Consider the following 72089-nt stretch of genomic DNA (forward strand, 5'->3'; position numbering starts at 1 on the left):
AAACATGCCACGAATTCAAATAACAATTGAAGATGTCGTATGCCTGATAAATAAGCTGAAGCTAACCACATACTGTGGCGTTGAAGACATTAATTCTAAAATTTTCAGGAACACCGCCATAGCATCTAGTAAAATGCTGTCTCACATCTTCTAGCAATCTTTAGAGACTGGCATGCTATCCTCAGATTGGAAGATATGAAAAGTCATACCAAATTTAGGTCAGGTAATAAACACGCACCGGAAAACTACCGTCCAATATAATTCCCATCTATGTGCTGCAAAATGCCAGAATATGTAACTGCATGAAATGTGTAGTCACCTGGAAACCAACAATTTTTTTTTCCAACGAACACGGATTTCGGATAAACTTCTATTGTGAAACGCAATTATTAGAATTAACAATTGATTTGCCTCCTAACATGGAAGGGGATCTACAAAGTGGTTGTGCTTTTCTAGATTTTTCAAAAGTGTTTGACCTCGTAGCATATTGCCCCTTGATGTTGAAATTATCTGCTCTCAAATTAGATTCTCATGCACTAACATGCATTAGCACATTCCTTTCTAATGATCCGCAATTCACAGCAGTCAATAATTTTTCCTTTCCTCTTTCGCACGTTACTTCAGGTGCACCGCAAGGCAGCGTTCTTGGGCCATTACTATTTCTTATATACATCACTGACATACCCAGTAACACTTCCTCACATATGCGCATTTTTGCAGACGACTGCATTCTTTATCGTCCCATCAAATGTGCCGATCACCGTACAATCCCCCAGAAAGATCTAGAACCTATTTCGTTTTGGTGTAACATTTTCCTAATTAAAGTACTGTTTCTAAGTGTAAAATTATCTCTTTTAGCAGGAAGCATACTAAATCTGCGTTTCTTTATAACATGAAGAGCATCAGTATTTTGCTTGAGACTCTACTAAATATATTGTTATTAAACCTAATTTTGACTCTTTCGTAGTGAACGCACATCGAATACATATGCGCCAATGCTTCCAGATCATTAGGGCACATAAGTCGCAAGTTGCATAATTATACTAAAGACATTCGTAAACTACCTTATCTAACTTTTGTTCTGCCTCAGCTTGAATACACCGCATCCGTCTGGTCTCCCCATGATAAGTACTTGATCGAAAAACGAATTCATTCAGAAAAGGGCTGCGCGTTTTTTTTTTTCATGTTGTTACGACTATAACAAAAGCATAACACAAATTAAATTCGACCTCTCACTACAGCCCTCGCATGATCGTTCGATATAGCCCTCCCTGCCATTAATATTTCATAAATATGTCCATAATTCAGCGCCATTAGTTCTGCCTCTTGAAACTTCTCATTACAGGTCACACCGGCTGTACAATCAGTTCAGTTTCATGCGAATCTGCGGAAAGACTAATTCATGTAACTACTCCGCTCTTGCAAGAGCGATTCGGCTTTGGAACAATCTTCCCAACTCAATCGCTTATGAGAGTGACGAGGAAAATTTCTGCCATGTTCTAACAATGCATTTTTCAAACACTACACAGCCTAACGTGCCACCGTTTTCTTGAGTGTCACGTTATTATTGTGCTACTTTCCCTTAAATACTGTTTTGTTATAGCCAAATATGTCTTACTTGCTCTGTAATTCCATTAATTATATTATACTTCATGAAAGTTTCTTGTTCACTGATCTCTTGCGTTCAAAAGCTTTCGGTTTGTCCATTGAACAATTTTAACACGACTTCACTGTATGCTAGCGCATTTTCACAATGTATTATTTGTATATGTGTTGACATATGTATATTATTAATTGTATAAACCTTGAGGGTATTATCCCCCCTTACACAATTGCTTTAGGCGCCTGTAAGATATCTTTAAATAAATAAAAAAAATTCTCTTCCGAAAAACACGTACATACAAGCAGCACCACCCAGCCTTCGTCACCTCCATAACTCATCCCAGGCATTCGAGGGAGCTGTTTCGGTTTATTGTACGTAATATTGTCATTCCGTTATTTATTTATTTTTGTACGGATTCTTACTGTTCTCATAATAATAATGTTTTAACTCCTTCTCCCCGCTATACTTGAGCCCTCAGTGTAAATACATGAAATATATTGTGTTGCTTGTGGTCCAGATATATTCTTATTTAATGCGGATGTAATAATAAAACTAAAGAAGTGCTTTGGCTGAAAATAGCTATAATATTGTAAAGAAATATTGTTTTATGATACAATAAAAAATTTTAATTCATCGGCAAGTCATAGGTAGCCCAGTTTTTTCAAGCATCTCAAAGCACGCTATTTACTTGATGATCTTATTGTATGTACACAATAAACATCAAAGCAATGTTTATTTTTGTCCCTACCTGCCGTTTTTATTAGGGCCAAGAATACCATCTTTTTTTGAAGATTGGTTACAATTCAAATCAGCGCAGACTGTTGTGACTGGCTGGCAAAAGAAAACAAGAATATATTTTCTAAAGACTGCGAACATAAACCTGCGGTATTGTCTCATCAAATGAGTATGAACAGCTATTTGCAGAAATTATGCAAATGTATTAAAGGCCTTCATCTTTGATATTAATTCTGTAAGAAGCGCACTCAGACATCACACTCACTAATATTCTTTTCTTCAGGTAAACTTATGGAAGAAGCAAGCTTTCTTGGCAGTGAATATCTTATAATTTACAAGAAGCAACGTGATTTTTTCCCGTGGAAGATAGTATGCAAACCACTCTTTCCACAATTTCTAAGTAGTCAGAGCGAAGCAAGTACTGATGTTGGTTTGCGTGTTTGAGCAAAGCGCTGCCATAGATTTATTCCATGGTGCACGGCGATGTCCTGAATAAAAAACATGCTCGTATTTTAATAAGTTCATGGAAGCAGCAAAGAGTCTGCTTCGCGAAACAGCCTCTTACATCAGCGATAAAAATACACTGTATTCCCGCATTGCAGCTGCTTCGAAGAGGCGTTGCCAGGCATTTATCGCACGGTGCTGTGACTCGATTATCCAACGCTACCAGCATTTATGAATAATGCAGTTGTTTGGCGATACTGGGAAGTCAAATGGTCGATTCATTGTTTGCAGGGATTGCAGAATTTTTTTCTGTATTGTTGCATCTGGGTCGCAAGCCCCAAGGGTAGCGTTGGGCTGGCGGCCTGGGGCACAGCTGGAAGCATCCGCCTCTATCGAGTAACGCCTCGATAGAGGCGCACAAGACGGCGGCGCCCCGACACGTTGTGACAAGAAGTGACGCATCCACCGGGCCGGCGCCGGTCAGGCCTCGTCGCTTCACAGTTGGGGAGCTCCTCTCCCCGGCTGCCGCGCTTTGACAAGCGTGGGTACCAACATGCACACACATACACGCACACACACGAAGACACGTGGCATTGAAACATGCCTGGACGCGCTTGGAGGAGGCGGTGGGACAGCGCTGAACTGTCCAAAATGTCCGCCGCAGTGAACGAAGCCCCGGCGTCCGTTGCATCCGCGCCGGCTATACCACACGTCGTAGGCGAAACGTAACAGACCGCCCCACCGGGAGAAGGAGGTCCCGATGGTCAGGGGACTGCATCCGCTGTCCGGAGGAATGTCACTCGACGATGCTCACAACCGAAGCCGGTCGTCCCTCGGCGTTTCTTGAGCGCAGCGCACCGTGAAGGCCTCGTTCTCACGTTCAGGTTCACACAGGACACTGCAAAGTGACTTCGGGAGAGTTGCCATTTTTGTTCTCGTTCCCAGCAAGTGTTAGCACTACGCCGAAACTCAACCGCTCAGTCAGCAAGCACGACACAACCCTCACTAAGCCACGCCAGGCTCTTTCCCCTTTTATACTACTGCCTAGTTCCTTACAGTAGTCTAGCAGCACTCAGAACGCATCCACAAATTGGAAAATTGCACTAGAAAGCACGCCATGACTTTGAATCACTTAAACAAAAGCAATATGTTAAAAATCTTGCCTCAGGAAGAAAAACATCAGTAACAAATAACTTTCAGGCTGATTCCTACGTTAGGGGCCTCGACTTAAGCCATCGGCGTTACCGTTGAGACTCCCCTTTTTGTATTGCACCTCAAAGGAATATCGTTGCAAAGCGAGGCTCCCGCGCAGGAGGCGGCCATTTTTGGAAGAGATGCTCTGCAGCCATGGGAGAGGGCAGTGATCCGTCTCGAAGCATGCGAAGCGGAGACTGCAGCGAGCGACCGTACACCAGCTCAGCTGGCGAAAACCCCGTAGCCGCATGCGGCGCGGTCCTTAATGCAAACATCACCCCAGGCAGACACAGCTGCCAGTCACTTTGTTGTTCAAAACACAATGCTCTCAACACGCGCTTCATAATGGAGTGGAGCTTCTTAACGGAATTCGACTGTGGGTGGTACACTGAGCTTTGTAACAGCTTTACCCCGCACCTTTCGAGAAAGGCTGTCGTCAAAGCGCTAGTAAAAACTGTAACCTGATCTGACTGGATTTCCGCAGGAAAACCAACTCGCCAAATATGGACAGTAGTGCATTGACTATTTCAACTGAGCTGACTTCTTTAAGCGGCACTGCTTCAGGGAACTTTGTCGCTGGGCAGATCACAGTCAAAATGTGTCTGTAACTCGTGGTTGTTACCGGCAGAAGTCCCACTGTATCAATAACGAGCCGTCTCAAAGGCTGCGTAATGATAGGTACCAAATTCAACGGCGCCCTCGATTTGTCCCCTGGTTTGCCCACCCGCTGACAGGTGTGACATATCCTCACAAAGTGTTCTGCGTCACGAAAACACCCTGGCCAATAGTACTCTTGCAAGAGACGGTCCTTAGTCTTCTTAACTCCTAGGTGTCCAGACCACGAACTTCCATCCGACAAGCGCAACAGATCCTGATGGTAGCACGGAGTCCCGATCAGCTGATCGAACGCAACTCCCCTGCGGTCTAGATACTTGCGGTACAGGACGCCACTTCTTTCCACAAAACGAGCATTTTTCTTGGCGATACCTTCCTTGACATTGCAGCGCATGTTTTCTAGGCTGCCATCCTTTTTTTGCTCGGCTATCAAAGCCGACCGGCTGACTTTTAGCAACCTATTAAGTCCATCTGGCGTAGGCGCGATGAGCAAATCTGCAGATAGCTCTTCTAACTTTCCCGTGTCAGGCATTTCCTCTCCAGTATCTGGTGCCTTCAACGCTACAGGCTCAATTTTATTCAGTTCGTACGTGCTCTGAATATCAGCTTGCTGCGCCTCCGACCCTTTCTCAGTGTTCGACAACGTCGGCCCCGCAACTACCACCTTTGCTGCGAGCTCCCAAACTCTCGATCTGGTTAAGGCCTGAACGCTAGCCTCACCAAACAAAAGCCCCTTCTCGCGCAGGAGGTGATCGGACCTGTTCGAAAATAGGTACGGGTACTGGGGGGGGGGCAGCATAGATGACACTGCAGCCTCCGTCTCAATGCTCCGAAAGGTCCTTCAATAAGCACTTTTGCTACGGGCAGACACACGCTATGAGCTCCCACAGCTTGCTTGATCCATGCGCACTCGCCCGTGAACATATCGGGCTCTACGTAAGAGGGGTGAACTACATCCATTGTAGCTGCGGAATCACGAAGAACTCGGCACTCTTTCCCGTTCACAAGGAGGTCTCGCATGTAAGGCTCGAGAAGCTTCATGTTCTAGTCAGTGCTGCATAATTAAAAAAACACGAATTTTGTTTTTTGTTTCTGGACACTGCGCCGAAAAGTGACCCGGCTTCTGGCATGTATAACACACGCGCGCTTGCCTCTTCTCGAACTGCTTTCTGCGTCCGGGTTCGGCTTACGCCGTCTCCTTACGTTCGGTCGGACTGCTTTCACTCGCATCCGCACTACGTGTGTCCCCCCTTGCTCTCGTGGGTGTGAACTTCGGCCTCTCAAACTTGGTGCCAAATTCACCCTTTTGTCCGTCCTTAGCTCCGCGAGCCCGACGCGTCACAAACTCCTCGGCTAGCTCGGCTGCTTTAGCCACCGTACTAACGTCTGGCCTTTCCAAGACCCAGTACCGCACGTTCTCAGGTAACCGACTATAAAACTGTTCCAGCCGGAAACACTGCAGAACTTTCTCGTGGTCACCAAACGCTTTCTCTTCTTCGAGCCACTCCTGCATGTTTGACATAAGCCTGCATGCAAACTGTGTATATGACTCACTTCTGTCTTTCTCATTTTCCCGAAACTTTCGATGGAACGCCTCCGCTGACAGCCTGTACTTTTTTTAGCAGACTCGATTTCACTTGGTCGAAATCCTATGCCTCCTCTCTGTTCAAGCGAGCGACTACGTCGGCCGCCTCGCCAGGTAACAAAGTGAGCAAGCGCTGTGGCCACGTTTCCCGAGAGAACCCCTGCTTCTCGCACGTTCGCTCAAAGTTAACCAGGAACAAACCAATGTCCTCTCCAAGCCTAAACGGCCGCATCAGGTCAGTCATTTTGAACGATACTCGTTCTCTTGCACCGTGTGCCTAACTTCCATTACGAGAGCGTTCCATCTCTACCTCGAGACGCTTCATTTCCAAAGCGTGTTGACGGTCGCGCTCCTCTTTACGTTCGCGCTCGTCTTTCTCTTTTTGCTCTTTACGTTCGCGCTCCTGTCTTTGTGCCGTCTCCCTCTCCTCAATGGTCTCAAGGCATTCCGACAGCTCGTCATCCTCAGCTTCTAACTCAAGAATAGCCCTTAGCAGTTCTGGTTTTCTGAGTTTGTCTGAGACATCCAGACAGAACTCTCTTGCAAGCTCCAGCAATTTCGGTTTGCACAACGACTTCCAATCCATGGCTGCTCTGAACGCTGCTTTCTCTACTGCCTACTAATGTCTCGCCGCAAACTAACCCGGCGGCAACGACAACCACAATTACCAGCTCTGTTTCTGACACTAACAAAAGCCTGGCAAAACTGAGAAGAAGAAAATCCCGCACTCACCAAACCTCGCAGCCAAGAATTCAGCGCAGTCGTTCCGCTGCAGGCAAGCAGTCATCACACAGGGCTCATTGCACTGCTTCCGGAAGGTCGTTGTGCTGCTCGGCATACAGTCGACCGCATATCTTCGCTGCTGGCCTCCGTTGTCGCGATCTCACTGCTGGCAAACAGTTGTTGCACCTGGGTCGCAAGCCTCAAGGGCAGCGTTGGCGTGGCGGCCTGGGGCACAGCTGGAAGCATCCGAAGGTCCTGGCAAAGGATGAGTCGACTGCTAACAGAACAACTTGCTTATTATAGCATCGCAAAAGAGCGGCCGGTCAGGTCGACCGAAGTGGAGGGACGGGAGAGCACGTTACTCGACGGAGGAATTCGAAGCCTCTCTCTTGGCGTCCGGGGGCAGCTGCTTTTATACTCTCGGAGTCGAGGGCAAGAAGAAACGCCTCGATTGAGGCGCACGTGACGGCGGCGCCCTGACACATTGTGACAAGAAGTGACGCATCCGCCGGGCCAGCGCCAGTCAGACCTCCTCGCTCACTGTTGGGGAGCTCCTCTCCCCGGCTGCCGCGCTTTGACAAGCGTGGGCACCAACATGGACAGACCCACACGCACACACACCAAGACACGTTGCATTTAAGCATCCCTGGACGCGCTTGGAGGAGGCGTTGGGACAGCGCTGAACTGGCCAAAATGTCCGCCGCTGTGAACGAAGCCCCGGCGTCCGTTGCATCCGCGCCGGCTATACCGCACGTCGGAGGCGAAACGTAACAATATGAATTCCCCTGCGTGGTAATGTTCTTGCACAATGAAAGCATACCTGTTTTCTTGCAAGACGTGAGCGCTATATGAAGAAAAGCCTTTTTTGTTTTTTCAAGTGGCTGAACGGCAGTTTCAACCGCAACAATAACTGCAGAAAGATGCTTAGCCCACATCAATATATATGCGAAAGAAGGAAACATTATTCATTTGCAATGTTTCGCTAGCACTCTGCCAGTTTCGTGCAGATATGGCTTCGTAAATGTTTTCTTAGTAATGCAATTAGTACTCCTCCAGCATTTATGGTCTCTCCTGTGAAATGAGTTTCTGCAAACGATAAGTTGTGTTTGGAAAGCTAAAACGACGCAACATGCACTGATCTACTATAATGTCACCAAACAGTGCTACATAGGGCACCATAACGTAGAGCTGTTCCAAACATATCTGTTCTAATTCTTCAATCAGCCCCCACGATTGTTAAAAAAATTTTCGCGCCACACCCAATTCGCCTGTAACGCGACGTCATGAAATTTGTGATAGCTCCAAATCTGATATGACGTGTACAGACTGATTATGCATGATTATACTGAACACAAGAAATAATTATTTATGATTTGACGCCTTTTCACCATTACATTTCAGCTTTTGGTCAAAAGATTCAGAGCTGCGCCTACTTGGGCTGTTCGTCCCGCCACGTCGAAAAACCACAAGAAATAACTACGTCAAAGGGAAATGTACACGTTAGAAATTCAATATGCCAAACAAATATACATATGCCAAAAAGACTCAATTTGTTTCTCCATAGTCGGAGACTACCCCGTCCCGAAATGAATAGAGGACGGTTACCCACCGATCGCTCAGGCAGTGTTTACTCGGGGCTGCTAGAGAGCAAGAATTTCTTTGCGCATAATAAAAATTTTTGCGTAGCAGTACAATGTTATCGAACTCTTTCGGCACGTAAGCAACATCGCTCTACAAGCTTTTCTTTGCTAAGGATCTGTTTTAGCGTCGTCCTGAGCTTTCCGTTGCACGTCTCGTGATTTCAAACCAACCACTGCAGGCTAAGTAAAGGGAAGCGGACCAATCGAAGACACCGGCACCAGCTTCCTCATCCTGTCATCTCTTTGTCTGCTCTTGCTCGGCCCCATCGAAACACTCTATACTTGACCGGACTCTACGACTGTTGTCACTCAGTCAAGTAAGAAGAGCCACAGAATGTAGGCAATGTTATTTGCTTTGAAAGCAAACAGAAGTGACCCCCTATACAGCAGGAAATGTTTCATTGGGCTTCTCAATCAAGGTTGCGGGTTTCCGCCCGATGCTTGCGTCACTGGCTAGGTGAATTTAGCGTCAGCAGGGTGGATTAAAAACAGATTGGAATAGCCTTACGTTATAGGGCCCATAGTTTATTTCTTAGTTTGAAAATAGATTGATACAGTTTGTTGCTTGCATGGTCAGACTGACAGGGCGTCTATAACTGCACGTTTATGACTGCAGAGATGGCTGGGGCTGGATTCGCTGAAACAGCACTTGGAAGTCGCTGAACAGTGTGAGCCGCATCAGCGTAACGCCGCCTTCTGCCAGTGGCACAGTGGTTGGTGCCTGGTAAACGTGTCTTTATGAACTCTCGCGCTTGTGTGACGTGGGCCTCCTGCTTTTCACAGCAGCCTTGCATATAATACATGTACCTGTATATGATATCCCAACACTTCAAACAGTTAACCAAATATGCAAAGAACACAAGTCAGAAATTACGCACAAATCACCGGTGGCCACCCTGTATAGCCGCATGATAAGATTTACGTCATGTTTCCACGCAAGCTACGCTGCAGTAGAAAAGCGCGGCTCCTAGTCGCGTTCGTTATATTGAAGACCACCAAAGGTCGTGGGTTTGAGTGGCTTATTGAACTCTATATTAATTACCTGCGCCTTAATTATGTTCGCCTAAATTAAGCCAACAGTCGTGTGATTCCCCCCAATGGTAGTGGGTGACAGCATCAAATATGGTGCCATTGAATTTCAGGGCCATAAGGCTGCACTGTCAGCCTTCCAATAACGCCGAACGACGCAATTTTTGACCCATGAGCCACTTATGGCGCTCGGTTAGTGTGTGATTTCTGTTCAACATCTAACTAGTTTGTCACGGCAAATTATGCTTGGCCTTCAAAACAAAATTTCTCATGATTGCGCGCATTTAGTTGCACTCAGCCTGTGGCAATGCTTAATCTTTTAAAACAGAGACAGCAATCAAAAGGTGCACTACATCACACAAGAAACCCAAGTTACAGAACAACGCAATCCAGCTATGCAGAATGATTTAAACGCTAGTCAGGTTCCTGAGTTACGATAATCCTACTCTGGCGTTCTTTAGTGTCCCAGCGGGGACGTGTTGGGATGCGTGTGTTGAAATACATGTGTTTCTGCTGACGTTGAAGCGGTGTAGCACTGTCTAAGTAAAAACCGCCGCGCTCTTATAGGCCTCGTTCGCTCGTAAGGTGGCGCCAGCACTCCCGAACTCGACAGCTCCACGGGGGGCAGGTCTACCATAGTCCGTGTGTCTTCCTTCGGACGCGAAATTTGAATCTCGTTCGTAAGCGTTCCTTACCACGAGCCTATAGAAGAAATGGCCATGGCCCAAGATGAAACACAACTGTGTTTACCTCATTTATTGGTAGAATTTCGTATGCAGTCAATGGTGGACGCTCTATCTTCTTAATGATCCTTTCTCTCCCCGGGAGCTGGCGAATGTCTTCTTTTTTTTTCTCTAGCTGCTTAAAAAAAGAAATAGTAAGTTAACAGGCCTCCGTCCCCATTTGTATATCACGATAACGATCGGCTGCAGTTTTTCTCTTAGGAGCAATCCTAGCAATCTCTTGTCAATATCGCCCAGCCTAAAAACGAGCTCGCGTTACCAAAACAAGGCGTCAATGCAGGCCAATGTAATCAAGAGTTTTTCCGTTTTTTCGCTCGGCGCAATTCCGCAAGCTGACGCGAATTTCGATACCTTACACGGTCTATAACAACGGTAAATAAGAATAGCAACATCTTCGTGAGGGCTAGATGATTAACCTTGGATCCCTGTGGTTCTTGTTTCTCTTTGTGTCCTCGTTTCAATCACGCTGTTGGCACACAGTTCTAATGAATAAAGATGGGCTACTACCACATTTTTTCGTCTCCTCATAGAATACGGGGAGCAAGTAATGAATATCAAATCGTCAACCGCAGGCACATATATATGTATGTATAGTATTCAGCGGGTTTTATATTTGCATGTATAAATAATTCGCAAGCCAGTACTAACTATTTAAAAAGAAAAAGAAAGAAATAGAGCAACTCACCAGAAGCATAAATTCCATCTTAAAAAACACTATTACCAGTTCTTCATTAAAAACTGCTGAAGTAGTGCCTCCACATGTTTACAGCCCGGTTGCAAATAATTTTTTAAAAGACTATCTTGCGCCCGATTGGAAGAGCTTTAAAGCAGCTTTAAATAATTGTTGCCGATGAAACAAAACTCTCAAGATGTATTTAAGAGACTGAAACCCTGCTGAAGAACTTGTATGCCGCGAAGATATGTAAAAGGTCAGTTGCGGGGCAAACATATATGGTGGTGGCGTAAAAATATAAAATATATATGGCTAGACGGCGGAAACCAATAAATGCTACACTACAAGCAATACTTTGTTGTCTGATTCCTGAGACAACTCTTGCCGTTGTTTCAATTCAGATAATATATGATGATTTCTTCAGCAGATGACAAACAGTAACTACGCTCTACAGTAAGTTTGTTGTTGTGAATTATTTTGTTTGTTTCAAGTATTTTATGATTTCCACTAGAGCGCAAGCAGAAGGAAACGTGCGAGAAAAGAGGCGCGTGATAATAAGAGAAGCATATCACCCGTTTGAAATGTAGTAGACGGCATCATATTTAATTTACAACGTCCACTTATAAATCATATGAATAGAAAACGCATTTTTTTACTTTGCGCGTGCTGGAGGCCTGCAATCATTGTAGCATGATATCCAAAAGAAATCGATAAAAATTCAACCTTGGGCGAGCCTCCAAGTGGTGTTCTTATAGTCGTTCTGACAACAATACATGCAACAGTAGAAAGAAATTGCTTTTTTTTCACCGCCTGCACAGGTTTTTTTGCCGCTAGTGTCCATTGTCACACCTGCGCGGTGGCGAGCGAGGAACGTCAATTTTTTCAGCAGCACTCGCCATTGCGGCGCTGTACGTCTGATTCGAAACAGGAGCGCACGAGGCCTATAGCGACCGCGCTCGTAAGTTTCCATACAATATGTCTGTAAAGAGTATACATACTAATAAATACGTGTGCTGCACACAATACGCTTGTGAAAAAAAAACAGAATAAGAACACTTTGTTCTGAAATAATTTGGTTTCCTTTCTTCACAAGCTTATTTCGCAGTAAGTTCATTTTTCCAAAGGTGTTATTCTGAGACGACTATTTATTTCTTCATATTTCACCTCATAGGAGTGTGTCTACAAGAATGGGTGGCTCTCTGACGACACAAAAATTTGGATTGTGCCCCGCTATCTGGGTGCTATTGCAAGAAAATGGTACGGTCTGGAACCAACACGGTGGAAACTGGAAAAGTAACTTTTTAGTGTATTCCAAGGGAATGTAGTAGAAAGATGGGATGCTACTCTGCGGTTCAGATATACATGTGGTTTTCTCCTTGAGGATGGACAACAGATGGATAAAATGAGCGCCCGCTTTGGAACGGGGCGGTGGGTTACTCCACCTAACTCTTGCTGTTATACTGCCTAGTGTCCTACCCAGGTTAACAAGGAAAAGAAATCCACAACGTATTCCCATAACCAAACTTTTTGCCCCCTATTGTGAACTTTGTTTTTGTACGTCTCCGTTTTTTTGTCGTTTCCCTACTTTTCATCCACCATTCTTCCAATCGCGTATTGTAGGGTGCCTGGATGTGTCGCGCCGCCGTACAGCGTGGAAACACTGCCTTCGTGACCGCCATATTGGGGCGAGCGCAGATAGGGCGGGTGATGGAGCGTCGACCGATATTCTTGTTTAGCGTGCGCTTGTGCCAGCAAATTCAGGTGTATAAAAGTCTTGCACATTTACGGTCAATCCTAAGCGCTTCTTGCACACAGAAATAAAATAACGTATGCTTGCGTGCATACATCTCAGAGGAAATGATTACTCTGCAGCTAAGTCCGCACAGGCCAACTGGGATGCTCAAACCGATGAATTACTTGACTAGTTTGACTGCTTTATAAAGGAACGCCTCTCAGTGCTGTCGGGCATAAGAGTTTATAATGTGCATGCCATGCAGTAGGCTTCACTTGCGTGTCTTGCTACAAATCAGCAACGAGCTCAGGTGAAGTAATCCGCGTGTGTCGAAAATTATTTGCCTTGCTGTGAATTATCAGCCTTGGTCGTGATGGAGGCACCGAAAGGCTCCTAAAAGAAACACTTTATTAGGCTGGCTTGCGCCTACTAAGAACTGCACAACTTCGCGGTGGCGATAGCAGCAAATTTGCTCGACAGTCTTCGATGAACAGAATGCCCGCCGCTCTCGGCCGAGCTCAACTTAAAGCCGGTAAGGAAACTTCGAGATAACATGCTATAGGCAACGACAAAAATCTGGAACTCGACATAGACGCGCGTGGCTCGGATCAATCGAAATAAATCAGGGCGAATCTCGCGTCGCAGAAAAACTAACAATGTGGCGTGCCGGCCGATTTAAGAATGATCAAACAAACAAAAGCAAGCTGCATGACATTTTTCTAACCACACAATACTGGTACCTGAAAGCGCACACGTCCAATACTATTATAAGAAGCAGCATAGGTGTTATGGCGTACCTCGCAGATCTTCGAGTTATGATTCGCATTCCAGTCTTTAAGCCTTACTTTCGCCACCCATACTTTTCTTCGTGCCTTATCCCGTGGAAAGCGAGAGCAGCGCATGCCTTTCGTTGTGGCGCCGGCACACAGTAGTACACAAAACCCTGACGTGCTGGTTTTTGCGACTGCACAGAGTTGAATCGCCTAGCACCTGGTACACAATACAGCAGCTTCGCTAACTCCACAACAATGCCGCTTTACAAACGCTGGAAGGAATTGGCGCAGCAAGTGACTCACCCAAATATGGCGAAACGGTGGCACGGCGCAGGCCAATACGCGTCGCCACTCTAACCGAATATGTCGCCTCCTACAGTTATAGCTTTGGTAACGTAAGTGTTGTGGATCTGTTAGTCAAATCCAGCTCAAAGTTCTGAAAACATTTGATGACCGTCTCAGCTTTCTACAGACCTCTGAGCAAACAATTACATTTAGAATACAGCCAGGAGGTAGAGCAGAAACACTTGATTTTTATAAGCTGAGTGAACATATAGAGTCGTTGCTGTCTTCTGAGTGTACAGGTAGCTTCACAATCAAATCCCTGGAAAGAGTCATTTGTGACTGTGATGATGGTGAAGTACCAGTTGTCGCAGTTCACAGCAAACAACTTCCACACAACTGGCTACCGTGAAATAAAAGCCCTTTCCCCACAAAAAAAGAAAAGAACCAGCTACAGTGAGACAATGTATTTAGTATCGGCAAGCTTACTGTATGCCCGCACTAAGGTAGATGGCATTGAAGTGAAGGCTCTCGATGACAGGGGGGTTCCTGTATCAATTATCAGCAAGAGTCGAGTGGATGCGGGTCGCCTGCATGCTGGTAGACTTCTGGGTGTCCAAGCCTATGATGGGTCAGTAACCGTGTATAGCGAATAGGTAACCCTGGCAATTGAATGTCAAGGACATTCTATTACAACTCAGGTACTGGCAATTTCCAATGTCGCCTATGATTATCCCTTGTCCCGCGCAGGCAGGAAAATTGATAAGATAGACTTCTCTTGGGACGCAAAGTAATAGCCAAGGACAACATCAGAACAGAAGATCTAGGTGAAGAGCCTAGCCTATCAAGGCTGATTTTCAACCAGGAAGACATCAAGACAAAATACCCAAAGCTTACATACATGTGGAGCAATCCTCCAGCGATAAAAAAAGAAACGTAGAGTCTTTTGAGCTGCCAAAGAAGACAGCGGTCCGTAGAGCCCCTTTTATTAATTCCAGAGATTAAAAGGTGTGTCTAAAAAAGGAGTTACAAGAAATTTTCAGCGCAGCTATCATCTGGCATTGTGTATCTTTATTTGCTTGTCCTAAACTACTGCACAAAAAGAGAACGGAAAGTTCCGACTCTGAAGAGACTACCGGGCTCTATCACCAAACTGAATTTATACCTTATGCAATTTCGAGAATCTACAAAATCTTTGAAGAAACTGGTGGTTGTCATTGTTTTTCGCGAATAAATCGCTGTAACAGGCTTTGGGAGATGCCACTAAGGGACAAATAGAAGAGTATACCGCTTTCACAACGCCATTTGACTTTTCTTACTATAAGCACGTGCTTTTCTGTTGGAACAACTCCACTACGTGGTTTCAGAAGTTTATGACCGACATGCTGAAACCTTACTTGGAATGGTCTTGCAATGTGTACATCAACAACATTATCATGTACTCAAAAACAAAGGAGGAGCACCGCTCAAAAATTCTTCATGCTCTCAGCCTTGATCAACTGAAATTCAACCTCACGAAATATGGGTTCTTTCAAGATAAAGTAGTTTGTATTGGCAGGGTGTTAGATGGACACAATAAAAGTGCTACGGAAGAACCAGTAGAGAGAACCAGCAAGCAGGTAAAGCCTTATGACGTACACTCCCTGTGTATTTTTCTTGGCGTAGGACACTTTATGGCTTTTATCAAAGGCCATGCACTGAGAAGAAGGTGCATCTCAGGTTTAACCCAGAAAGACGTGCCTTCTTAAGACGAGGAGTGTGAACGCGCCCATTGTTAACTGGTAAAACTTATATCGTCAAACTCCGTTTTGCGAATACGGAATTTTTCTCTGCCTTTCATGGTGATCGCGGACGCATCACACTAGTATACCGGTGCGAATGCAAGACACTCTCCAAACCAGCTCATCAAACGAAGCAACACGTTATCAAGTACTATAGATATATGCTGAAACGCGTGGAAATCAGTTTCATACTTACCTGGAAGTGCCCAATTCACACTTTTCAGTGGCCATCAAGCACTGACTCAATTTCTGAGCATGGCCAGCTAAGACGCCGGAACGCCAGATGGGTCGACCGTCGGCAATAGTTTGGTTTCTTAATTTCGCGCCCTCTTTGCCGTCTCCTCACAGATGTTAATGCACTATCAAGATCACTTGTACGCGAATCAAACGAGAATACAGAAGTACTCAATCATATTAAGCTCCGGAGAGGGAAAGAAGATCTCCACTTTATTAATGAAAATTATCATGTAACACCAACTAGGGTTCAAAGAATTCTTCATTTGAACTCCGACACTCCTGGATCAGGTAAACGTGGCGGTTTCTGGCGTACCTATAAGAAGTCGCTCATGAGATTCATGTGACTGGGCATGAAAAACGACATCAGCTTTTACATACGCACATACCACCTGTGACATGTGAACAAAGCTAAATTTAAGCAATCGACAAACGTCATGAGAAACCACGAATATTGAAGCGTTTCTTTCGATGTAATTTATTTGGACTTCGTGGAGATCAGAAATAAGATGATGATGATGATGTGTGGTGTTTTGTGGCGCAAGTGCTTGGTTTGGCCAAAGAGCGCCATGTCAAGTGTGTAGTGTTAACGATGTATTATGAAAGATGTGACTTGGCTGTAAAGTGGCCTAAAAATAGTCGCTGTAAAGTGCGTAAAAACTACATGCTATAAAATTATGGCGATGACTAAGGACGAATACTATGTACATTAAAATCCATCGTAGAAGAATGATTCAAAATATAAAATATATAAGATGGTAAAATTACTTTGAGCACTGCTGCCTCGCCAGAGCCCTTGAAGCACAAGGGCCTAGAGGCACGTGCATTACCAAAAAGCTATCACAGCGGCATCCTCTGAAGAGAGGACCCGCTACGAACATGTGGGGCTAAAAACATCGTTCAGGAAACTTAGGACTGCGTTGGTGTCAAATAAAGGTTCTGGGCCGAGTAGCATTACAGGATGTAGGGGGATGTGCTGCCGGTATGCTAAAGGAAAATGCCTCTTTCTCTCAGATTCGGCTTCCCGACACTCCAGGAGGACGTGGAGTACGGTCAGCCTCTCCCCGCATCTACCACAGGTTGGAGGCTAACTTCCGGTGAGTAGAAAATTATGGGTGCCAAACGTGTGTCCTATTCTGAGACGACAGAATAGGACATTTGTTCGGCCCGATTTTGTAGTAGAGGGCCAGAATCCTAACTGTGGTTTTATTAGGTGGAGCTTATTATCCGTTTCCGCGTCCCACATGCGTTGCCAGTGGTCTCGCAATCTCCTTCGCAAGAAAGGCCTCAAATCTGTGACGGGCACCGCAGCGGTAGGGTTAACAGCTTGCGATGCGATTTACGTGGCCATCTTGTCCGCCAGAACGTTACCTTCGATTCCCCTATGGCCAGGGACCCAGCATATTATGATATTCTGGTTAGATCTGTACGCTTTAAACAAGACGGAATATAGTTCATTAAGTACTGGATTTTTGTGTGTATAGAGTGACATCAGGGCCTTCACGACACTTAGGGAGTCTGCGTATATCGCTGACTTTTGGAGTTTTGATTTTGTTATATGCTTCACGGCAGACAGTAATGCGTAGGCCTCGGCCGTAAATATACTTGTTTCCGTGTGTAGCACATCGGATTCTGAGAAGGATGGGCCGACGGCAGCATACGACACCCCGGCATTGGACTTCGAAGCGTCTGTGTAGAACTCTGCGCAGGAGTCCTTGTGCTAGAGTTCTAGGAAATGAGTTCGTATTTCGATCTCTGGTGCGTGTTTTGTTATTTCTGAAAAGGATATGTCACATTCTATGACCTGCCACTCCCAAGGCGGTAACCACTTGGTTGGATGCATTAGGCGAAGCTCAAGGAGTGGGACATGTATCTCATCACTAAGCTCCCTCACTCGAAGCGAAAAAGGCTTTCTTACAGAAGGACGATTATGGAATAGTGTAGTGCAGGTCATATCGTTAACAGTGTTAAAACATGGATGTTGATGATTGGAGTACATATTTAGGAAATATGTAAGGCTGATGTAAGTTCTCTGTAGATGGAGCGACCATTCATTTGATTCCGCGTATAAGCTTTCAATCGGGCTTGTTCTGAAAGCACCAGTGGCTAAGCGGCTACCTAGATGGTGGGTAGGATCTAGGATCTTGAGTGCGCTCGGAGCGGCAGAGTTATATACGACGGCACCATAGTCCAATCTTGATCGAATTAGGCTCTTATAAACATTCATCAGACACTTCCTGTCGCTACCCCATGTTGAGTGGAATAGAATTTGAAGTAGGTTCATTGTCCTTATACATTTTTCTTTAAGATATTTAATGTGCTGTATAAAAGTAAGCTTGGAGTCTAGTATAATACCTAAAGATTTGTGTTCTTTGCTTATGGGTATTTGACGTCCACACAGTTGAACACACGGATCTGGAACCAGGCCTCTCTTTCTAGTAAAAAGAACACAAGTGCTTTTGTGGGGGTTGATCTTAAATCCGTTTTCGTCAGCCCACTTGGAAACCTTGTTCAGGCCCTGCTGTACCTGTCTCTCGCATACTGCGAGCTTGCAGGATTTAAAGCCTATTTGTATATCGTCGACGTATACGGAATAAAAATGACCGGTGGCAGTGAAGCACGTAGTGTGTTCATCTTAACAATAAAAAGAGTGCAGCTGAGCACACCTTCCTGGGGTACACCAGTTTCCTGCGTAAAAGGACGTGACAGTGCATTACTGACTTTTACTCGGAAGGTACGATTGGACAAATAACTTTCTATTAGGGCGAGCATATTGCCACGGATGCCCATTCCCGACAAGTCTCTCAAGATTCCGTAGCGCCACGTTGTGTCGTACGCCTTCTCCATATCTAGGAACACGGATCGGAAATATTGCTTATGTAGAAAGGCGTCGCGAATGTTTCCCTCAATGCGCACAAGGTGATCAATTGTGGACCGCGCTTCCCTGAAGCCACACTGAAAGGGATCAAGCATTTGGTTTAATTCCAGGAAATGTATGAGGCGCCGATTCACCATTTTCTCAAACAGCTTACAAATGCAGCTTGTGAGGGCTATCGGGCGGTAACTTGACGCCAACGAAGGATCTTTACCTTGCTTCAGAATGGGAATCACAATCGCTTCTCTCCATGCAAGTGGAAAATATCCAGCAGCCCAAATAGTGTTAAAAAGTGCAAGTAAAGTCAGTTGTGTATCAGTGCGTACGTTCTTAATTATGTCGTACATAATTCTGTCAGGTCCTGGTGCAGAGCTCTTGCATGTGGTCAAAGCAGCTCTTAGCTCGGCAATGCTCAAAGGACGGTTGTAAGGCTCATTCTCTCGACCTTTTCTTGTTAATGGCTTACGTTCTTCTGTTTCTTTGTAATTGAGAAATGATTGTGTATAATTTGTTGGACTCGACACGCTCTCAAAATATTCCCCAAGTGAGCCTGCCTGGTCTTGCAGTGTATCTCCCTGTGTGTTTACCAGGGGGAGTGAATGTGTTTGCCGCCCTCTAATCCTATTTACTCTGTTCCAGGCTTTGGCCTCATCCCCGAACGAGTTAATACTTGATAAAAACTTGTGCCAGCTTTCTCTTCTGGCCTGTCGGCGGGTTCGCCTGCCTTGGGACTTTATTTTTTTAAAGTTCATAAGATTCTCTGCAGTGGGAGAAGCGCGTAGCAACCCCCACGCCTTGTTCTGATTCTTACGGGCGATCCTACATTCGCTGTTCCACCACGGCACACGTCGTTTGCATGCCAGACCACTCACTTCGGATATGCATTTTGATGCGGCATCTATTATGAATGATGTAAGATATTCCACAGCCGCATCAATTTCTAAAGAAGACATGTCGGCCCATGAGATGTTAGTGAGAGTTCGAAATTTCTCCCAGTCGGCTGTATCTATCTTCCACCTAGGAGCTCGTGGAGGAAGTTCATTTTCTTTAGATGTTCTTAGCAATACGGGGAAGTGATCGCTCCCGTAAGGATTTCTCGTAACTTCCCATTCGAGTTCGAGCAGTAAAGAGGCGGAAACTATACTAAGATCTATTGACGAAACGGTTCTGTTCGCAAGAGAGTAATATGTGGGTTCTTTCTTATTTAGAAGGCACGCTCCAGAAGAGAAAAGGAGCTGTTCAACGAGACGACCTCTCGCATCAATACGAGAGTCTCCCCACAAGGTGCTGTGTGCATTGAAATCGCCACGAACAACATAAGGTTCTGGCAATTCATCGTTGAAGGACTGAAATTCATGTTTGCTTAGTTTGTAGTGTGGGGGTATATAAATCGAGCAAATAGTGATAAGTTTGTTTAGCAAAACTATTCGAACCGCCACTGCTTCAAGGGCCGTTCGTAGCTGTAAATGTTGACATGCGATGCTCTTTTGGATTACAATTGCAACACCACCCGATGATGCGATTGCATCATCAGGATCTTTGCGAAAAGTAACATACTGTCGGAGAAACTTTGTGTGTTGTGTTTTTAGGTGTGTTTCCTGTAGACACAGCACTTTTGGATTGTGTTTGTGTATAATCTCTTGCACATCATCGAGATTCCTGAGAAGACCTCTGACATTCCATTGGATGATTTGTGTATCCATATTTAAAGAAAAATTTGTGCTGTGTTTACGGAAACGGAGGTGATGCCTTAGGTTACAGAGCTCTTTCGAGGCCCTGTAACGGGAGTTCTGCCCTTTCTGGAGCGTTCGAGGGAGCCTCGCCGCTCCTTAGGCGTTTCTTGCGCCTTGAGGACATGTGTAGTGTCCATTGCCTCTTGCGAGGCGCCGGACATGTGCTCTTGCGAGCGGGAAGTTACCAGCCTTGGAGGGCAAGACCCCTGCGCCCACCAGCCCGGAGGTCGATGGGGCTCCCGGGAGAATTTGGCTGCGCCGGCCGTTGCCAGCGCTGGAAGGGACCTGGGAGGTTGAGGCAGCCTCGGCTGCGCCCACCTTCGGGTTCGGTGGCCCCGTCTGCTGGATCGACGGAGCAGCGCTAGCTGCAACCGCCGCGGGGGCAGATGGCGTAACTACCGACTCACTGCCTGAGGGTCGGACAGCCGCCGGAGGCCGTTGTGACGCTGCCCCCTTACGCGCCACAACGGCAAATGTTTTCTTGGGCAGGTAAGATACCCGCCTGCGTGCCTCTTTGAAACTTATATTTTCTTTTACTTTAACTGTTACTATTTCCTTTTCTTTCTTCCAGGATGGGCATGACCGCGAGTACGCGGCGTGCTCCCCATCACAGTTTACACAGTGGAGAGCATTCTCACAAGCTTCAGAGGTGTGTTCGTGCGCACTGCACTTCGCACATGTTTGGCGGCCTCGGCAGCTCTGCGAACTGTGGCCGAAGCGCTGGCATTTGAAACATCGCAGTGGATTGGGCACGTATGGCCTGACACGGAGCTTGATGTACCCGGCCTCGATTGACTCGGGCAGGACACTTGAACCAAAGGTGATTATTAGGTGCTTGGTTTGGATCTCTTTACCATCTCGCCTCATCTTTATTCTTTTGACATTGATAACATTTTGCTCGCTGAAGCCCTCCAAGAGTTCAGCCTCAGTGAGCTCCAGCAAGTCATCGTCTGACACAACGCCGCGGGTGGTGTTCATTGTACGGTGCGAGGTTACTGTTATGGGGTCTCTCCAAATGACACTAGTTGCGGTAGTTTTTCATATTGTTTTACATCGCGGAGCTCCAAGAGGAGGTCGCCGCTTGCCATCCTCGACACCTTGTATCCTGGACAAAAAACATCAGTCAGGGACTTTGAAACAAGGAATGGTGAAATGTTTCGCACGGCTTTGTTTGGCTTTTCGGAATGAATAACGTGGAAGCGGGGAAAATTCTGGGTTTGGGGTCCAAAAAACTTGAAGACATCTTCGGTGCGCCCTCGTTTTTGAGGGCGATCAGCAAGGGAGGGGAAAGAAGTTTCCATGAAAAATGTATACATTCGGCAACAGCGCCGACCGCCCACCACGGAGTCCAACGAGGGGACGCGGCAGAGCTTGCATGCAAGTCTGCACGACGCCAGTCGTACGCCGTCACTATAACCGAATATGGTGTACCCAAGGTTGGATAGCCACACAGGGTTAACCCTTGCCGCCAAGAAGAAGGAAGTGAATAGAAGAGAGAAGGAGACAGGAAAGGTGGAAAGTAAGGGAAAGACGAAGGTTGTAGGAAGAGAGAGACAGGAAAAGGCGACTGCCGATTTCCTCCAGGTGGGTTAGTCTGGAGGTGCCGTCTATGTGAAGCTGAGGCCGAAGAAGTGTGTTGCCTCCGCCGGGGGGCCTTAAAGGTCCAAACACCCAGCATCGACTCAATCCCCAGGATCCCCTTTTCCCCAGACACGGCTAAGCCGCGCACGGCTACACGCGGGAGGGTCCAACCCTCGTGTGCTCGGGTACGTGGTGTCGCAACACACCAAACACCTGCTTGCGCAGACGCCCCTGCGGGGCAAAAATAAGAGGGTACGAATCAAGCGAATAGAAGCTTTCCTGCTTTTCATAGATGAGTGCACAAGGACGATCGCAGTGAACGCTAGTAAAGACACAAACTGAGTTATCGATCTAATCAAGGCTGAATGTTTTAGACACGACGACGCTAGATATAGACAACTGACCGGCTTTCCGCCGTGCGAAGCTATTAAAGTGGACACAAGAGCACGGTATAGGCATCAAAAATTATCCACACCACCCGTCAGCTAATGGCCTTGTTGAACGCGCCATAAGAGACCTCAATCAATATCTGAAGATGTATCTGAACTTTGCAGTTGGCTGGAAGCGCTGCCTCTAGGCTGCTGTGAAACTTCACAACAGATCATACACCACTTCTTTAGGTTGCAATCCTCATTTTGCGACTTCCGGCACACCGGCCATATTTCCCTGAGATTGTGAGCTAGGCCACCTACAAAACTCACTCAAATAAAGAAAATACTGTCAAAGAACAGGAGGTCTACAAGCGCCGCATTAAGAGAAACATCGATAAAAGGTACATCAATATGATGCCCTTCGAAGGAAAGGGCATCCAAAGCATTCCAATTCAATATTTTACGGACCATTTGACGTTAGGACCACATTCCAGCATGGAATATTGAACAACGTCTTGTATACCGGCGCCTCCATCAAATGGAGTGCGCCTCTTTTCGCAACATATTAAAGTATTACACCAGGATTAGTAATTTAAAAAAGTCCGGAGGAGGGAAGCGGTCTTTGTTAGATGCAGGAAAGAAGACGAAGGAGGGGGATGAAGGAAGATAAGAGAATGACAGATATATAATGGTGGAATAAACCCGTGTCACTGAGATTGTGGCGTTTCTACCACCGTTCAAGTTATAAATGCTACACCCTACATGCCTACACATTGTGGTAAGCAAATATAAATTTTCAGACTACCTTTCGAACATAAAGAACTTGAGCGATAGTAGAATGTGAACAAAACAACTATTTAGTTTCAACAGTTACGATCATCATGCGGGTCTTGATCAGGTCTTGATCAATTTATCAGAAACGATAAATTAATGGAAATTAAAGTGGATGAAAAAACAACTTGCCGCAGGTGGGAACCGAACCGACAACAAATTGTTTTTTCATCCACATTAATTTCCATTATTTATCGTTTCTTCATTCAATTTATTAAGCACAGGTAATATCCCCTATGTTGTCCTTGGTGTCAGTGTTTATTGACCCTCATGATGACTAAAAATCGGGCACCTCGGTTAACCCCTTTTCTTCTCGTGTATTACATAACGAGGGTCTCGAATCCGGCAACATTGATGCCTTCAGGTAGCATATGTGGGTTTATTGACCAGTTGCCTTCACCCAGAAAGATCCCGTTCTCGTGACGTCTGCGGCAACAAGGACGTTCCACGTCCGTCGCCGAGGTCTGTGAGTGGTGGCGCTGGCTAACACTCCCAGGGTTCAGTAGTACACATAAATACCCAAGAAAGGGGATGGGGAAGCAGCGCCGCGGTAGCTCAATTGGTAGAGCATAGCACACGAAATCCGGAAGTTCTGGGTTCGGTTCCCACCTGAGGCACTTTTGTTTTTCTTCCACTTTAATTTCCATTAATTTATCGTTTCTTCATTCAATTTATTAAGCACAAGTAATTTCCCCTGTGTTGTCCTTGGTGTCAGTGTTTGTTGGCCCTCATGATGTATATATATTCTCATCATACTGGTTACGCCCACCTCAGGGCAAAGCCCTCTCCCATACTTCTCTAAGTACCTGCTACGCTTCCCTTCCCTTAGAATCCAGTCCGTAACACTTAATGACCATGTATTATCTTCCCTCCTCATTACATGTCCTGCCCATTTCTTTTTCTTGATTTCCACTATGATGTCATTAGCTCGCGTTTGTTCCCTCACCGAACCTGCTCTTTTTCTTATCCCTTAACATTACCACTATCATTGTTCTTTCCATAGCTCGTTCCGTCGTCGTCAATTTAAGTAGAACCCTTTTCGTAAGCCTCCAGGTTCCTGCCCCGTACGTGAGTACTAGTGAGACACAGCTGTTATACACTTTTCTCTTGACGGATAATGGCAACCTGCTGTTCATGATCTGAGAATGCCTGCCAAACGCACCCCAGCCCATTCTTATTCTTCCGATTATTTCCGTCTTATGATCCGGATCCGCAGTCACTACCTGTCCTGAGTAGATGTATTCCCTTACCACTTCCAGTGCTTCGCTACCTATCGTAAACTGCTGTATCTTCCGAGACTGTTAAAGATTACTTTAGTTTTCTGCAGAATAATTTTGAGATTCAACTTTCGTATATATATATATATATATATATATATATATATATATATATATATATATGTAGTCATATCATAAGAAGCCAACAAACGCTGACACCAAGGACAACATAGGGGAAATTACTTGTGCTTCATAAATGAAATGAAGAAGCGATAAATTAATGGAAAGTAAAGTGGATGAAATGGCAAAATGCGAAGGTTGTGGGTTCGGTTCCCACCTGCGGCAAGTTGTTTTTTCATCCTCTTTAATTTCCTATAATTTATCGTTTCTTCATTTCATTTATTAAGCACAAGTAATTTCCCCTATGTTTTCCTTGGTGTCAGTGTTTGTTGGCTTCTTATGATATGACTAATAAAAATCGGGCCCCTCGGTTAACCCCCTTCCTTCTCTTTGATATATATATATATATATACATTCAACCTACTCGTGGGGAAATTCCGCCTCATGCTAATATTCTTTTTAAATCGTTCTGAAGCACTTGAGAACAATAATGATGACTTTCACTCGGTCATAATACGCACGGAACAGTATAACGGCTACTGACATGCTTCACAAGGAGAATTTGTTTAAGTCACAGCACTGAAATAGGATATGGGTAATGAAAAATTTTTATGTGTCAGAGATCAGAATAGAACCTATTGCAACAATTTTATATTTTTTGGTATATGGTAGACTTTTGCAGGTTATTCTTACGGTACCTTTCGGCAGTGCAAGTTAGTTACAGTTCATGTCTACCATCGATTGCGCACTGAACCAAGGACGCCAATATCTATGAATATGAAATAACAAGATTGTGCCTGTGATTGTGAATGATTTTAGTCTGAAACTGACAGCAAAATCTGAACTATAGTCGCGAGTATTAAGTTCACACTATATATTGCTACATAGTGGGAAACCGGAAAAAAGACGCTTAAGATGTCAGAGCAGCGCTCGCGTTCGCCGCTTGTTTGCTGACTTTGTCGGCTTCCGCGCTTTGTAAGAAGATCGAACTCCATGTGGCTGTGCTTGATTCCCTGCTGCTGTTAAAATAATTTGTCGTCATGAAACTTATTTCTGAATTTGCTTTAAAGTGGTCCTACCACTGTATGTTGACTCTGTACGACAGCGCCTGAAAGAACTGTTCGCGTGGTTGCAAGATAGCTGCAACGTATATGTAGAAAAATTATACTTTGCCAACAAAGGCTATAAAAGCTCAAAATTAAAAGACAGTTTATGAACGAAAGCGAAAACATCATCTTTCAACAAAAAAGGAAACTGATTTCGTGGCAGTAACGGTACTGACACAAATTTTAAATAAGTGAAAGCTAGGCGTCCTCCTTTCAATATTTGTCTCAGTAGGGCTACTGCCATGCCATGGAAGTTGGATTTCGCATTTCCGCCATACAGCCGCATGATGCTGCTGATGAAAGCAGCGATTTGATGACAATATACGACAAGCTCACAATTTTGCATGGCCTAGCCGTGAATCTCTGTGCCCGCCCTTTTTTAGTTTCTCAAGCTTTGGACGAACACGCACCCTACTGGTTACGTGGGTGGCACAGGCTAGAACTGAGATGAACTAGCTGATTTCTGTAAGTACTCCTTCATACGACGTGCAAAGTGGGCAGCTTCTAAAAAGTGAGAGTGGTCGCGTTGTATTTATTCTTTAGCTGTATTAGTAAGAATAAAGGAAAACGTCGCTTTGTGGGGTAACGGGATAGCTAGAGGGAACGTCCGAAATGTGTGCGTTGAAGTGATGTACCGGCATTGGCCATAGCGGCTTGGCCTTATCACAGTTTGGCTGACAATATTCCTAGTGCAAGGATTGTGAAACTTCGCTGCACTACTTCTGCTCGTTTTTGCAGAGTTAGAGGAAAATATGATTCAACGGTGCGGCCATCTTATTTCTGCGAAGACCGTGCCCCATCATTTTTCGTCGGCAGGAAAGTTGTGACCATCTATGAATACGAAATTTAATCTGTGTAAAAGTCCTATGTTCTATGGGCCCAGGGCCGTGGCTTCAGAGCCAGCGACCAGCTCAGGCTCTCAGAGACGACACAGGGTGCAAGAGCCATTTGGGAGACAACCTTCATGTGCGCGAAGCTCCAGACCAGCTTCCTGGTCGCCGCTCCTCGCACCCCAGGCCCAGGCTGGCTTCACATGGCACAGGCACATGAGCCAGGCGCAGATGGTGATGATTATGGCAAAGTGGCGTTCCCATTTTGCTCAAATAACGGAATCATCATCATATTTGATGCATCGACAGTATTGATATTTTGATGAGTGAGAAAAAATATGCACGCGTTCCATGCGTCACAAGCGTATTTCGGAGCATTTTGTGCAGTGACTAAGTCTAGGTGTGGAAGACGCCGGACATTAGCTATAGATTCTAGGCTGGCAAATAGCAGCTCACCACAATAAAGTGGAAGCATCCATGTACAGTACCATTAGCATTTTTATAAGTCTGGAGCAACATACTATAAAAACAGATAACCGAGACATCCGTTTAAAATGTTCCTTCGTTTACACACATTCTGCCTACAATCACATCACTGCCGCATTACCGGTGCACTTCTTTCAGCATACAATAAAATTTATATTCGTGTTTTATGAATGTTTTAGTGTTTTATCTCTATGTTGTCCGAAATGTGCGGACGTGCTCTTGTCGGCTCCATCGTATTCATTTTTTTCGCCGTCGTTTTTGGATACGAATCACCGAACCTTTACATCGACCTATCCGCCTAGTCATCGTGACCACATGATTGCCTTTTTAGAGGTGGGCGCCCTTTTCTCGTCATTTTTGGAGGACTTTTCTGCCATCGTTGAGTGGCCGCCAAGCTAAGCCTGGGTGTTCGCACCAACTACTGAGCACAGGCGTTCGCGACAGCTGCGGAGACGCAAGGCGCGTTCCTCGTATTTCGCCGTCGTGCAGCCTGTGCATTGTACAGTGAACTCACACTTGAGTGAACTTCAAGGGACCGAAGGAAATAGTTCACTTAACTGAAAGTTCACTAAACTGAATATTCACTAGACCAACATAAGACATGGCATGTTACTTTGTTCATGGCCTCCGAGACTACATGCTTGCTCATTTTACGCGGGTGATCTCTGAGGCTATGCCTCGCTGCCGTTCGTTTTCCGTGCCGCCGCTTTGCCCTACGGGCGCTGTAGCGCAAGCGACGTTAGATTACCGCTGGAGCGGCGGTTTGATGAGGGCGGGCATCGGTCGCGCCTGCAGTGCAGGGCGCAGAACTTCGTTGAACTAATCGTAAAAATAAGCCTTGGTCCTCTGAGCGAGTCCGTTTAACTGAAATATTTACTCTTCCGAAATTCATTGAGGGTAAAGATTTTTGCATAGCATCTGTAAGAAAACTGCCGGGGATTTTGAAAAAGTTCGTTATTCTGAAATATTCGATAAACAGACGTTCGTACAACTGAGAGTTGACTGTATATGCCAGTTTTGGCAGACGGAGAAGAAGTCTCTCCTGAGGAACTTCTATCTGGACCACGGCTGTTAATCGACGGAAAGTCAAAACAGTGCCCAACGGTAAAGGAGAGGCGCCGAGCGCCAAGCCCGGCGTGGTGACGTTGTCGCAGCCTCGTCCGTCGCTCACGAAGGTGAAAAAGCAAGCTGCGTCAAAACTGCATCAACTTTTGCAGTTGATTTGCAACTTGATTTGTGTTAGCCAAATCAAGTTCGGTATCACCCAGGTCAGAGCGGCTTGACTCGGTGAGGAAACAATCGTCCAGGACGTAGTTTGTCCTAAAGTCATAAAGAACATTGCGGTGGAACATTGCCAGAGCGTATGCCACGATATCCAGTATTGTCGTGGGCAGTCCGGAATATGAAGTGAACGCATATATGGCTGCCCCGGACGACACGTGCAAGGGGTTCATACGAGGGGTGGACGTCGACATCGATCCACTGAGACTTCAGGCGCTTATTGTTCTTGACAGGAACCCAACAGCTCTTCAAGTAAGGCGAATCAAGAGCTCTACAACCGTTGTGATTCTTTTCGACGGCCTCAAGGTTCCAAATCATGTTATTTGCGGCGCGAGCATGTTTCGCTACTCACTATTCTGAAAACAGACAGATGTTTGCTACGCTTGCGGTAAGATAGGACATCGCGGTCAAGTATGGCCTACACCAGACGACGTCACGTGCAAGTGATGCGGCAAGCAGTTCCCGTCGGAGGAGCACGATTGCAAGCCTACGTGCAAGCTGTGCGGCTGCGCACACATCACAGCGGACAGGAACTGCAAGCAGCACTTCCAGATCCCCTATGTCGTGAGTTACAGGAGAAAGGAGAGGCAAAAACAATAATCATATCCGGATTGTCAATGAGGTCACGACGCGGAAGAAGACTTCCCGCAGCTGCACACGGTCAAGCCAGGATGTACCAGCATGAACCAGCGCGGGCGCTTGCGACCTAGGGGCGGCGGATCCCGATACAAGAGAAGATCAGCCTCCATTGCAAGATCCCACTCGAGGACTCCTGTGGTTCGCATCGCAACGCAAGAGGTTGACCATGGACCGCAGGCCACGAAGGTCGAGCAAATGGCACAGCCACAGGTAAAAGGGGATGCTGCTTCAGATCATGTTAGCTTTGAGCTAGTTAGTCTAATCCAAAAAGGGAGCCCTACACTTAGAGGAATCGTTCAACCACTCAGGGCTGAGATAGCAGAAATGAATGCAGTTAAAGTAGTGAAGGTTACCCATCTATCGCGGCCGAACAGGCTCTTCGAGAATGGAGGGCAGTCGTAAACAGCTCAGGTTGCAATGCATACGCATTCTGAGGTTAGGTCGGCAAAGAAAAAGGCAACTACTGAGCATGTCAGGAATGAGGACCTCGATTTTGGGTGCCCTGAAATCGAGAATCTAAACCCTGGGGCTGAGAGTCTCAGGCCCATCTCCTTCATGTCTGGTTTGGGCACGGGGGCGGAGCATGAGATAAATGATCGGATCTTTAAGGGCACTGAGGACGAGGGTCTCTTTCCCAACAACATCGTACGCCTCACCTCCCTCTTTCTATCATCCGTCCTCCCGCTCCGCGGTGTCTCGCTGCGGGACATCACCGAGAAAGCCGGCTCCGTCACTAAGGAAAACTAGACGATGCAGCGCTCTGGGGAAACTCTGCGTAGACGACTCTACCCCAAAGCCTTCTAGTTACTCTGCGAACTAGACGATGCATGCTGCATTTTGATGGGGTTATCATCACTGCACTTGTCCACATCGAGGCTAATATATCTGTCATGGGCCATGGTCCTCGGCGTCACCTAAAGAAGGTAGTCACGCCACCTCTATCGCGCGCTCTAAATGTGGCCGATGGAGGAGCCCCTTGCGTTTTTAGAATGTGCTCCACCCGCTTCGCCATGTTCGGTCACCCAACTTGTTTTATTTGCCGTTCTTGAGCAATGCACTCATTACGTTATACTTGGTAGGGATTTCTAACAACTTATTCTGCCCTAATTTGCGTTACGACTGGAGTCCTGTAGCTTGAATTACCTTGCCTAGCTAATGCAGCGACCACGCATCAGTCCCGGCTCTGCTCTCTCGTCCATATGCGCATCCGGCAGTTGGCCTCGAACCCTGTTCCCTCAGCACAATCAGAGGTACGTGCTTAGTGCTCCAAGTCGGTGTTAGAGTTTCATCGAGCAGTGACACCTAACCAGTCCCGCAATCACAGTGACCCATGATGGCGAGAAAGAGCTTCCTTGAAGAGTGGTACGTATTCTTGTTGCTTAGATCACAGGGAATGCTGAGGCGTTCAAAGCATTTTGTTCATGTAAGCCACTCGCTAGGCGTGAAGTAGTTGAACGCTGCCATGGTTGGGCCTTCGTGCAATTGATATTTCTCAGGTATAGTGTTTTCTTCCAGTGCATCGCATAACGAACAGAGCTTTTTCAAGCGAAAGCGAACATAAAATTCTTGCCGATGGCTCTGTAAATTCGAACACAATGTTGTAGCCGAAGTGTACTTACTTGTTGTAAGCTAAGTGATGAGAGGGACGTCATCCTTCACACGAGTTCAAAGCCTCAATTCCTTGATCAGAGTTCACGAAGGAGCCCGTACACCTCGACACAGCATGGCGGTGCTGTTGCCAGTGTACAGTGAATTCGCATACGGCTGTGGCACTCAGTGTCATCCACTGTTAAGAATTCACTTTTCCCCTAGGAAAGCGTTAACGAAGTGGTTTTGATGTTGGCTTAGCCATTGACACGCTTCTTAAACATGACCTTTTGAATAAAAAAAGATGGCAATAAGGCTGCACGAATCTGATTCCAAGAAACTCTTAACGTGAACCACATCTTAAAACGTGTCCGGCGTAAGCGATCAAAATAGGGAAGCGTTCACACTAATGGCTGCGTAACATTGTAACAGATGTTTGTGTTATTTATTTCTAGAATGTGCCTAATACGTTGACAATGTTCTTTAGTTGCTAGCGGTTGTTAAATGACATTTCAAATATTGGTGTTATTCCATCAAAAGTTTCCATCTATGCATGTATTCTTATCTCAGGTTTGACGCTTTATAACCTCAGTTGCTCTTGCGGCTCTCAAGCCTCTGTAACTATGAAATATTTAAGCCTTGTTCAGTGAAGGATAATCATACTTTTCCTTGATTTTGTAAATAAGAAATATCAACGGAATTGCTGTAAGCACGAAGAGAAATGAATGCATTGTAAAACACGGGCGCCACAACGTAAAACTATTTCAAACTTTTATATTCTAATTCTGCAAGCAGCCCACCGCGATTGGTCAAAAACATTTTTTTGGACGAGCCCCACTTCACCTGTCCGTCACGCGACGTCATGAAAACCGCGATAGCTCCCCATCTGATATAACGTGTACACACTGATAATGCATGTTTTACCTAACAAAACAAAAATGGTTATTTTTGATTCAACGCCTTTTTGCCATTAGTCCTGGGCTATTGTTCAAAAGTTTTCGGGCTGCATCCACTTCGCCTGCCTCTCACGCGAGGTCACAAAAACACAAAAACTTACCGCGTCAAAGTGACGCGCACGCGTTAAATATGCAATAATATGCCGAACAAAACTGAATTTTCTTCTGAATAGCCGCAGGCTGCCCCGTTCCGAAAGAAATGAAAGAGAGCTGCCGCGGATCGCTCCGGCAATGGCTGCTCGCTCCTGCCGAAGAGCATGGGTTTATTTGCGTGTAATAAAGCTTTTTTGCGTGGCAGTGTAACGTTTACGAGAACTTTTGGCACGTTTACGACCTCGTTCTGCAAAGTCTTCTTTGCTGAGGATCCGTTTTAGCGTCATTCTTATGCTTCCGTTGCATGCCGCCGCGATTGTCGACGAGCCACCGCAAGCTGAGTAAGAGAAAGCGGATCAATCGCAGACGCCGGCACCACCCGCTTCATCCGGTTATCGATATTCAGTGCAGTGGCTCGGCGCCATCGAATCCCTCTCCACTTGAGCATTCTCCTGGCCTCTTTTGAACCAATTAGATAGGACATGCCGCTCAGTGCAGGCAATGTTATTCGTTTTTCAAGCAAGCAAAATTGACCTCCTATGAACGAGTGGAGTATTTGATTGGTTTGTTCAGACAACCCTGCGGGTGACCGCCCGATGCTTGCGTCGGGGCTTACGCAAACTTGACGTTAGGAGATTGGAATAAAAACATATTTAAATAGTTTTACGTTATGCGGATGCCTGCTGTAACAGTCACGTAGGGTTTCTTACGGCAGGTAAGGCTATCTTTGAGCGTAGATTGTTGGAGCATTTGATGTGTTGGAGCCTATTCCGGAAAGATACAAAGGGTTCGGGGGGTGGCAATATGCTTTTCACATTAAAGCATCGAGCAGAAGGCGAATTATTTAAAATTCAGATCTATATTCAGGCTTTAGCTACGGTGACCGGGCCAACGCGGCACGTCGACTGTAGTCGCCAGTGTTTCGCATGGGCATTTTCTATTTGTAGCCCATTTCTAGTTCCCACAGCAGAAAAATCATTGCTACCCACTCCGCACATGACCTGCTGTCCTCATAGCAGCGAATACTGTTGGATGAAAACCTTTGAACAACCGCGAAAGCAGCAGCTATGCTGCTGATACTGCGCTTCCTGTTGTCAAGCTGCAGTTGGCATTGCGGATGGCGCTTTCTGGCGGCGTCAGTAGAGGACGTTTTACCTTCTATATATTTCATATTTATGCCGGTTAACTTTTATGTTTGAGATTGTACGATTGCGAAACATTAGAAAAATGCATTCTAGCATTTCAGTTAGAATCAGCATTTAGGTGGCTTAATTTTGCGCAGGTGTGTCAGATTATTTTCTTTTTGGTTAACAGTATAGCAGTGTAAAGAGGGCCATGTGAAGAGGTTGATAATTGAAAGGCTTAGTGCCTCTCTGTGCCGAATCGAGATATGTGTTTGGTTATGTCACATAGATAGTCCTTTAAACTAATCCTGGTTTGGTTTGCTGAGAAACGTGGAAACTCCATTAAAAATTAAAGTCGATACTGAAACGTATGGCCTCAAGGACAGCTTATTGCAGTCACGCAAAAGCATGCACTTCGTCAACCAGAAAAGCGCTAGCACAGCGTCATGATCCTTTAGATATTCTAGTTTGGCTTTGCGAGCCTTGAAGTGTGCACGAAGTTTATATTTGCGAAACCTGAGTAGATAAGAAAATTGCGAAATTTGACGGGGCATTCTGTTGAGCTTCCGTGTTTTTTTTATTATTCTACTCCTTCAGGCGCGACAATGCCCCTTGCAACCAGGAGCCCTTGCGTCAAATGAACCATTGTCAAGTGATCGTTCCTATGTCACTATTGCTTGCTGTAGGCACTGACATCGGCAACTAGGCCACAGTCAGTACGAAGAATAAATAATGTTACATGTACACCTGCCCTCAGGATATTTCACAGCACGGAAAATGTGAAGAAGCAAAATTTTCTCGCAAAATCTCGCAAACAAAATTCAGTATTCGCAAAGCATTTAAGGTAGGGGTGCAAGTAAGGTTCATCCTTGAAAATACTTTAATTTCACTTTTCGTAAAACTAAATAAATTTCAGCTTACCATTCCGCATATTGGTTTGCTGCCAAGGATAACTTGCAGCAGAACATTGATGAAGTGCTGCTGACCTCGAAACATGCCCGAATTTTCCGTTTCATTTCCTTTCTCGTTATCTCTGGTTTTAGACACAAATACTGTTGAACATTATAATTTCCATAGATACGTAAAAGAAGAAAAAGTGTGGGTAATATTTTTTCGGACTCCGGTTTGCGCGTGAAAAATATAATATTCCATTTTTTTCACGTATCAAAGGCCCCACTCCATTGCACACGGCTAGTCACTCGTCGTTGCTGATGGAGGTACGCAACGGTGGCTTGTTTTGTCGTATCTCGCTGAAACATAAATAAAATATTTATTTTAGTTAAACATTGCAAACAGTAGTCAAATGCAGGTTTCGTATCGCGCAGAAGGAATCAGTAAAATATTCAGCCTTATAACATCATACCCCAATAGTGATATAGGGGTGCCAGCACTGACGCTGTGTTTTATGTCAGTTTCGTGATTTCAAATTTTTAAGTGACCCCGAGAACATTAGCAAAGTAAGAATGCTCAATATGTAATTTTAATGTCCTAATTAGTTTTGACACCACTAAGGCAGCCGCCACTCTCGTCATGCCTGTATTAATAGGCTCAATGCGGACGAATTTCCATTTCCAGCCCTACCTTATATGTAGAATCTGGATGATAATCATAGAAGGTATAAAGATTTCTACAGACTTCTAAGCCAGTTTACATGAAATGTCATAATTTCACAATGTGTGATTTATTCATGAAGTTTAACGTCTATAAGAAAGACTGCACCTAAGACAGGCACATTGGGCCTTTAGAATAAACTTCTCTGACGTGGTATTTATTCAACATATAAATTTAACTGCAGCTTTTTTTTACACACATGCCTCATTCAAATGCCACCACCATGGCCAGGGATCGATTTTCGCACACATGGTCATCTGCCTTTGGCTTTATCTGCGGAGCAGCAGGAACAAGATGATCCGGAAACGGCAAGCATTTGTGTGCACACGTATTCATAATTGTGCTCGAAATAGATGCGTCAAACGCAAAGGCATTTCAACAGACACTTTCCCAGGATGACACTGACGTACTTTAATTAGAACTGCAACAATTTCATGACACACCGCATTGGCACCACTAATATGCCTAACATCTGAAGCACGTGCGGCAGCTTATGCTCCTCTCAAGCGCGTCCATATTAACACTCCGTGCTATCTATCGCTGCCACTGCAGGTGGCGCGCGCGGGGCGTGTATGATTATCAGTCCAAACAAGATTGTCTAAATATATTGTTGCGTGGAGGCAAAGAGAAAAGGAAAGCGAATTGACAATATATTTAGGAAAACAAAGCGTTTAACCATATGAATAAGAGCACGTGCCAGAGAAGAAGCGTCTATTTTATTGGCGCTGCTCTAGAAGAAGGGTAATGTGACATAACCCCTGGGCTACAAATTGCCATCATGGTGCTTGCTATGGTGAAGGCGAGAGGTAAAGTTTAAGGCGAGATACGGGAACAATGTCCGCAGGTTGCGAAACGGAGGGAGAACAAGGCTCGAGCTGTTCAATCTCGTAAGTGGCGTCTGCTACGCGACTTAAAAACGGTAGAGTCCGGTGTACAAGGAAACAAATTTCACAGAGTTGAACACGCCGAGCCGGTGTTGAAAGAAGCCCAAGGGTATCCGGTGTTCAGGTAACGTTGCCATGGTGGGAGTCATAGAGGTGTCTCTAGTGGTATTGCGATAGAGTCAAATGATGGCGAGCTAGCTCGGGTGCCTCGTCATCTCTGGAAATGGCCCCACGGGAGTATCGACTGGGCGTATTGATGGCAGCGAGAATCGTAGGGTCAAAAGTTAACGTTGGATTACAGCCAAACAGAAGACAAAAGAGGGATAAACCAGCGGTATCATGACGGGAGTAGTTGTAGCCAATAGTAAGGAAGGGCCACTGAACTGGCTAGTCTTTGTAGTCAGAAGAAACATACATAGAAAGCATCTGAGTTAGAGTCCGATTGAATCATTCAGTCAAGACGTTGGGTTGTGGGTGGTAAGCTGTCCTAAATTTGTATTTTGTCGTGCCGATACCACTATACGAACTTTGTGCAGCCATTGATGGAAGCAGGCAAAGCAGTGCGCTCGGGCGCGACCAGGTTACTGACAAACTCTCGGCACATCTCGAAGATCAGGCCCTAGAGACGCTTCTAGACTACTTCAATACTTTTTGGACATCAAGCAGGCTTCCCCAACAAGGGACAACAGGCTAAATACGCTTCATCCCAAGCTGGACAAGTCCCCGCACATTAATAACCTGGAGCCGATGTCCCTCACAAGGTCATGGAAAAGGTACTCAAACACCTCCAAGAACACCCGAAGAAAACCCAGCAAGTGTGGGACACCATGTTTGGCTTGAGACGACATCTCGATACCTTGGACATGCTAATTCAATTGAAGGATATACGCGTTCCCGCCACATGCCACTCGCCACCGGGAAGTCTGGCGCTAAACCTGAAGGGGTCATTTCCTAAAGTGGCACTCGAGGCGATCCTTCAGAATTTTAACAACAAACACAGGATGTGGGTAGAGAAGATACAAATACGTTGTGGTGTTTCTATCTCACCGCACACCAACTGTCAAGATCGGGGATATAGCCGTTGACTTCATCGCACTCTGAACCAGAGGCATTCACAAACGCTCGATTTTCTGCCCACATCTCTTTAACATCGCGCTTCTCGGTCTCCCGGAGCAGCTGGGGAGCATACCTAGCCTAGGTAATGCACTGTATGCAGATGGTGTGGCCATATGGACGGCTAAGGACCCGCTCGATAGCCTGCAAGGCACCCAGCAACTTGCAGCGGACAAGGTAGACAGATATGCAGACGAGAGCGGACTTGCCTGCTCACCTTAAATATCAGAGCTTCTTGTGGCCCGGCGGCGTCGCACAAGGAAGGATGAAGATAGGTTACAGATCATTTTAGAGGTACAGATTGTAAATCTCTGCAAAATAATCCAAATCCTTTGACTTCACATACAAGCTGATGCAAAATGCGACCAGATGCTCCAAAGCCTCAGACCACGCAGCAACTTTTACACATGATTCGTAAAATAACGAGCAGACACCGAGGTATGAAAGAGAACACCATGCGCCTTGTTCGAGCATACAACTTCTCTGTAGTGACATGTGCAGCGCAGTGCGTGGAAAATCGACAAAATCAAAGTGACCACACTCTTTTGAAAAACCACAAAGCAAGCCCTTTGCCTTCCTATAAGCACGTCTACAGACAGCCTTCTCCGTAAGGGTATACATATCATGGCTGAAGAACTAATGGAGGGCTATCCCTTCACTCTGAAAATGTCCCTGGCTATGACCCAAATAGGACAGAAAGTTAATAAACAAATCTACCAAAATTCCCCTACAAATGGTACACTACCCAGACAAATTCCAGTTCATTGCCGACGTCACGTCATGATCTATCCCTTACCGAAAAATATGCACCCTGCCCACCACCAAGAGCGGCGCGTAGCAAAAATCCTGGGCAGGACTCACGGGTCCCTCCAGAAGGCGGCCTATAGAGATGCAGCCGCATACCGTGGCAGAAGAGCCAAAGGCGTTATGGTGATCATAAAAATGGATGTCCTCGTCAGCTCCACAGTACCAGATGCAACAACACAGGAAGCGGAGAAAAAAGCGTGGTATTAACCCTCACACAGGCTACGACAACAGTCAATATAACTCATTGCCAAGAAGTCTGCAGAAGCTTTTCGTTGGACTGGGTCTCACCTACGACTCAACGCATACTAAAAGCCAAGCTACATGAAAGAAATGTTGAATACTGTGGACACCCGCTCACGCCTACCTGGACGGCGACAGACCTGCCCTTTCCTAGGCCCTAAAACTTATCGACAAGGTCCTGGAGGGCACAGAAGAGTTTACTACGCTGACAACTTACCAAGAAATCACTCAGCACTACAGACTCAACCGCAGAACGGTCCACACCACGGCATCCACGGCTTACCAAGACGCACAAAACGCTAAGATTGTTCCAAACCAACGCGTTCCCGCAAGCAAGAAGGATTCATCTCATGTTCCCTACTCAATATGACGAATATTGTAAATACTGCGAACAGTCAGGAACTCTGTCATAGATTGCAAACCAAACGCAGTCTTGCCTCCTTTGCTCCAAACCCCCCACCCACAAGAGCAGTGGGAGACGCTGCTATCCAGCTCCTGCCTCACGAACCAGATCATGTTGGTTGAGTGGGCGGTCGCAGCAAAGACGGCGCATGAATTCTCTTGAAGAGGAAACAACTCTTGCAAATCAAGCCATCTTTAGGCTCATTACAGATGTTTTCGCTGTCTCGCTGAGTATCTAAGCCAGTCTTCAATAACTCTGGAGAGAAAGTAATGGCCACGGTCGGTGAGAAATTGACGAGGCGCTCATTGATGTAAGATAAAATCATGGTGCAGGTAATGGCGATATCCATAGCACAGTTAGTGCGGGGAGCACGCGTAACTGCGTCCAAGGTGGTTTGGTCTGCAGCAATAGGAATACATTTGTTTCGATAGTAGAGGCAGGGATAAAACCGACCACGTGAAGTCCAACTCTGAAAAAAGCGTCAGATTGGACGTAAACGGGCTGAAGGAGGCCAGCAGGAGGAATAGGTGGTTTTTTTCGGCGTCGTCGTGGCTCACATAGAGCGATGTACCGACGAACGGAACTTTAAAGGCCCGGTAAAAGAAGCGACGCTAAGCATGGTCGTAGAGCTGAGAAACTCAAAGGTGACCAGCGGTTTGGACATCATGAAGCTGGCCAAGAACGATCAAACGTAAATGCGTAGGAATGACGAGCAGCAGTTCGCGTCCATTCGAATAGATGTTGTGACGATATAATTTGCTGTCTTTAACCACTAAGAGGTGAAGTGGTGCGTCGTGCGCTGCCGAATACAGTTTCTGAATAAGCTCACGCAAGATAGAATCATGACGGTATTCACCACGCATGTGTCCTAAAGGGTAGAGTGAGTACACATGCAGGCACATCAGGTAGATCAAGCAGACCCACGGGCTTGTGCGACAGTCAGCATCCTAGTGTAATGGGTCATATTTATAAGCATTGGAGTAAGTGCATTCTGGGAGATACAGTGCCCAGTGACGGAAACTCACAGTGGGATCCTTAATGTACTGCAGTTATCAGTGTGCGTGGTGATGGGCAGGGGCGGTGAAATGGCGACCATATACGTAGGGGCGGTCTTGACCCAGGGCCCAATCAAGAGCAAGAGCATCCCGTTCCCTAACTGTAGTGTAAAGGCTGCGGGCCGTCACGTTTGTGGACGCGCGGTGCGGTGAAGAATGGAGCCGCGGACGCTTAGGCCGGTAAATAACATATGTTAGGACTAAGCACTCTATCACACCCTATAAAAACAGAACAGCGCACACGTCACACAGTAACTAAAGTACGTGCTACACATGCATTCTAAGTCCCTATGCTACATTTTCTTGATCACGTTCAGATCCTCATCTTCAATAGCACTTGCCCGCAACGGGACAATTTGGTCGCTCAGCAGAACGTAGCGTGTCAACTTGCCGAAGTGCTGGGTGAGTGGTGGCGGCGGCACGAACGTTCAGGAACCTGAACCTGGTTCCTGGTTCCTGGTTCCTGCACTGTTCCTGGTTCAGGAACGAACCAGGAACAGTGCTGGGCGGGAACAGTTGTGCGCAGATGGTAGCCACACTGGACACCGATAAGTGTACGAGCGCGTACGGTTAGCTGGTGTCCCAATGACTCTCCCGGGCAGCCCTCTCGGTATACTTCGTCTCCTCGAACGCGTGTCAAACCAGTCTTCTTTTTCCTGACCCCGCTGCGATCCATCCTGCTACCTCCTATTCCTTTTTTATTTCGCTGCCGCCGCCATCTCGTGCTCTTTTTTGTCCACGGCGTGCCGCACAGATAGTCAGCGTCATCATCTTCGTGTGTTTTATCACAGTAATGCAGTAGTTCCCGTTAATCTAGGCTATGGTGACGGCTGGGGTAGGCGATAAAATGATCATGCCCATTGTAATTCTGCGCGCGGATTCTGTGGGCACCGGTACCAGTGCGGAGTTCTGTTGAAACAGAGACGCCGCAATCAGCCAGGACCACTGGTGCATCGAGTGACGTGATGAGGGCAGAGAAGGCGGCAACCTGTGCTCAAACCCGATAAAAAGGAGACTCTTTTCTGGAGTAAATTTGTGAGGGTGTTTGGGATTTCTGCGAAGTTGTTGACAGGACGACAGAAGCAGGAGCACAGTCCCAGAAAGTTACGAACTTCCTTTGTGCAGGTTGGAACGGGGAATTTCTGCGCGCCTTGAATTTTGTCAGGGTCGGGATGAACAACGGTCGAGCCGACGATAGGACCGAGAACTGTGTCACTTCTGAAGTGGCACTTGGAGGAATTAGGTTGCACACTGGCTTTGCGAAACACATAAATTATGTAGGTGAAAATCCGTCGAGGTACGTTTCAAATGTCGGTGAAAATAAATGAAGAAGTTGTGAAGAGGTGTGTCCAACATGCGTTCAAAGGTGGCGGGGGCATTGCACAAGCCGAAGGGCATAACTTCAAACGGAGAAAGGCCGTCAGGGGTAACAAAACCTGTACTTTAACGGTACTTGTCTTCAACAGTGATCTGCCACCTCGCTGACCGAAGGTGTATTCAAGAAATGTGCTTGGCGCTGTACAGATAATTGAGTGTGTGCAGGGGAGCCGGTACATGTCTTTTTTTGGTGATGTTAAGTTGCCTGTATTCCTCGTAAAATCTCCAGCTGTCGTCTTTCTCTTTATGGAAAGCCAGAGGACAAGCCTAACTGCCGCAGGATGGCTCGAATATATGTTTGGCAAACATCTTGTCGCCTTCTATTTCAGTGATGTGGAGCTCAGCTGGTGGGATCCTACATGGCCCTTGGTGAATAGGATAGGGATGGCCTGTGTTTGTGCGGTGGTTCACAGCGCAGGTTTGACGCAGAGGACAGTCACAAAGCTCAAAGAGATCCCTTTAAGACATGTACAGACGAATGAGCTTGTGAGGTTTATGGGGCAAAACGTCTAGAGCAAACATTTTGTTCAGGTCAGCAAGAGACCGATTTTTAAAGATGGGATATCGGTGGTGCGCGAGCGAGCAACACCATGTCAAGACAAGTCCGAGATAGCGTAGTTGCAGGAGGGCGTCAGCATAGCAAGGGACATGCTCCGTTGTAACAATTGTGAGCTCAATCCGAAATTCACCATAGGAAGGCAAGTTTAGTTCTGGCGTAGAGTTATAAAAGCATATGCAAAAGCAAGACTGCATTAACAGAAGTGATGGGAGCGAGCACGTAGTCACCACGGGGCACTTGTGGAGAGGGCGTAACAGCAACACAAGTCGCGGCTCCCGGCGGAAAATTGACATGCTCAGCAGAACAGAGCCGACTCTAGTTTCATCCGGATGGATCAATTACACTTCGTAGGTAAAGCTGTAGAATACCATAGGCCAATCGATGAGGGCAGTGCAGGCGGATAAAACGCAGTACGGAGGATGACGTTATTGAAATAGTGGGTGAAGATGGTGAACAAAACGGAACTTTAACGGCCGGCAACTGTGACACGTGCGGTACAGAGGCCAGCTACTGAATATTTACCACCGTCGAAACCATTATGGGGCAGGAGTCATAACTTTATTCAAATGCGGACTTAGGTGATAGCTCATTACAGAAACGTGGGTGCCGGTGTCGATTAAAGCTGTAGCAAGCAGGCCACCCACTTCAACATCGATCACGTTATGATTGGTAGGGAGCGTCATTTGAGGAATCTGAGGAGAGGTCGTAATAGGAGCGCCACCTCCAGGTGCTTCAACCGTCAGTGTCCCGAAGGAAAACGCCGCTAGTAAAGAGGCAAAAGAGGAACTGCGCGGTGGACGTGAATGTGAAAGTCAGCGTCGTAGTGAGGGCGAGCGGCTCTACTGAGCGGCGGTCGTAGTTTTCTCGGAAGTTGTTTCTGGTTCAGCGTTGCTTGATACCTCGTGTTGACTTCATGGTAGATAGCGAAAGCTGGAGAAGCTAGTTGCAGAAGACGACGGCGAAGGAGTTCAGTAATACCCTGAAACGTTTCACACACGTCCATATCAGAAGTAAATTGGCTTATCGTCAGGCATCCTCCGCGCATTCCAATCGCGATAATTCAGAGTAAGACAATGTCTTTGAAGAGGGTTGAATATGGTCGGAGGGGAAATGTCAGCACGGTTCACAGAAGAGATGCTTTGAAGGTCCGTGCTTGCCAGTTCTTCTCTAACAACGGATTGTATAAGTGATATCGTCCGTTGTGGGCAAGTAGATTCTCCTCGCAATAAATGTGTGCGAAACGCGAATTTAATTTCGCGTCGATCAACTTAGGTGGCAGTCTCAGACGTTGAATGCGGAGCCGCCATACGGACCTCCTCCCACGTTTATGTCTCTAGTCTCTACCGTGTTCGGAAGGTGGCCGAAGTGGTAAGCGATGCGTCGGCTTTTATCATTTTGGAAGAGTCGCCATTCAGTAATTATCTCGTGGACTGTCGAAGAGTGTTTAAGGTGCTAAAACTGCTAGCCGCGCTAGAAGTAGTAGCTGATGAATTACTCAACTGAGTAGAGCTTTCGCTTTTATGTAGCTAAGTGGTGGGCATGTGAAAAGAAGTCGGATAAATGCCATGTGATGAATAATACGAATACTGTTCGAAAAACTGTGCGAAGTGGAAGTAATTGCTAATTTTGAGTAAAAATTTGCAAAACCATTGGTGAATGCACAAAAATATTATACCAAAATGTTTAGTAAAAGAACGTATCCATGTTTGCGTAACTTGACGTGGAGCAAAATCTTGCTTTGATAAAAACGTTAACAAATCTTAAAACAAGTGTGAAAGGTCTGAAAAACTAACCAGAGGTCAAAAATGCACCAGCTTCATAGCTGGGACCCACATGAGAAGCACGAAAATCTGGTTTTGTTCGTGCGGCTGCTCGGCGCCAACATAAAGTGAAGAAAGCATTTTGAATAATATATAAAAGACTACTATTTATTTTCGGTTTTTCAATACGAGGGTATGGTTTCGAAAACTCACTCCAGCTTGCAGATTATTTTCAAACATGTTGTTCAAATGTTCGGGCATACACAAAATGTACACAACTAAAAAGAATACTTTTGAATGTGGCCTACCACTTTAAACAGTCTCATGTTAAATGCATCGTCCCCAATCTCTCTGAGTGCTTGCGCTGCCTTGTCGGCTTCTGTCATCTTCCCGTCAACGTTTCCGCAAGGGGCCAGAACATCCTGAATGGACATCAGGTATGGCTCGGTAAATGTCTGCACATAAGAGGCAAGTTCATTTCTTTGCGGCATGCTGGCAGCCTGCAGTTTGGCCAGACAACTCGTGAAGTTTCGTTTTACAGACGCTCCAGGTCGTGAGTACCTCTTGTTTGTAATCGAAGTAGCCCTTCGCAATTCGTGTTAAATAAAATATGATGTCTGCCACCATCAAGATTGGATACCACCTATAATGTACGCTTGCATAGTCATAGAGTCGAATGCAGTCATCGAGGTCATCGCCATCAGTGCCGAAAAAGGTCCAAGGATCACGGAATGGAGCTAGGATGATGGTTGGCATGGCGACCCGTGGTGACACAGTTTCACTGCCGCTGGATATAGAGTGGTGACTTGACGGCCACTGTGGTATTTGCATGTTACGTGAGACACCAGAACCTCTACCAAGACCTTACATGGAGGCAGACAAAAAGGAAAACGTATTTATAATATGTTTACAGGCGCAATCAAGTTGGTGTGGCAGTTGTTCTTCTGAGTGGCTGAGTGGTTGTGGCGCATACCCACAGTGGAGGATTGGCCATGAATTGGCTGTTTAAATTAGATGTATAAAAAACAAGGCAGTCGACAACTTGAGTGTAGGAGCTGAAAAAATTTAAATTTTTCCGTTGTCAAAAAAAGCCAACATAAGAAAACCGTGCATAAAGATCTAGCCAAAGAAAATAAATAAATAAATAAAAAGAAATCTATGGTGAAGAAAGGGGATGATAATCTAACATCGTAATAAATTGCTTTCGATTAGGTAATTTTCGACTGTCAAGCAAGCAGTTCTGTGAACGAACCCAATAACGGAGCCTCCAAAACATAGGATCACAGGCACTGATAAATTTAGGCCAATAATGGGGCGCGGGATTTTCGGTATTCGTTTTCTTACAAGAGAAAAACGCCTGCAAGACAACAATAAATGGTCTAGTGTATCTGCTTCACCACAAAACGGGCATATAGGTGAGAGGACCAGACCAGACGTGTGTACATAGAAGTTCATTGTGGGTATATGGCTGCGCAGCCTCGTGATGGACACTTCAATTTTTCTTGTTTAGAAAAAATCTCTGTGCCGTGAGTATGGAAGATACCGGTAATCCAGAGACTTGGTAATTGAAGAGCCCAGTACTGCATGGGTAATGACACTCCTGCGAAATTGAGTAGCACTGATATCAGCAGTCAAAGGGTAATAAGGGAGAATTGGGCCACTTATCGATGCCTTAGCAACAGAATCTGCTACTTCATTTATAATTATACCTTTATGTCCAGGCACCCAAATTTAACGCACGCTTCTCAGGTAACCAGGTACCAATCAGTGAAACAGATAAGCACAACGATAATGAATCAGTGATTATTCCCGAACCATAAGGTTGACAGCGCGTGCCAGATGAGAAACGTCTTCTTCATCAAAGCTTCACTATAGGAAGGGTACTATCACAATATTTTACGTGGATTTGATTGCGCCCATTTGCTAATATCGTTCATAGGATTAGTAATTGTCAATACATAGTTTGACTCATTTATCCGCACATGTATTGTGAATCTAGTCGGCTCGAATAGGTCAATTGAAGAGCGGCATTTATAAAGTGTCAAATACAGGATGACACAAGTTAACGTGAAAAAAAAAGTCTAGTACACACTTTTCGAAAAAAGGCCAGGAACACTAAAAAAATCTGCACATTACATGTGCCATGTATTCGGCTTCGGCGAACATATCATGGTTGTTTTCATGGAACGCTATTATTGTTTACAAATTCTTTGCAAGAAAACAGCACGTGGCGAAATTCTACATATAGTGTCTGGGAAACACCGGCCTATACATAGACTTGTGCTACCCAAACGCCCGGACCTTATGATTGTTAATGAACAAATAACGAGAAAGGAATGAAAAGAGCCGATGATGCTGAAATTTGGACGATGGTTTGATGACGACGGAATAGCAGCATTGGCAGCACGAAAGATCCTAATCATGACGCTTGGGTGACGGCTTTTGGATGAAGAAGCCGCCACAATGACATCGCGAACGCGGATGACCTCCAATATATTACGAACATGTAATGACGATGACGGCATTAGAATAATTACGAAGCTACCGTGGTATGAAACAATTTAGTGGTTACAATGGCATGGCGGCCAACGTCATGATGAAGGTTGAATGACGATGACGGAATCACGGCAGCGAAACGGCGACAGTGGAATGATGACAGTGGTGTTGCGACTGCGGCGCAATTAAAAAATATATCAATGCACTGGGGACGACCGAGAGAAAAGGACAAAAGTGTGACTACGGCATTGCAGTAACATTATTTTCAGCAACTGTAAGGATTTTCAGCTAACGGTGAAACATTCAGTGGCGAAGAGCGCCACGCCTTAAAACTTTTAACACCTCTCATTAGAGCGAAGGCCCCTGTTCACTTTAGCGCAACTCCGCTAATCATTTAAATGTTGAAAAAACATGAAATGAAGCGCCGATAAAAACTGGCGTTAGAGAAATACGTGATGTATGTGAACACATGTACAATGAGGACGTCGATGAAAATTTGAGAAAAAGACACAAATATCTGTTCATGCCTGCGTAAACAATTCTTTGTCTAATTACTGAAGCGGCTTTCACGAAAAAGTGCAGCACGTCCGCTATTAAAGCGTGCATTCCAATATGGATACTTAATTCTCCTGGCCTTCAGGCTGCACCTGCTCACTGCAGTTCTTGACACACAAGCTTGTGTAAAGCTATCCGCGCCAATAATAGTTAGTCTTCTGCTCCAAATACTGTGGTTCACTACGCTGGGGAACCATTTGCTGGTGCCCTACAATTAAACGACCTCTTTAATAGCGGCGCGCCGTTTTCAGAAGCGATGGCTAATTTGTAGAGGCAATGGAAACAGCGAGACAAAAGACAACACTTCTGTCCCCATGATAAATTCATACTTTAAATGATTGTGCAGCAAATTGACTATGCACGTCGAGATACGAGACATACAGTAAAGCAAGGTGCCCCAACGGCAATAATCAAAAGATAAGCTGCAATTTGCGAAAAGTATATATATATATATATATATATATATATATATATATATATATATATATATATATCCTATTAGTCTTCGCTGCAGAGGGGGTCTGAGAACACCTTCAATAATAAATGCAGGTCATAACATTGACCAGGAAAGCAATTTGAAAACAGTGTGCTGGCTGTAACAAGTGCTTTCTTATTGACAACTACCCACTAAAAGAGTGGGCACAGATGAAACAATCAACATGCAAATTTCGCGTTTTAGCAATTACTAGATTTCTAAATTCATATACTTGATAGCAACTGGCCGCCTCCTCCACTATTGTCATCGTTCTTGTCTCAAATTGTTGGCCACACCCGTACGTTGAATTGGCCATGCAAATTGGTAATAACATCATGCAACCAAAACAAACCAGCGAGCTACAACAAAGCATTTAGAAGCACGATGAGTGCAGAATGTGATTTCAGAGCACAATAAAAACACATCACTTTGACAACATGTGGCAGCGTTAGATTCCCTGCACATGAGTAATTGTCTAAAGTGCTAGTTAAACAGCCCCTTGGCGACTTCTGAGGAAACAGTGCGAAACAAACGATTAAATGCCGATAACAACTATAGGACGGACAAAATTAATTAACATACTGGAGCAGATATGACAAAGCGGAAGGAACATGAAGCATATGGAATGGTATGCGGTCAACGCTTCATACTGGTGAGCGAAAACTACAGTTTACGACATTATTTTTGTGTGATGGTACACGGGTAAGGGAAAATGACATTATTGGCACGGGTCGTAGTTTGTCGTCGTCTCTTCACTCCACTTGAAACATAATGAAAAACTGCAAATTTCAACAACAGCTTTGGAAGTATACCTCTACCGTGGTAGCAGGCTTTCAGAGTGGATGCATACATTGCCCCTTTTTTTACTACAACATTATATGTTGTCACTTAAAGAGCATGTGTACAAATGACCTTTTATAACGTTTCCGTGCTGCACAAAACTCTGAGCACGTTGTCATGTTCCACATTAGTTTGGTAGCTGAATTGTCAATGCATTTGCCAAACAAATCCGCATTAGATGAGCTCATTATCACAATGTCGATTTACTTAATGATGCATAACACAAATTGTGACTTTGAAAATGACTGCCAGATAGCCACATCACACATTGCTACGGTAGGTGCTCTAAGCTGAAGCTTTTCCTAAGGACTAACTCAGACTTTCCCATTCAAGTACGTATAAAACGTCGGAATTCTTTTAAACGTTATTTGCCTCATTATTTGACTTTCCCACGGCTGCTGTTGCTGCTGTGGCCGCTGCCCTCTGGCACACCCCGTCGGGGTTGGCTCAGAGCGTGTGTACGTAAAGGCGACGCGAGAAACTCGTTTGGACCTTGCAACGTGTAATGCACCGAATGCTCCCGGGAGTTCTCTGGGCGTCGCCCCATTAGCCCCTTGTCAGCAGTAATTATCCGTGGCACTCCTCAAATGCACTGCAGAATCTGCAGCGCTTCGCACTCTAGTAACGCGCGAGTCCAGAGGGGACGTAAATTGAATTGCAGAGAGGGGGGAGAACAGGCAGTTCCCACACAGGGAACTCCTGCGTGGGAACTCCTGAGTAGGTGACGTGAAAAAGCAAGGAAACCCTGCTACTATACAACACTCGCTTCAAGGAAGCTCGATCAGCTTAAGTTCCCGGCACGGTACAGTACGTTCCTGCAGTTTCTGAAAAAAAGAAACACTATGCAAATATATCAAGCGGACAAATTACGCTGGGCGTGCCGAAGCAGAGCCGCATTAAATAAAGGGCCCCGCAGAGTCCAGATGACACTACGGAAGCGGTAAAAAATTCTATACCTGCGTGGTAGATTTGCGACTATGGCATTGCTAGAGGTCGTGTGTATAAACCCGCCCACGCAAGCCACATTTTCACGTGGGCGAAATAGAACACGTACGTGCACTTAGATTTTTGGTCGCGTTAAAGAACATAACGGTGTTAAAATGAATCCTGAGTCCACCACTACGACGTGCCTCATAAACCAATTGTGGTTTGGCACGTAGAATCCCACAGTTCAATTGAAGTTTATCACTTATGCTATGATGCGATGTGACATGTCAGGAAATGACAATGCACCACCCTCTCTGAGGTTCTAAAATATGGCGAACAACACGGCCTCAATAAATACCTCTCCCTCTATGTTCTGTGTACTACGCAGACAAATAGCACTGGTGCATGCAAAGTAACGTTTAATGTCTACTCACCACTATCGCGTTAGACTAAACGGTGAAGAAATAAAGCTTTCACTCTCAACGTTATCGCATATCATTGTCAATCAAAGCAACCAGCACAGAAAGCTTCCCTTACATCAAGCCCTACAGTGCGTGGAATCTGCATACATTTTTTGACGCAGTACCTGCATTCAGTTTTATGAAACTTCTGGAAATTCAGAGAGAAATGTAAATACTAGGAAATTTAAAAACTCAATTTTTATATAAGTCCTCCAATTTCTCTCTCAACAATACAGGAAATTGGTGTGTCCATGTAAAAAAATGAAGCATAACGCTTTAAAATTTGTGACTGTGCAACGAAAACAACTATTACTAATCGCTGAACTTCATCCATTACATCATCTCGAGCGGCCAAGCTTGATGCGTTTAATAACAGCTTACATTGTGAAAAATAGTGAAAAATTGTGAAATATGTTTTTGCGAACAAAGTACCCCTAAATTATTGGCGTATGTCCGAGCGGTGGGTAATACACCAATTTCCTTCTCTTTAGATCGAATACTATGGCCATTTTAAACGCTGGCGATATAATATAGTATCGGTTAGTTACGTAGCTATAAACTTGGTCCTGTGGTGTCCTTAAGTAAAACTTTTGAAAAAATTATCTTTCAATTACTTTGCCATCCAACTAAGAGCTGCTTTCTACATTCGTACGTTTCAGCCTAGGTTAAGGCCCCGACATCCCGTCAAAATTTGCGCCGTGGCTGCCGCGAAAACGCGATTGATATGTTCCTTTGCTCCACACGACAACACATCAACGACTGCGTGAAGCCCATTTCGCAACGGTGGGGATGCATTGGTAGCAAACTATGTTTCCAGTTTTCTACTGCTGTCAGTACAAAAGAAGAAAAACAGAGGCACGAACCCAAAAAGGCATCAATCAAATTAGCAGCATCGAGTATGTGGGACCTCTTGGGAATATCGTAATTCATTCAGCGACATTTCAGCTCCCACTGACTCTGCGAATTGGTGTGCACGTAGCTTTCATGTGCCAGCTAAGCAAAACGAAGCATTAGAAAAAGAGGCGTGCTGCAAATTTTTTACACTGACGCGTCTCTTACCCATCATAATATAGCTCTTAGGTAAAATGGAACTTGGAAAACGGAACACGCATTGTTCACCTTGTAGAAACCAACCACAGCGCCACAGTATTGTAAGAGACACATAGATAATTTCGGCATCCAGCTGGTCCAATGGCTTTCATTGTGATCGTCAGCGATAAGATTCGTGCGTTCATTTTATGAGTAAATTGTTGCTTTGCACTGTCGCTAGCACGCCGATCGTCTCAATGCGCTCGCTCGCAATTTTCAAATTTCTAAAATTGTCATTTTGCCTTTGTAGGCACGCTCCTGTGGCCTAATGGTTGGAGCATGGGGCGTATGTACGCAGGTATCCGTGTTTGAAATCAAGCTTGTAAAACGTAATATATATATATATATATATATATATATATATATATATATATATATATATATATATATATATATATATGCACAATTATGTTCAACCTCTTGGGCACATCGAAGGCCTCACTTTAAAAGCGCATATGCATAAATGCAGCCACAAGGTTTTCTTGCGTGTCTTGCAGAATAAATGTTTGAAGCTTGTAGGCCCATTTGCCATGCCTCAGTCTCACCGAGTTGTCTGATCCTACATCGGTAGTATCTGCATGATAAATTTAGAGATATTAAAATTTGGCCTACTTTAAACGTCTTCGCGAGTGCATTTTAGCGCAGCAAATAAGAATAAATGTTCCTTTTTATTTTCATTTCAAGAATTTGCTAGCAAGCACTACCATGAAGGAAGAACGACAAAAAAGTGTAGGATGGGGCTTCGAGTACATTATAGAAAGAATAACCGTCAATAACCCCGAAGGGTGAGGCTGTATATTTAAGAGAATGTCGATGTTGCTTCTGCTTTCCAGCGGCTTTCGCAATCCTGAAACAAAGCCCTTGGGTGTCTCGTCACTTTCCATCCTTCGCTGCAAGATATCACTGCATTAGCGTGATTATGCGGTTTGGCGTCTGAGCGTACATCAGCAACATTCTATCTATCTATCTATCTATCTATCTATCTATCTATCTATCTATCTATCTATCTATCTATCTATCTATCTATCTATCTATCTATCTATCTATCTATCTATCTATCTATCTATCTATCTATCTATCTATCTATCTATCTATCTCTTTTGCAGGTTCCTGACGACATTCTTCCCCTTAACTTCTTTCTACCAGCAAAGGCCAATGTGTGCACCGTGGACGCTTTTTTGCGGACCAGAGAAGGTCGACCGGATGGCGTTTTCAGATGTGTGCAGATTCACAGGGGTTTCGAATGTTATTCGTTTTCAACGAAAGCTTTTCAGCTCCGTCATCGTCAGACAGTCGCTATCATGCCTCCATTTACAGACCATCGTCTTAGTGGCGTTGTGGCCATGTCATCATCTTAATTCCAGCTTCGTAATCCGACTCTCGTCATGCCATCGTCGTCACCCCATCGTCTCGATGCAGTCATCATCATGAATTCGTTGTCATACCGCCATCGGATTGCCGTCTTTGTGATGCCATCGTCATTACTGTAAGTTCGACATACGGCTCTCGTCATGCCGGTGTCGTCAATAGTTGTCATCGTGCCAGTGTCATCAACCCCTGTCGTCATGCCGCCGTCGTCATACCACATTCGTCAATCCATCCACCTCATTTCTTCATCATTCTATCGTGATCATGCTATCGTAGTTGAATCGTGATTATGCAACCGTTGTCATGCGATCGTCGTCATTGCGTCGTTGTAACGCAGACGCTATCATGCATGCGTTTACGCACCGGCGTCATAATTCTGTCTTTGTCGGGCCATCGGCGTCAATCCCTCTACTTCGTCGTCTATCGATATGCCGTCGTAATCAGGCCGTCGTCGTCTTACAGTCATCATCTCATTGTTCTCATGTCCTTATACTATTATCATATTTTCAGAATCGCCATATTATTGACGTTCTGCTGTAGTCGTTACACATATTTGCCGTTCAAATGATATAATTCTTTCTTCATTCCAGCGTCAATCTGTTGGTAGCATAGATTGGTCCGCATGCTTCCATGCACATGGGTGACATTGACAAGCGAGTGTCATAGCAAGGTGGGCCGATATTGGATCATGTCGCATATACACGAAGCAGCGAGTCTCAGATTTACCACTACACGTGTTAAAGGGACCGACAATTGACCAGAATGAGTCGTGAGACTTTATTGAAAATGAAATTAACATAATTTATAGTGATGTAATACAGCAGACAGTTCGCCATCTAAGTAGTGATTACAATTTTAAACTGGCAAAGAAAGTCTCTCAAAAACCAGTAAGTGGCGAAGCCTCGCGATGAAATCTTGGTATTCGTATGTAGTCTGAGATTACATGCGTAGATGGCTGTTATTGCAGTTGATATATTATTAGGAAGTTGCACTGTATTCTATTCTAACAGCGTATCACGTGCAAAAGCATCGTTTTGTTGTCGATCAGATCGGCTTCGTTTTGACTAGTTAAATACCAAAGCAGTCGGACAAAAACCACGAAAACACGCAGCACCTATTTCAGAAATACCTTTAAAATTCAGAAAACATAAATCGCAAGAATGTGGACTTGATAAACAAAATAATACTGTCTCACAATTACGGCCACACTTGCCGTCTGCCTACTATTAAAGCCGGCGTATAGTCGCTGTCGCGCTTGCCTATCAGCGTTTTTAGCGTTCTTCCAGTGAACGACTGCGTCCTGACTGCAGACCGCAAAATTCTGACAAAAAATGTGCCATGGCGTTTTACATGTTACCACTTCATGATTAGACACTGACACTCCACGTCAGTATTGTACGTAGTTGCGCCGTTTCGTCTTTGAGACGGCGATTAGTGTTGGGAAAGTGGAAGTGCGCTCCTGCGGGAGCGTCACTCGGGGACAATGTGACAGCGCGGTTTGGACGCCGCAGACATTGGCTTTCCTGCGTCTAAATTTGTTGCGAAACCTTATTGTGTGTTCCTCGAAGGCGTCTTGTGCGTGCGAGTGCAAAGCGTGAGGAATCCTATGTAGAGCTCCCATCGCGATCCTCCATCCTCCACCTCCCATCTCTTCTTGCATCTTCTCGAAAACAATCGACGCGTTTACAGCTTTTGCTAGCGCTGGTGTTGCCAATGTCCAGGGAGAGTCTTCCCACTGTCACTCCCATCATCGACAGACGCGATCATCGGTACTTTAAGTGGCAGCCCATTCGCGCTCAAAATGGCCAAGCCGCCTTACTCCCGTCGCCCCTTGGAGCCACCGCCGTAAATGATGCCGACGGTGGTGTGCACGGCTAGGCGCTCTAGCTTCCAGAATGCTCGCTTCTCCGCCAATAGTCCCTCCGGCAACACCTGCAGATACCAGTCAGAGAACGCGGAGTGTGTCCGCCTGAACGCGCACGGAAGGTGCAACGGCACCCCTTTGCTATGTGTCGGCGAAGGTGGTGCCCCATGCCGCGAAGGGGGTAGAGAAGCCGGCACCCCATGCCCTGTACTTCCACGGGGCATGAACACGGTGGTAGGCGGCGCTCACCTACCTCTCCCTGTCGATGCTGTTACGTGCGGGAAACGTCGGATGGTTGTTCCCCACAAGCGCTACTTTACAGGCTGGCGACAGCCTGAGCAGGGGAGGGGGGAGAATGTGGCGAGTGATTCAACGAAGCCTCCTGGCGTGGCAACGGTGGGTACAGACAGCGAGCTGGCCCAGTTGTGCCGGCGAAGGACCCGGGAATACCCCGAATTTTAAGCGCTTCTCCTGCGGGAACGTTGAGGGACGGATGGTTCGCCAGCCTGCGAAAGTCCGACGTGATGGCCGCCGTCCAGATTCACGCTATGGTCCTGGGCTAAGAACATCGGGACTGAGAGGGAAGGCTCCGGGAGGGTATGTCAGTGTTTTATTATCCTAGAGGAAGGGAACGTGGGGTTTCTATTTGTTTGTGTGTTGATGTAGCAGATATCAGTTGGATTCTAGCCGTCTTTTTGGCCAGTGTTCTTCTGTAGTTCCCGCTCAGTTATTCATTTGTACGCAATATTCTATTTTTCAAGAGATATTATACTTATGCTAGACGTATATGTTGTGATTTCTGTAATGTTCTCGTTCCCTTACCTTATGTGTTTGATGGTGGAACAGAGGCTGCTGGTCACTGATACTTATGCTATTCGTGTATTTGTTATTTTCGGTAACGTTCTGGGTGCTTCACCCTATGTGTTTAGGGGCTGGAACAGAGGCTGCTGGTTAACCGTCCTTGCGATGTCTCATGCTTGCTAATACTGGGGCCTTTTTCCTCGTATTTCATTCCATCGGCTTATTTCTCAGCCGGTAGGGACGTTTAAGGAGTGATAAATGCAGATCTTTCGGTCCTCCAGGCGCAGTAGCTACAGTAGCGCCGGCTCTGGGGTCATTCCCCAGTGCAAGGACACATCCAAATGCCTGTCCCACGGCCTCGAGCGATTTTTTACGGGCGCCACGGCTGCCTCACTAGGCATATTGCCATGCGGCCCCCCGATTGGTATTATGAGCCCCGACTGGGTATTAAGATTATGATTGGTATTAAGAAACCCTGACTAGGGAATGCCCTCGTGGAGCGAGGGTTTTCGAGTAGCGGGAAGTGCGAACGCCGGGGACGAGAGGCAAGCGACAACCTACGTAAGCGACCATCTATCTGTTTATTCAACGCCCCAGACGTGGGACATTTACGCGCTTGGCGTGCTTGAGTCAGTGTGGCTGGCTGAGTGGCTGAGCGTTCCGCCCTTGCGGTAATCGCAGGTGGTCGATTCATGACATTCGGTGTGTCAGAAACGTTGCTCACCAGATTCAGTGAAGGCAAGCGATAGATACTGCCTGCGAACACATCTCGGCCCGCATGTGCGAACCATTGTTCAATGCGCCTGCCTTCTTCCGCCATCGGGAGCAGTGGACGATGAGTGTGTTCTGAGCGTTGAAGTGCATTGTTGTATTTACTGGCGCAGTGTTCTAGAAAACAAATGCAGAAACTATCCTGGATGTCTTGCGTTCCTGGGAGTGAGCTCCGTACGTATGGCAAGAGCTCGCCAGGGCTTTCGGCTCGTCTGAAAACTCGGTTGGTCTATCGCCCTACGCCGTCCTGCCGCTTCGTGAAGTCCCTTTTCGGATCGTTTACTGAAACCGTGCGCGGAGATGTAGTGCGAACCTGCAAATTTCAAAAGTTTACCCGCTGACTTGGTACAAGGTTTCTCGTCGGTAAACCCTTTTCCAGCCTAAATATTTATAGTGTCGGTGTTGATATCTACACTTTTGGAGCTCGTACAATCCTATATTGAATGTCTCTGCATGTCTGTGAATGCCTCTGAGCACTTAATGAGCGAAGCCATGTTCGTCGTTTCTCGCAGCGTTACTTAAACTGACCATTTTAAGTTGGTCCTTATCGACGGTCGTCCTTTCAAACTGTAAAAAAAGGCAGATACACGTAGGGACCTTATCCGTGTGGGTCCTAATCACTGAATGCGCCGTTGCCTTGCAAATTTGCAAAAGGTATCGTTCCTAATTCTGCCAATCATGGTTTGCTTTAGACCGCTCAAATAAAATTGACAAAACTCAGTTGCTTGTACGTCGCTGTCGATTTGCTTCCGTTTAATAGTGTTATGAATCTACCATTATATCTCATAAACTCCAGTTGTGTCCAGGCTTCCTTGATCTTGCACATTCTAGATGACCTGATATATCTACTCGATTGTGTTATACAAGTTCCTAAGTGTTCACGGGAACGTTGGCGTCCCTGTAAAATCTGTTCTTCGCCTTTTTTAACCTCTCAGAATATGCGACACCCTGAGCGATCTGCACTGCATGGTGCTTGCTCATTAATCTGAATGGGAGTAGCGGTACGTAACATCGCCAATAATGTTGGTACAGTACAAGCTACCCTCAAGGCGTCAGCAGTGACTGATGTTGGAAGACCACAGTTCCCCGGCCTCATGATTGCTGAAGTGGTCGTTTTGGCGAACGTACATCTCGTGGTCATGCTCACCTAAATTCCGTGGCTTCGAGCGCTGGACTTGTGGTTTCCGTTCTAGAACGACACTCGCTGTTCTGGCCTTGCGAACCTCGTGAATCTCAGGAACGCGCAACGACTCGTAGGTGGATGTGGCTGCACAAATGATTTTTCAAAGCTTTGCAAACCACAAAGTTCTCGCCGAAGTGAAAATTTAGTGTAGGGGCTGCAGGCATACAAATGGCTGCTCCGAAGACTGAGGTGACATGACAAGCCTCGCGAACCTACGTGGGAATCCCATCCCTCGGGCCGTCGTGCAGAAGCAAAGGCAAAGAAACATAAGCAAATGAAGAAAATAAAGTTAACTGAAAGCTTTCCCGCTTCGCAAACCAAAGAGCCATTATTACAGCTGGACAATTCAATGGACTAGAAGTTTCGTTGTGCAAGACAGAATGGCAGTATCATGTTGCAGAGCACCTAAATGTAAATTGACAGGCCAGAGAACTTTGCTGCCCAGACTTTCCTTCTCTTAGCTTTATTTTGGTGAAAACCAATGACGGTAATGAAGAGAAGCCACGTTTTCTTCTTCGCAATACTGTTGTGGCAGCCGGCCTGCAGAACGAAATTATAAACATGTAGTATAATATTAGTTACATCCCTAAAGAAAGATGAGCACGATTTAAGAAGCGTTGTAAATGAGATCGCATTTTAACAGCGGAGCTGTTCTAAGTCGAGCCTTCACCGTCCGGCGTCCGGTGTCACGCAGGGGGGCAAAGTCCCGGAGTTCAACGCCAGAGGGCGCACCGAGGGTAGGAGCGGGGCCCCGTCGGGATGGGAGCACACCAATCGGAAGGCGCGCCGGCGGACGGGGGAGCACAGGGTTATAGGATCATTTGTTTCGCCGACGCGCGCCATTTTTCCCGTGGATTATGCTCAGCACGAGCGGCAGCGGGAGCTTGCACGAGTGCTGCATCACCGAAGTAGCAGAAATACGGAGCTTCGAGAGAGAATCACAAGGAAAGCGCCAGCGGAATGACAAGAACGGGAAGCGCGAGCCAAGTGCCGGTGCAAGCAAGCCAACCCCGAACTTCGAGAAAAGGAGGCTGAGCAGAGACGCAGATGGAGAGAGATTCCTCGCACGGAAGGTGCTTATCGACGGTTCACGAGAGGATTCCTCGACCGTGAGTGCGGCCACAGGTGATAGACTGTGGTTTGATCACTGCCTCACGCAACTGAAGTGTGTTCGCAATGCGGAACCAATGTACACTCTGCAAAACGACCACAACGAGACAAAGGACATTAAAAAAGTTGTGCTTAAGAGAACTTCAAACTGGAGAAAACGACCACCAGCTTCACTGTTTTGACAGCTTTCACTGCTTGTAACTGGCTTTACTTCTTATTCAAGAGAGTGCTCAGGCATTCCCTGTCTTTTATTATTTTGCCTTTGGACTGCTATATCGATCTTTGTGCTACATTTAGCGGAAAATCAAGTGATTCATATGATAAGAAGCAAGCATTGCGAAAGTGAATATTCACATTTCATTTATTTGCACCTCGCAAGAGTGCAGCTTCAAACCACGCCGCTGTTATATGCATAATAATGGACACAGAACACTATATTGCATAAAAGCGTATGCTACAAGATATATCTACCTCATAAAGTGCGATTAGATATTGTCGACCACTTCTTGAGTTTGAACTTGAGCATCACAACAGGAACATTATGAGAGGCTTCATTCTTGATTCTTCACGAGATGTCGGGGGAGCTGACATTTCCTACTTTTCTTAGACGACAAAAAAAATGTTCGCAAGAGAGCTACTCACATCGAACGTCAGCCACAGTAAATAAATCCGTCGATGGCGCATGTTTCCTGGTTAAGAAAGAAAGGGATGGCCAGGAAAATGATACCATGGAAACAAATTTGCCGTCCCGCAGTAGAGTATGTGCATGGAGAAAAAAAGGCAGGCAATTGAAAAAAAATGCTACGCATGCACGCAAACTTCATTTTATTTGACAACATAATTACGCCATTATTGTAGTCGTACATTATATTAAAGCGCCGCACTTTTTTATGAAATCATTTTGTAAGGCGGTATTCCTTGTCAATTTTGTAGAAAGTGTAAGCTGCAAGAATGCAGTGTTAAAGAAATGAAGGCTATGGTTCTATGTAGCAATATCATATATCGAATGATGATGAATACTTACGATTGCGTCATAGCCACCTTCTTCTATGGTCCCCAGAATGAAATGAACTTTGCAATAAAGAAAGTAGTAGACACATGGCAACTTGCGACTTTATTATTTCGACTGTTTTATTATTCCCTACAATAAAATGTACCCTCTTTGTACTGAGAAATTAGGCACTTTTCCATTTGCAGAAGCCCTTTTTGCACGTTCCTGAAATGTAAAACATCCAGCATTATCTTTTATTAATACAATTTCCAACACACGACATCTTTCGCAGGATTCGCTTACTTAGAGGAATGAAATATGCTACCAAGTATTATCGCCCAGCAAAGCAATGGGTAGTCTGACTAGGAGCATGCTAAAAAAAGTAAAAAAAATATTAGCCTATCATTCTTCTCTAACTAGAGAAGGCCTACCAAAAAATTAGACGCGCATGAAGTAGAAAGCGAAGTGTCTTTGATATGATATTTTATGATATGATATGAATGAATGAAATTAGCTTTCGTTGCTGAAACAGTGTCCCCTAGAGTTGGAGCTCGGAGTCACCCTAATTAGTAGGATCCATCATTCTATGAATCTTCTGGCAGTGATCGCCCCCAGGCTCTGGCGACAAGTCGTTAGTCGTCGTGTTAAGTGGTGAGGCCCTAGCCTTCCACGTCTCGGCGAGGAGGTTGAGATGTTGGCTGTTATAGATTGGGCATCGGAGTCTTGACGCCACGGGTACTAGATTAGCAAACGGACCAGGGTGTCTGGCACGTCGTGAAGGTGTGAAGGTGTGAAGCATCTTATGGATACAATGCACGAGGATGCTATGAAAGTCGATGTTGCTCAGGTGTCTTCAGAATTCAGCGCTTTTCTATGTGGTCAGCTCGAGGTAATGTGGTGGATATACCTCACGTCACCGTCAGTAGTGTTGGAGGATAACGTCCTACGTGGGTGGTACGGTCGCCACGTCCTCTGCGGCACTGGGCTGCGGGGAGTGTCGTGAGGCTGTAACAGAGTCGTGACCACGTGCCACAGCGTGAGCGACTTCGTTTCCCTGGAGATCCTCCTGCTCTGGGCGTATAGCACACGAGAAAACGGAGCTGTGCTTCGACCCGTCATCTTTGTTGCGGCGCAATCCGCGGTCCCCGTGTAAATCTTGTGTGTAAATATTTCTGAAATCTGCCCATCACAACGCATTATTTGAAACGCGGGACATACTAAGTGAATTTGACACGTAGAGAGCCAAAGCGTCCTTGAGGAAACGGGTGACGTGGGTTTGATTACGCCGATCATCGTAAAAATTCAAAGGGCCTCTTCATTGCGGAGTAGCATAATCTCACTGGCACATGCCTAGATACCCAAGTTGGTGCCAAATGTGCTCAATGAAAGGCGACACACACCTATGGGCAACTACTCAATGCTTGAAGTTCACATAAAGGAGTTCCGTTGTAGGACAGCACAGTCCCAGTGAAACCTACCCAGCACGTCAAGTCGGCGTCACTTTTTCACAGCAGCATCTACCTAGTCCGACTCACCGACGCCGCCGCCATGAGTCAATGTCTCGCTGCCGCCTGAGGAAGGGGGCTTCGCTTGGGCTAGTTTTCCGGCCCCATGCCTCCCTTCACCTCAGCAAGGACATTTATTAAACTTTTGTCTCTATCACTACCCAGACTCGCATCTATGGTGGTCCATGTCAGTGTGATATTCGTTGAAGGGTAGCACACATGTACACATTGTCACTGGCGAAGTAACCCAAGTTAGCCCGACGGTTTGTTTTGAACCCTGTTTCCTCAGCAGTTTCCCGATGCACTATCGCCTCAACCGTGGACTACCCAATGACCCAGGCGTGATATGTTAAGTGCGCGCGACGACACAAGCAAGCATGGTACGTCGGATGGCCGGGTGCAACAGACAATGACAGAGACCATGTGCAGTGTTACGAAAAAGAACAAAAAAAAACAAGCACCGATTGTCAAAGTACAGGAACTGAAAATGCAGAAGGTGGAGAATGGAAAGAGGAGAGAGGGCAGTGGGAATGTGGCAGATACGTCGGTGACTCGAAGAAGGCAGCTAGGGTGCAGAGGTGCAATCTGCACGGGTGCGTGGACCCAGGCCTGCGAGACCTGTACCTAGCCAGCTCTACACTTCCCGATGTCTTGGCGACTTCTTCGTAGCAGGCTGCAGTCTTCACTGCCGTAACAACTCCCCTGAAACTGGGCAACGAGACATGGAAGAGCAGATTGCTGGGTACCTATACATACAGACCCAACGACTTCCACTTGGTCACTGCTTGTCTTATGTGCAACCTGAGACCTCCCGCTCTGACTGCTTCAGGACCGCAAGTTAACACTAGAGTGAATCGTCATGTAGGCCACCTCCTAACAGCTTTCTCACCTCTGATCATATTACCTCCCTTGGTTCTTGCCCTCCTCATCTCGACTGGTCAAGGGCTAGTATCGCAGCTGATTGGCGAACTCGGAGGCCACTTGGGAGATTTTCCGCCGCGCAACTAGATCGCGCAGCGCGTCCAGAAAGGACCGCTGGAGAGGATTCTGGTTCCCGCATGACGCGTTTGTCAGCGTTCGCACGCAGAGACGTGCCATGCATTTGGGAGAACAAGCCCAGGCTTCAAGGTGGCGGCTGTGCTACGTGGCCTCGTGTGTTGCTATGGAAGTGCAAAAGAGGATATGGGCGGCTGTCCACGCCTCATACGGAACTGGTTTCGACGGAGGCAATGCGCTGTGTCATTATATTGATTCAATGATAACAGACCAGCGTCGCCACTTATCGCGAGATGGGTTCGGCCGCATCGCTTTTATCTGTGATGAGTAACTAAGCCCACAGTCACTGGGGACCTGAACTCCAAGAAGACTTGCAATGGATCAACAGGAGACCACAGAAGGCAGCAAATCCGCCCTTCCCACATGTGAAATCGATTCCGTTCCGTCTGCAACTGTGATAATAGCAACAGCTAAAATCACCGTACGGTCATTGTGAACGCCGATCCTGCATTACGACTTATTCAAGCTTAGAGCAAAGTTCCTATGAGTTTCATCACCTCGGAAGTTCGCTAGTACGAGCTCCTCTTTGAAGCACTACGCCCTATTGCATTGGCCGACTTACGTGACATTCGAATACTGCTTCTAGGGGAAGCTCTATATACAGCAATCAAAGGGGCTCTTCTTCATCGCCTCGTCCCGCCTACACATCGCCATATCGGCAGCTAATTATTACAGGGGAAATCGGTGACAGACGTCGAACCCATATTCTGTGCCACTTTCAACGCCTGCTTGGTGACGCGGCAGATTCTCTCGACAAGGTCGTATTACGTGAGTTGTTCCTGCAGCGTCTTCCGATCAAACTTTCATTGCCTCTCGTCGCAGTTCATATACGTTCGCTATAATAAATCGTCAGACTGGCTGACGACATGATGGACGTTATGCCTGCAGCCATATACGCTGCCCGTGTACCTCCGGTTTCCAAGGTCTACTTCCTCCGTAAAACATTAAGAACTCTCGTGTCTCAAGCAGTGGAATTGCGTCAAGAACTTCGAGGCACTCTCATCTCTAGCCAATGATTCTGTCCACCTCATCAGCCTCTCACGCCACGTTCCACATGCCGATCGCTTGCACAAGGGTCAGGAAGTTTCTTTGCCGCTGAGCTTGTGTTATTACCACCGCCATTATGATGCTGCCACTCGTCGATGTGCGTCCCCCTATTCGTGGCACGTTGTGAAAGGCGACAGTCGGTTGCAAGAAATACTGGCGGGCTGCCATGGCCGTTACGCAAGCTTGCGTTTCTGCATCACCAGCTGCAACACCGGCTTACGCTTGCTTCTTGACACCTGTGCAGAAATCAGCGTTTGCCGTCCGTCGCAAATAGATCGGCGCCTCTACTTATAGTGATCCTCCTTCACGCTGTTGAACCTTCGGTCATCGCAACCTACGCTCAGAAGTCTCTAACCGTTTAGCTCTGCTTCAGAAAACAGCTTCAATAGCTATTGGAATGCAGATGTCTAATACGTAACCTTAAGAAGCCATTTCTTGAAGCATTTGCACTTGCTCAACGACATGAAAAGTGGTCGCCTGGTCAATAAAAATACAGGTATGACGGTGAATAATTTTCTGCAGGCCGCCATGGCTCTAAACCCGTTTTTGTAAAATCACCTACCTCAAAGTATAAGGCACTTCCCACCAAGTTTCCAGAAATCACTGCAAAGGCTTCGATGAAAAAGCCTCCTAGGCACACCGTGATGCATTGTGTTGCCTGCGCACTGTCGACTGCGGCGACTGGGCCGTGACAAGCTCCGTCATAGAATTTATGTCGCAGCTGAAAATAATTATCGCCAACGATCCTCAATCATTTGTCGGTCATGAATCTCGCGGCCATCGGCGCTCGACATGGTGCCTGAAAACAGCCATTGGTGGACCTGTGGCGACACTGCGCGCTGAATGCCCTCGCTGTCTTTGGCCGCAACCCTCTGAACTACATTCAGGACTGTGCTGCCTTTTCACTTCGGAACACATTAATTCGGGGGTAGATGTCTTGAATGTTTTTCACCAGTTCTCTCTAGAACCAACAAATCTCCTAAAAAGTTCTATCACAACCCCGTTTGGTCTCACCAGTTTTCACGTATGCCTTTTGGTGTGCGCAACGCAGCCCAAACATTCCATCGCTCCATAGATGAAGTCGTGAATAATTTTATGGCTTTGCATTACGTATACATTTGATGGTGGACATTTTTAGGGGGGTGCGAGTCACTCTTAAGTATCTTAATGATGCATTGGTCACTATCTCTTTTTTTCCAGAAGATGCGCCCCACAGAGTTCCGACATCGCGCTTTCGAACTGGAGCTGCTCACCACCCACCTTGCTGCGAAGTACTTGAGGGGATCGCTCAAAGGTCGAGTATTTGTCATCTTTACGGACCACAATCCTCTCGCTTCCACCATGCATTCCTTCACCGCCAAATGGTGTCTTCGAGACTTCCGTCATCTTGCTTCCCCGACCGATTTCAAAACTAACATGCGTTATGTCAAAGGCAACTTGAAGGGTGGAGCTGATCCTTTTTAGCCGTATCGGCTAAAACAGGTCAAGACAGGACAGGACAGGACAGGACAGGTCAGGCTGATCTCCCTTGTACTTGTTCGAGGTGTCACGACTATCCCACCCCTAGCTTCCATCTATCCAGTTTTCTACATAACTCCGTCTGAGGCAGGTCCTCTTCCCCAGCCGTGATCTCACAATCTTGTTCGAGATATCAGTTAGCCGTTCTCGTATAGATATGACTTATCTTGGTCGTCCTGCTGTTTTTAACTCAATGCACTAGATCCGCCATCACGGCGCACACGCCATGCGAGACCTTATTACCAGCGCTACGTCTGTCCTCGTGTACGCTCCGATGTGCGTGACTAGGTTCTAGCTTGCACAGACTCCCATAGTTTCAATATGCAACGACACACGAAGCCTCCATGGGGACAACATCCCGTCCCGGAAGCCCGTTTCGAAAGCATTCATCAGGACATCTTCAGATATTTGTCACCCTTCCGTGGTTATGCGCACCTACTTACGCGTATTGGCCTGAAGCGAATGTCATACCTGACATCACGCTGTGCGCAGTTGCCCATATTTTGCTGACTACCTAGATCAGCCGTGTTAGGGCCCCTTAGACGGTGACTGCGGCAGGCAGTTCAAGTCCGCCCTTTTCACACCCTTTATATCACTTCTGGGCTTTGTGCACACTCCCACAACTATGTGTCACCCGGCATCCAAAGGCATCGTCGAGAGGCTGCACTAGCAGTTGAAAACAGCACCTGCTGCTCAGCCTCGTGTGGATGATTGGGCTTCACACCTGCGAATTGTGCTGCTTGGCTTTCAATATTACCTCCGACCAGAGCTTTCCCGCCCAGTAGCCGAGATGGTTTACGGCTGTGCCCAACGCTCCACGGGTGATGGTCCTCGTCGCCCGTACCACGCCACCCGTTCCTGATCGAGCTTTTTCAGTCCAGCTTCTGCATACTTTCATTTAAACGTTGCGTCCTCCGCCAGCCCATCCTCACATGACTCCACGTGAAGTTTTTCTGCCCGAAAACCCACAAACATGCTTTCATATTCCCATTCGTATTGACTCGCCTCATCGTCCTCTTCAGCCTCGTTCCAAGAGCCCCTCCCCAGTCATGAAGGGTTAACAATGCCCCTTCACTACAGTGCACAATGGGCGGCTGCCCAGCTGAATGACCTCTCAAGTTACCACGGCCACTTCCTTGCTCCTCGCTTGTCTACAGGGAGGTCCACCTGTGACGCTTCTTCTTCTAGCATGTCTCTGCTCAATCACGTAAACTTGTGTGAAGGTAAGGCTAGAAGGACGAGGTAGACGAATGGACGGCGGCAGGTGGATCCGCAGCTGGCACTCTCACAACCGTTGAAATCAAATTTCGATAGTTGTAACTGTGGTTAGTACGCCACACATGTGAACGCAGCCCCCAGGAAGTGCGTGAAGTATTTTATAAGTGCTATTGAAATAGTAGAGTGACTATTGACGAGACTAGTATTTTTAGGATACCTTACACGCTTCCTGTTACGTTTTCAGTGTCATTAACTGTTTTCTACGACCCAAGAAAACTTCGGTCTCTGTGTAGTGTACGGTCTAATGGGTAGGACATGTGAATTATGACCTGAGCTATTATTTTTCTGTGCCATTACTGCAGTGCACAGCAGGAGGATTTTTTTAAAGTGCGGTGCCTCCTATGAACAGATAAGGCGTTATTCTGTGGCAAGCGTAAGTGAGATCCAGTCAGGCTCACATGTGATTCCCCAGTACAGGCTCGCGCGTTTTATTTCATTAACCTACTGCAAGCTTTGAAACCGGTAAGTTGGAAAGGTGCTCCAGGGAAACTATAAAATGTTTAAGATATAAAGAATTTCAACAACAGAGTATCATGTCATCCCAATTTTTTTATCTCCACAGTAATACTGCAAGATGACAGAAAAATATCCCACCTAACTACCGATCTCCTAGAAATAGCATGAAATAAAGCTAAATTTGCTTCGCAATAAAACCAAATGGCAAACTGCCACTCTACCAGGAGGGGAGCTTACCGGCTAACCTAGAAACTCTCTCCTTCTGCCTCAGCTGGGGCCTTCAAGCGCCCTTTTTTTCCTGCGTTCTACTATACTGGAGCCGTAGGAAAGTCGTCCATCTACATCGCCAGCCACCCCTTCCATTGCTTTTACTTCTCTCCGAACGCGCAGTACAACTGGCTCTATGGAACGTTGAAAGCACGGCCTCTTATGTACACGCATTTGTTCGTTTGACCCCGACTCCTTGCATAGAAACGTGGCTCCCTCGAAAGAAACAGCATGGGAGCTTCTGATCGAAATTTCAGTTTTAGTTGCGCCGCGAAGCCACTTGATATCTTATATAAAAATGCCCCCCCCCGCCTGATCTAGAAGCCGCGCTTGCCTGTTCGCAATGCCCAAACACTGTGAGGGGCGAGTAGACAAGCTATCGGCAGAAACTTAGAAACTATATTTAGCATGTATGTTGACACGATAAAATTTTTAATATTCCAGTTTCTATTTTGAAATATTATAAGAATATTCCTCTATCTATATGAAACTTTCAGATCTCATTTGATGCCTTCTGCTAGTCAGAAAAATTTGGCTGCACATTTTCATTTATCGTATCAGATTATTGAGTTCAGCTTTAAGTCGCCTCCTAACTAGTCATAATCCTATAATATATTCTATTTTGTTTCAAAGCAAGTTTCATAACGCGCAGAATTTCAAAGCGTTTACGTTACCTTCGCCTAGCCTACAGGGGCAGTGCTTAGAATCGACTCCTTTAGTAGCTTTGGTTTTGCACCAATGTCCTAGCTTTCCTTCATGCCGACAAGTTTGTGAGCCGCCGCTCTTCAAGCAGCAGATGTACGGTTCGCATTCGGTCGTGTTTTCACATGGCTCACGAAACCTCCTAGGCTGCAATGAAAGCAACATTGTGGTTTTCCAAAAAAAACCTACATCTTCCAAGCCATGAAATAACAAAAATACTGTTTGCTGTTATTGCGTAAGCGCGGAGACTTTTCAAAAAGGTACATATTAATGATTTGAATAATGAAATGCACTATTTCGGCACGTTTAACGAGAAATACGACGACAAGCATGGTATGACATCCTCTTAAGCGAGACACCTGGCTATAGAACCAGCAATACGGGAAACGTGACGCTAGCACAGATTTCAAGACAGCGTCATATCAGCCAGCCTTTTTACATGGCGATGGTAACAAATGCAATAACTTAATACGGCAGCAAGCTATCAAGCGGGATTTTATTTCTCGAGTCCTGAATCGCTTCTGTCAAGATGACGGCTTTTGTGTCATCGTTCATCAGCCAAACTCCTCATTGTCTGGTTAACTCTCGACACAGCGCAAAGAAAAAATGAAACCGAGGACACATAAGCAATTAACAGTTGTGAATGCTAAGCGTTAATGTTCAACGGAAGACCGCTCAGGGGTTTTTTAGAGTTTCGCGTTGCGATAAATGTGCCATAGCAGGGCGTTCTTCGCCGGCTAACAAGCAGCAGTAGCGCTAACTGCAAACGCCGCATGCCACTGAGACGGCAATGCCCTCTTCCCTCACGCAACACCTGGCGTGCAGTCTCGGCATCCCTGCTGCTGTGTCCCGGCCGTTACCTCGGCTCCACCTTCAGGCACCTTCTTGCGTTTCTGGAGGACACGGGGCTGTTGTGTAAATTGTGAATGCGCCGCATGGCTACCGCAGACAGCGGTACCTAACGGTACCGAGCGCTGCAACCGGCTCGACCTTCTCTCTCTTTTCTTTTTTCATTCGTCTTAATGTCCCCCTCGCCTTCCCCAAGACGCTGAGTCATGCTCCCTAAAAGGCTGCAGAAAATAGCACCTCTTCCTGCTTACAATCACGCACTGTCGCAGAAGGTTTTCCTTTCGCCCGCCCTGCTCTGTTGAGGCACCCTCGTTCCGTGGCACCGCAGCCAGTAGGAACTCTCGAAGCGCGCTCGTTACGTGGCGTCACCGGTTACGGGAATTTTGGTGCCCTTCCTGTGAGACAGATGCCGGACGCCAGCTTTTAACCTCAATTAGTCGTCCGATGCTTTCGCCTCAGCAAAGCCTTGTTCACCGCCTATAATGGTATTCAAGGCCGTGCTCGTTAAGTACTGCCTGTATGGTAGCTGGACGCGATAATTACTGAAGTTTCAACAACGTTTGGTTCTAGGTAACTTCTGCTTGTATTGGCGCTTTACGCGGACTCGAGAATGTTGGCGCACAGTATAGGGGGTTAAACAGAACAATATTCTAACATGATTTTGGAACATAACAGTGCACACTGTGCTAGGCAGCTGGTGTAGACATAAAAGTATTTAGGGGGCGGGTAAATTGTGCCATTCTGACCACTTTATGCCACTTCTTGAATTGTCAGGTAATCCGGTTTCAGCCAGTGTAGCAACGGTCACGCCCCGCTCGACGACGCCCTAACAAATCATGAACCTCGTCGTGGGCGGCAAACATCATAATATGCTATCTTATTCATGTTAGCAAAGGCTCATGACATCTCCTTTGCGTTAAGAAGGCACAATATTCTGCGGTCTCAATTGCAGCACAATTGATGCAACATGCCCGCGATACGAGGGTCGTTAGAAAGGTATGGTAAAACTGCAAGAGATGGCACTACCATTCTGTTTTATTTAGGTGGCGCCAAAGTAGCACACTTCGTACGACAGCAGGACATGTTTACGCTGGTGCAGACACTTCGTAAGCTTCTGACAGCCATAAGTACTGAGCTGTGTTGTGGTTCCCTTTCCCCTCCCCACGTGTAGGGTAGCAACCTGGACTCAGTCTGGTTAACCTCCCTGCCTTTCCGTCTTGCCTTCTCTCTCTCTCTCTCTCTCTCTCTCTCTCTGTGGTTCCCGCTAAAATTTAAAACTGTTAATTTAGAACAGTGATCAAACATCTTTATTTAGCACACTGTACGACTGCTCAAATTAAAGCCGAGTTGACCGAAGTTCATGGAGACACTACATTGTCCGTGAAGACCATTTACTACTAGAAAAATGAATACCAACGTGGCCGAACTTTGACGCAAGATGAAGCACGCCCTCGGTGTCCAGTGGTGGTCACCACGCCAGAAATGGTATACACACTTCATGGAAATGTCATGGAAGACCGCCGAGTGAAGGTACGTGAGATAGCTGAAATTGTTAGCATCTCGGCAGCGAGTTCGCAATATTCTTCATCAGAAATTGCAGATGTAGAAGGTTTGTGTGCGTTGGGTGCCATCACTGCTGACGATTGAACAAAGGCACATGAGGGCAGACGTCTCGAGGCAGCGTTTATCGTTGCTTAATCGCAATCTGCAGGACATTTCACGTCGATTTGTGGCATTTGACGAGGCATGCATACATGACTACACTCCAGAGTCTAAACAGCAGTCGAAAAGATGCACTTGGCCTGATAAGGCTGCTTCAAAAAATGCAAACACTGTTTGTTCAGCCGGAAAGCTGATGGCGGCTCTTCTTTGATATTCACGAGAAATAATCTTTGTAGGCTACTTACAAAATAGCAATACTATAATCGGAACATATCATACGACACTCCTATATCAGCTGAAGAAAGGATTGCGCACTAAACGGCCTTGGTTAGTACCGAAAGAACTCCTTTTTCCGCAAGACAATGCTCCACCCCACAGATCACTTTTGCAATGATGAAATTACACAAGTTAGACTTCGAGGCTGTGCCTTATCCACCCTATTCTCCGGATATGGCCCCATGTGAGGTTCTTCTCTCGCCAACCCTGAAGAATTGGCAGGGAGGAAAGAGATTTTCTTCTGATGAAGTGGTTATCTCAATGGTGACTGACTACTCCAAGAGCCTCGAGCCACACTGTCTTTTCTGACGGGATAAAAAATTTGGAGCACCGCTGGAAGCAGTGTGTGGAGCTAGAAGGGAACTATGTTCAAAAATTTAAAAAAAAATGTTTTTTGCAAACATGGTATTTTTAATTGCTTTATGCCATGCCACACTTATCAAACGACCTTCGCACTTCTGTGTTAATCACTTTTCCTTTCCGAGAGCGACCTGATTCGTGTCATATGGTATGCATAATAGTATGAATGATATTAGCAAGCATAGGCTAAATAAAATACATCCTAGTCGTATAACTACTATTTTCTTAGGGACATTTTATGACAGTACAGTGCGATTGATCACTTGTGTACATGTGATGAGGGTAGCGTAGCACAGGAGTGTTTGTACCACGACTAGTACAATTTTTAATATTTACGCAAAAGAGGTGAGTAGAGTGGAAGATGAAACACTCGCGCTTCACTTCGTTTTTTTTAGATGGTAACGTTAAGAAATTTTCCTGTAGGAACGAAAGAACAAGATTGAAAACACCAACCTCTCGCGTTGTGCTGCTGTAATTTTCTCTGTGCCTCCGCATCCTATAAAATTGCTCTGGTCTAAAATACAAGATTCCTAATTCCGTTCAGCAAAACTTTCTACAAGAACAGTGTACTTAATACATTTATAAAAATGCATTTACATAAGGTTTGTGGTATGAGGTTTGCAGTTATCAATGTAAAGATTCTTGCCATTCGTTTTATGTTTCTGACAGGACCTTTCACATATGTCAACGAGGAGGTTAGTGCAAATACGTCTTACCTATCGCACATGCTTGCAAGAATGAGTGAGGAAACCGGTAACAAACAAAGAAATATATATTAGTCAAAATTGTAGTTTTGCGCAACAATCAGAAACATTTGAGTCAAATGATGTCGAGTAAAAGCTCGTTTGTTCTAGTTCATTGCTTCGAGAGAAAGATGCACAAAAATACTTATTCTGGCACTTGTTGCGCACCACGTGTCAAAACCCTACTTACTACAGCAGGAGATGGCATCGTCTGGCGTTCAGCGGTGATGGCTAATGTTGCCACAACTGGCACGACACAAACAACCTGGAAGTTTAGAAAACGTGGATCCATGCTGCTTCTTCACACGGGCGATCGAATTGAATGCAAGCGAATTGCGCGCTCAGCTTTATATGGTGCTCTTGCGTATACTCAAAAGACATGCAAAGTCAAGCATACGATGTTCCTGGTTCCCACTTTTGTAGTTGTTATGAGGAAAAATATAGTTGATCTGATTGTCTTGCAAGTCTCTCCGTATAACACTGGTCAGTGGTACGCTTGAACAAAAATAAAACTTGATACGCCAATTTTGCGCTTTGTTGCAGTTATTTGCTGCTGTGAACTTATCGCGGCCTAGCCGGCGAATTTTAACCCGGCAATTTAAGCAATATATCACTGCCTCTGTCTGACGCCTGGCTTTCCGCGAATTTCCCCTGCCTTAATTGATGTCATTTCTTGTATCAAAATGTTTGTTCGTCTGACGTGATAAGTCGATTGCCGCGGCCGCACCACTCGGCTGGTTGTTTTTGTCGCTCAGCGCATAATGAAAATCTAGTGACACGATAGCACTGGCAAATCCGCCTGTGTGTTCTGAATGCTTTCTTTTCTGCATTAGGTTCTCAAAGTGCATGTTATAAATAAAAAAAATGTTATTGAGCTTGTTACGTGGAAATATTTGAAATAGGAATGACCAAAATAGGTTGACTATACAGAAAGTATTAGTATTTAAATGTCATAGCTATGGGCTGATTTTAAGGCAGGCCATAGTGCTGGACCACCGTGGAATATTTAGCGTGCCCTCAATGCACGGAACACGAACGTTTCTGTCTTCCGCACCCATTGTAATGTGGCTGACGGCAGCCCGATTGAGCCCGTGACATCGTGTTCGACCTCGTGATTTCGACGCCATGTTTACTGAGCCGCCATGGCGACTGAAGTGAAATGGCAAAAAGAAAAGAATGAAGGGCCATAACAGCAAATTGCGATGATTTAAGAGGGAGCACCAGGCCGAGAAGTCCACCTTTTGACTTTGATTACATGTGAACGGATATTTGAGCTCGTACGTGTTCTTGCAATATGAATGCATCAGACGAAGAGAAGGACGAACTCACCGTGCATATACTTGATTCTGATCTAGTGTTGACATTTTTTTCGCATTTCATGTAGCATACTCTAATATATCTCTAATACTCATACTCATACTCTAATAATATAGTGATCTTTCACTATAGGTATGCGCCATTTATTCGTAAGGCCCTGCAGGTACATTTACTTGGCGGACATTTTTGCTAATCCTTCATTATTACATTGAAAAATAAATTGGAGTTATCAGTTTCGGGGCGCTTCTGTATAAATTAAACATATTATATTTCTCTCAAATAAACGGAAGCTTAAGCCGAAAGCAGATGCAAGAAGTCGGCTTTGCTCTTACGCTCTACTTAACTTTGCATTGCACGGTATATATCTGGATAAGTATACTAAAGAAAAACATGGTACCGTTGTGTTTACCATTTCTTTTCACTTAGCGCCGAATATTTCTTTGACATACAACAGACGCTTAACGCCCCTATTACCTAGATGTTTCGGAGCTATATTCACAATGACTGCCAATACGCGTTACGATGCCTTTTTTTTCAAGTGTGCTCTCTCAATGCAAAAAAAAACGAGAAATTTTATTGTTACATTGCTGATTCCGGAGAAGTGCGTTGCAGTTATCTTCTATGTGCAATGTTAGAAGTGCAGTAATGAAATGTGCCATTTTCTAAAAGCGAAGCATTACCTGCGAACCCATCTGCACTTATCTGACAGAGGCTGCTGGCTGGCTGGATGCTGCTGGTGTGTGCTGAATAGGTCAACTTAAAAAAATTAATGGAATTACGTGCCGGATGCTGGGACCGACCCTCAGTCCTCTATCTCTACAGCCTGGTGCTTAAATCATTAAGCAACAATCGCACGTATGCTACTGTCATGCCGATGCGAACTATCCATTTGAGAAGAGCACCGCATGTTGATGATGATCATGATTTCATACTATGCCATGTACCCACAACAGAGCATTGGCTAAGATGCATGTAATAATAATAATAATAATAATAATAATAATAATAATAATCAGCCCAGTTAGGCCCACTGCAGGGCAAAGGGCTCTCCGGCTCTCCCACATTTCTCCAAATACTCCGGTCACGTACTAATTTTGGCCATGTTGTCCCTGCAAACTGCTTAATCTCATCCGCCCACCTAACTTCCTGCCGCACCCTGCTACGCTTCCCTTCTCTTGGAATCCACTTCCTAACCCTTAATGACCATCGGTTATCTTCCCTTCTCATTACATGTCCTGCCCATGCCCCATTTCATTTTCTTGATTTCAACTAAGATGTTATGAACTCGCGTTTGTTCCCTCACCCAATCTGCTCCTTTCCTATTCGTTAACGTTATACCCATCATTCTTCTTTCCACAGCTCGTTGCGCCGTCCTCAATTTAAGTAGAATCCTTTTCCTAAGCTCTAGTTTTCTGCCGCGTATATGAGTACTGGTAAGACACAGCTGTTTTACACTTGTCTCTTGAGGGATAATGGCAACCTGCTGTTCACGATCTGAGAATGCCTGCCAAACGCACTCCAGCCCACTATTATTCTTCTAATTATTTCAGTCTCATAATCCGGATCCACGGTCACTACCTGCCCTCAGTGAATGTATTCCCTTACCACTTCCAGTGCCTCGCTACCTATCGTAAACTGCTATTCTCTTCCGAGACTGTTAAAATTACTTTAGTTCTCTGCAGAGTAATTTTTAGACC

The sequence above is a fragment of the Dermacentor variabilis genome, chromosome 7, assembly GCF_050947875.1.
Source record: "Dermacentor variabilis isolate Ectoservices chromosome 7, ASM5094787v1, whole genome shotgun sequence".
Lineage (NCBI taxonomy): Eukaryota > Metazoa > Arthropoda > Arachnida > Ixodida > Ixodidae > Dermacentor > Dermacentor variabilis.